Source organism: Callionymus lyra, chromosome 5 (genome assembly GCF_982586985.1).
Source record: "Callionymus lyra chromosome 5, fCalLyr1.hap1.1, whole genome shotgun sequence".
Classification (NCBI taxonomy): domain Eukaryota; kingdom Metazoa; phylum Chordata; class Actinopteri; order Syngnathiformes; family Callionymidae; genus Callionymus; species Callionymus lyra.
The window spans coordinates 13,050,431-13,102,428 of NC_141822.1; the positions used below are offsets into that span (position 1 = coordinate 13,050,431).

Here is a 51,998-nt window from a genome sequence, read left to right on the forward strand (position 1 = left end):
TTACAACCTTTAATGGAAACAGGTTTAGTGTGAGCAGTGGACAGTGGCGACTACGTAGAAAGAGAAAAGGATTCCAGGGAATAATAAATAATAACGCGACAATATATTTATTTAATTCAAATTAAAAACGAGTAAACACCCTTCTATTAAAAGATAATAACATTAATTCATGATAAACAGTGCAGTGTTGAGCTGGAGCTCGATCAATATTCCCACTGATCAACTCGCAGTTCGGATCTTTCCGCACGTCCCGTGATTGACAGGCGATGTGTTTAGGATTTACTGGCAGCGGAAAAAAAAACAATATCAATATTCAACTCCTCCGGGGAGTTTCTGGCTGAGTGGGAAACCTTGATCACGTCACCTAATCTCCCGCAGACAAACACTGAGCCGTTTGCCAGGACGTCCAGATATAGCAGCTCCGATCAATCGCCGACGGCAATACATTGATCAGGGAACGTCGTCGGCGGGTGTGTGTGTGTGTGCGGTTGTGTGAACCCCGGGTGAGCGCCAGGACGCCCCGGGGAAAAAAAACACACAAAAAAAACGTTGATAAGAAAATGTACAGACGGTTAACTCGTCATCTATTAATGAGTGTCTTCTGTGTGTGTGTGTGGGTTGGTGTGTGCGTACATGCTTTTTTGTGTGTCAACAAGTCAAAGGTCACACAAATGTTTCGCTGAAATCTTGCAAAATTTCTGTCAAACACACTTTCTTTTCATCCCAGTTCCGAACGTTAACGTTTTTTAAAACACAAACTGTAGATTAAGTATGAGAACGACAAACATTAGCATTTGATGCTAACAATACTTTAGCTTACACGTCCTTTACTTTTATTTGGTCGTAAAGAGTTACCTAAAATAATTTGTTTATCTAAATTATTCACATATCTCACTGAGAGATTAATAATAAATACGTATAGTAGTAAAATAGTGATGAAGCTTCTTGAAGCATCACTGTTATATTTAGAGTCCACTAGATGGCAGTATCTGCTGTATAATCTTTGGTTTTGAGCTACTTCTTGAATGAAAACTAACCAATAACAGAACTTTCCGAGCTGTGAAAATAAGGCTTCATGAAGCTTCATAAACCCATAGCTTATGACTTCTTATATCTATATTATATTGACACATACATCCAGATTTAGAAACGTTTTTAACAGATTTAAACTAATTAATATTTATATGTATACATGTGGTGGTGATGAACTGATGAAGCTTCATGAAGCATCGTTCTTATTTTCAGAGCCCACTAGATGGCGGTGTCTGCTGTATAATATTTGGTTTATTTTTAAATGAAACATCACATTATTTTAAGGCCAAGAGCGCCACCTCCTGGGCTCCTGAAGTAAGGCTTCACAAAGCGTCATGAACCAACATAAATGATGAGTTATCTGAATATATCTATATTATATTAATGTATATTCCATCCACATTTAGAAACATCATTCTTATTTCAGAGCCCACTAGATGGCAGTATATACTGTTGAATCTTTGCGTAATCTAACATCACGTTATTTTAACACGTCCTTAAAATAATAACGCCACCTCTTGTTTCACAAAGCTTCATAAAACTTATGATTTAGCTGAAATAATGTGTGTGTCTATATAATATTGACGTATTCATCCACATTTAGAAACTTTTAAAACAGATTTAAATTGTGAAAATGTATATTGTTTCATGGTAGTGATGGACTGATGAAGCTTCATGAAGCATCGTCCATTTTTTCAGAGCCCACTAGATGCTACTAAATTGCTGGATGATATTTGGTTTTGAGCAATTTTTCAAACTCACTTTATTATAAAGGCCAAAAGAGCGCCACCTGATGGGCTGTGAAAGTAAGGCTTCATGAAGCTTCATCAGTCCATGAATGGTGGAGACGATCAACTCCTGCGTTGAATTAGAAGAGCCAGAGTTGAAGATGCTCAGGTAGGAAATACAAACTGAACTGAATATCAGACAAAGAACTGAAGTAAAAAGTAAAAGTAAAAGAGGAGAGGAGAGTGGGATGAGATGTTGGACAAAAATAGCTAGCGCAGAAGAGGTTGATTTTGCTGGAGGAAGAGTCTGGAATTTGATTTAAAACCTGAATAAATAGGCGTCAATAATTGATCAATAAAAAAGAAAATGTTGCCATATAGTGAAAATATAGTGAGCAAAATGTGTGTCGTAAAAGATTTGTGTATCAAATATTTGCTGTTGATTCCATGAACACCGTCAGGATCGAAGAGAAACTTGTGAAACTAAGTCAAATCTAGTCCGAATTAGAGACGGTCGAACTCCTCTGAGACCATTTCCTTGTTGGATCAATGACATCACTGGGTCAGTTGTGAATGGTCAGTCCATGACTTTGTAAACACGACTGTGTGTGTGTGTGTGTGTGTGTGTCTCATGTGTACAGAAGGATTGGTCATTTTCTGTGGGTTTTTAAGTCCACACAGTTCGTGATGAATTCACTGGACAAAGTTCTCATGATGACACACAAAGATAAACACACACAATCTGACTTTCTAACTAGAACATGTCCGAAATGAGGTTGAATTACACAAACAAAAACTAGTTGGCGTTTGAGTTAATGGAGAGACTGGATGATAAAAGTACCTGAAGAAGAGAGAAACATCGAGTCAAACCTTGAGTCACAAAATGTTCATCTAAATAATTTGTGTTTCTTTTTCCCCAATTGTGTGTCCATTTGTGTGTGTGTGATATTGAGACCATTGTCCGTCTTTTCACCCGTTTCCGGTTATTAAAGCGGGAAGCGGAAATCATCTCGGTGCATTAAGCAGACGCACACGTAAACATACATTCATGCACAACACAACACACACGTACACACACGCACACGCACACACTAAGTGCTAAAATGCAATGGGTCTTTATTATCTTTGTGTATCAGACGAAGATTTTAAGTGCTGTGATGTATGCAATGCTTGAAGTGTGTGTGTGTGTGTGTGTGTGTGCACGTGTGTGTGTGCACGTGTGTGTGTTGTGTGCGTTTAACGACTCCCACCCAGACTTTATACTGTAATATAAAGTGTAGTGTTCCAGTTATGTGACTATATCATGATGGATTGAGTTTCTGGACAGACCTCGAGGTAGTGCAGTATTTTAAGAGTTGTACTAAATTATAAATATTTAACTAGTATTTTAAATCTACATTCTTTAAGGCCAAAAAGGGCAATTTGTTCATACTTTTATCTTTAAATGTTTCACTTGATATTTTTAAATTGAGATTATTATGGGTTTATAGTTTTAAATGATACAGAAAACATCTTTTTACATAGTATTTTTTGACATTTCGATTGTAGTACTGACAAATATCATCTGGTGAAATTATAGTTGGAGCATGAATTGATGAATAAACATTTATAAAAGGTAACAAGAATATAAAAGTCAAGAATATTAAGATATAAATGATGACAAAATTAAATTGAATAACAACACAACTGCTACACACTATAATAACCGTCATAATTGGAGGAAGATAAAAACCTCTTAGCAATTAGTTAGCAGTTTTTGCTCTCGTTTCTCCTGCACACGTTGTTGTGTTGTTGTTGTTGTGCGTTCGGCCATCTTTGAATCCGAAAAAAAACACACGGCGTCGTCCCGAGCGCGGCGAGACGAGGAAGCGTCTTAATTATTTGCCGAAAGCAAGAGTCCCTCGATGGCATCACGATGACATCAGACGCATTAACAATGTGCCAAAGTCACAATTGATTAAAGATTTAAACAAGGCGTTGCTCGGCCCCGTCGGCCTCGTGACGGAGTGTCCACATGTGGCGCCACACACAAGGGCGACTTTACTACTTACCCTGCACTTATATGCCCTCGGTGTAATGGATACCAAGGCTTAAGTGGTAATGGTGCAATAAAAAAAAACAGAAGATACACAGCGGAGGAGGAGAGACGCGCTGAAAGGAAAAGAAACAGGGAAGGGGAAAAGACGGAGGCGAAGGAGGGAGGAGAGACGGAGGAGCAACAATGGAGGAGGAGAGACAATGGAGGAGGAGAGATAATCGAGACAAAAGAGCCATCACGGGAGGCAAAAAAAATGAAAGAAGAGGTGATGGATGGAGGAGTGAAAAGCTGGAGACACTCGGAGAAATAGCGGAGGAAGCAAATGAAAGAGCAAATGAATGGATGAGAGGAGTGAGTGATGGAGTTCAGGGTCGTTTTGTTCAATAGAACCAGCAACTGATCATGTGACGAGGATCCTCGACCTGAGCAGGGAGAGAAGGAGGATCAGCTTCGTGTCGAGCGAAACAAAAACACAAATTAAATCTGTTGGATTTCATTGTTTGTTTCCTGCTCACATGTCAGCAGGAAACACTGGAACGGTTGAGGGATGAATAATATCGTCGTTTATATTAGTGACATCAGAATATTTTAAGGGTTTAATGAAACGTTAAAATGTTAAATTTTCTTTTGGATATTTTTAGATTTTTTTTTTTAATAATTGAATTCAATTATTCTCATATTTAAAAAAATTATTTTATTTTTAATTAATAATTGAATTAAATAACGTGTATATTGATGGGTAATGTTTATTTTAATGAAATAACTGAATTCAATTCCATTTAAATATATATATATTAAATACAATAATTATTACATTGAAAGGAATTAAAAAAGAAATAGTTTTTGAAATAATTGAATTACAATTACAAATCTTTTCATTCATTGTTTTATTAATATAGTATGTATTCAATATTGTATTCAAAAATATATTCTCTAAATTCAATATTTTTTTAATTCAGTATAAAAATGTCATAGTGCCAACTTTAAATGATTAAAAAGGAAACACAAATAATAAATTCAGAAAGTAATATTCGAATTATTGGAATTTAAAAACTGTTTCATTTCATTTTATTTTTTTAAATATTGGATTTATTTAAATTCAATTATTTAAGGGGGAAAAAAATCCGACTTTCAATAGCAACATTATTTAATGCACATATTTAATAACCTTTCAATAATAACCTTTGAACCTTTCAATATAGAAACAATGAAGTTCAATCATTTAGAAAAAAAACTTTATTTAATGCTGACATTTGTTTTTTTAATTAAACAATTCAAAGTTTAAAAGTTTGAATTGTTTAATTCAACCATTCAATATTATAATTGCACTGATTTACCTTCATAGTCTGAGACTCTCAGTGACACACAAGCTATAGTGTATGTAAAACCGTGTATCTTTACAAACAAGTCGACGTGTTTTCTTCGGCTCATTGAGCGACGATCGCTCCGTCTGGTACCAGAACCAACGGAGGAAAAACACCTTCTCTTTGATTCATAGATGAAGTGAAGTCATTGGACGTGACCAGTGGAATGTTTTCTCAAAATCAAAGTAGAAGAATGTTCACATGGCGACTTACAAATGTGTAAGAAAAGATAAAGAAACAGATGATACCGAGTCTTCTAATGACAGTAAAAGTGAGGATGAAGGAACCAAACCTCCTCGTCCGGGTCTCTCGTCTCACATGCACGACTCTCTCCACTTCAAGCGTCGGGTAAAACATCCCCTCATTGTGTCCATTGACGAGCTTCATTGACGTGTTTGCTGTGTGTTCGCGGCCCTTGAAGCCGAGCACTCGACTTGACCCTCCATACGAGTGCATAGATAGCAGCCTCTAAGTCGCCGTAATGGCTCTCGCTGCAGCGCCAGACTTGACCTTTAGAGTCGCTCTTTGTGCCGGAACACATTTGAATGACTCCCGCCGCGCTTTTACATCCATTCCAGGTATGGATATTAACTCAAGTGTGTTTGGAAAAGCTGGATAATATCCATGAGAATACTGTTTGAGGACGTTTACGCTGGACTATAAGATGGAAACTGTTGGTGTTTGTTGAGAAAAGCACCAAAAAGAAGGTTATGCATCTAGTCTTTTGGTGTTTTCGTGAAGAAATATTTTAAAGATTCTGAAGCTATAATCATTGCCTATTGTTCCGTAATGCTGCTGCCCCCTGCTGTCCATTGGTATAAGTAGAATTTCAAATGCCAAAAAAGGGCATCAAACTGTATCAATAACATAAAGGAAACACAATAATATTATGTTATGATATGATATGATGATTAGATAGGTGTATAAGTGAGTGACTTGGTGAAAGCACAGTTTTTCTGGTTATCTTTGAGATTGCGTTAGAAAATATACTTTAATAGAAAAGTTCACATCAAGAAGAATCCAAGGTTTTAACGATCTTTATTATTTTGCTCCGAAATCATCCCGAGTATGAAACATTTATGGATTTTGCTAAAATAAATGTCAATTTATTTTAGCAAAATGGCGTCTTTTAGCAACAAGACTAGGTAGTAGATTTTTTTAACACATATAGTTTAATATTCCCTTTCACATATTTCAAAAATATATTGTCTTAAGACAATATATTTTAATTCAGAGCAAATTAAATTCAACGTAAAAATTTTGATAAATTAGTGTCAACGATTTTTATATTGAATTTAAAAGGCAACACATTAAAACAATAACAAAATTCAGTAAAAAATATTGGAATTATTAGAATTAAAATAAAAGTGTGTTTATAAAAATGCATCCATTTAACAATAATATTATAACAATAACTGGAAGGGTAAAAGGATATAAGTAGGAGTGAAACAAATACTTTTTTTCAATAATAAAAAAAAAAAAATTGATTTATTTCCTGCCTCTAATAAAAATTTAAGAATGAATGTCAAACCAAATATTCACAAGAATACACCACAGCATTTTTTTTATAAGATAAAGCTGTGTTTGAATCAAAAGTGTGTCTTAAATGCTCTTTTTTTTCGATGTGTTTGCTCCAAAAAACAGCATCTGTGACGATCTGATTTCCCGCTGATCCTGTTTGTAGCTGTAGACACATTTAGCAACACTGTGATTCACCACAGAGAGCTGATGTAAGACAGAGGAACCCTGCTGTATCGATCCCATTGATCCACTGCTTACCTCTAAAGAATACACCCCCATCTCTGCCTCTCTCCCTCCCCCACTCACAAAGCTCTTCTGAATAATATAATTGCGAGCCTGATCCTCACTGTAACCTGGACCGACCTGATGGAAGCGCTGGAGCGTCCCTCGCTCATGCTGCTGTGAGTGGGAGGTTTTCATTGCACCTTTTTTTTGTGTTGTTGTTGTTGTGCTTCAAGATGTGTTGGCACTTTTCTTTTTTTTTTAAACGCTCGTCTGAAAGAAAAAAAGTGCTGCCGAGATCCTTTTCATGGGCCGACAGCAGAGCAGACGAAAATAGTCCAGGAAAAAAACCTTCAAAAGAAGATTTGATTTTCTGTTTTATTTTTTTTAAAGGTAACACTCAGGAGAAATGTGTTGTGAGTGAAGGACTTGAAGGTTGTTTTGAGGTCAGCGTTGATGTGTGGATACACTCTGAGACCACTAAGAACATTATGACCATCCACCAGAGGGGTCAACTGGCCAGTTTGGACTTTTGTCGTGAAATTTTATTTGGGTTTTCTCTTAGTAATGATCCAGTTTCATGTCTGCGTTATATTCATGGACCGGGCTTTAAAAAAAAAAGGAAAAATAAATGATATACAGTTTGTGTTTCACTCGTTTTCACCAGTTTACAGGTTTATTTTTTGAGTAAACCTGAGTAAATGTTACTTTATAGGAAATACTGTATGTTTTTTCAAAATAAAACACCTTTCAGAAAGTAATAATTCAAGGAACAGAATTCTACACATATATATAAATGCCTCACATGACCACTGATAATAACTGTCAAAGCTACAATTATTCAACGTATTAACCAGCTGACGTTGTATAAGATGGAGTCCCTTGCTTGGCCCTGCACCTATAAACAAACTCCAAATGGGCCACAAAAGTTTAAGGCCCCTGATCTTCAACACATTCCCTAGTGCTGGACCTTTTCTATTTTTAATAGAGTCAAAGACAAGAAAAAAATATTGAAATGTTCAAAAGACTATAAAGATTCAGCCAATCATACATACACGGTAGAACAGTCTGCAGTCTTGACTCCACCACAGCTCCTCTCATCCAAGTCAAGACAAAGAGGACAAAGGAAAAGATATGTTGACTGATACTAAAACAAAATGTGTAACATATTGATACCTCAGGAGGAACACGTTATAAATGGAAGCCTCACTACATCAGATAAAAAGGATTCTTGTTTTTTTGAAGTGACCGAATGACTCTTGAATAAAGGAAAAAAGGAATAAAGGAAAATAAAACTTTATTGATACAGGTTTGGTTAAAAAATATTGGTTTGTTGTGGACTTAAATGAAGAAGTGGATTGCATTCCATCAACGATTTGTGTCGATTTCTTAACATATTTGTATCGTTGTGTTCACAAAAAGGAACTGTGGACTCACTTGGACAGATCAATAGTGCCACCACTCTGTGACAAACCGTTACTACTGTCTGTCAAAATAAGTCTTTATTTTTTGAGATTTGAGATTTATTATTCATATTATTATTTTTATTTATATACTTAAATTCATATTTTTAATACCAGTCACAATACATCATAAATGTGCCTAGCGTGTGTATGTGTGTGTGTGTGTGTGTGTGTGTGTTACGTAATAGTTTTGCTACAGAATCGAGTCTTTAACGTGATTCTCATTGATCGTGCAGGCGGAGACTCGTGCATAGTTGATTCAGGAGGTAATGAAATCAAACACACCCTCACCTCACCCGCCCCTGACAACACACGACACATCATCTCAGACACACAACATCTCAAGCGTCTCATTTGACTCACACACTGTAGACTTGAACACATCCTTCTGTGACACAAACATTTATATTTTGTTAATGTAACGAAGGCATTAACGATGGTTTTAGAAACCAGTGGATTCTATTTTAAAAATATAAAATTACAATTGTTTTTTTGATGCATGTTTTAAAATGACTCACATTTTGATATTTGTGGTAAGAGATGACGGAAAAGTTGACCTTGTTAATGTATTCTGTATAATAAAAATGATTATTTCACGAATAAAATGCATCACAACCTTTATAACAAATAAATATATAGATATTTTAATTAATCTATAATTTACTTTTAATTAATATATTCATAAGTACATTTAAAGGCAGCCTACAACAACCCATTTTATTTGTTCATAAATATAATTTCTTTAAACTATAATAATGAAAAAAAATTAATTGAGGACTACGCAGAGAAACATTATTTTCTTTAATGCACCTTTTATTTCAGTTTAATAGAGTCATACGTCTGGAAGGATTACAAATAAATGGTTTGAAATAGTGTTAATAATACAATACATTTATAATAAGTTAAGAACACTACATTGGAAAAATGTACAAACATATGTATAAAGCAAAATATTAAGGTGATACATTTCAGTTTTCAAAACCCCCACTTTTCTATTTTTGGAATATTTCTGTGGCTATTATTATAGCAACATTTCTTTTGTTCAAAAATACATCTAGTAAAGTACTCAGAGAGTGCAGACCTCAAGCCCCTTTTTACAGTTTGTTCCCTCGGAAATCCCATTTATTGATATTAAAATTCTAATAAGCTAACAGGTCAGCAGGTGATGACCATTAACTCACCATGAAGTATAGCTTTATCAGAGTGATGACCCGTCCAGAAGATTCCTGGAACCAACATTTTAGAATGTATTATTGTATACATTTTTCAGTTATAAACACAAATGTTGTTGTGTTGTGTTACATCATTGATCCTAATTGTGCGTTTTTTTTTGTGTCTCCACGTCTTCCCAGCGTGCAAGAGGAAGGAGCAGGACACAGGCAAAGATCGCAACAACACACCAAAGAAGTCGCGGCTGGTCTTCACCGACCTGCAGCGGCGCACCCTCCTGGCCATTTTCAAAGAGAACAAGCGGCCGTCCAAGGAGATGCAGCTCACCATCTCGCAGCAGCTGGGCCTGGAGCTCACCACGGTCAGCAACTTCTTCATGAACGCGCGCCGTCGAAGCCTGGACAAATGGACAGACGAGGGAGGGAGCCCGGGCGGCCATTCGTCGGCGTCCAGCACTTGTACCAAAGCGTGATTTTAGATGGAGGGACGCGAGCGGGTGGGGGGGGCGGGGATTACGGGGAAGGGTGGTCCGAAGCTAGGAGGAAACTTTTTACTATTTTCTTTGTCCGTTTTAGCTTTGTCGAGCGAGGGGCTGCTCACTGTGACGATTGCATTCGTAGTCCGACCATCACACACTCATCTCCGACACTAACCTCAACCCCGAAACCTCACGTCTCATCACGAGCCCAGATACCAAAGACTAAAGAGGACAATATATGTTTTCTAAATATGCAACATAAGCTAGAAAACAGCCAATGAAAAAGCTTTATGACAGCGGAATGTGCTCCGATTGAACTTATTTTACTAGCTGCGATCGAGAATGTTGACCTAAATCCACGTCGATCGGGACGTCACACTTTTTTTTTTCTTTTGACTCCAAATAATCATGCCGACGTTTCCAATGGGAATTTTAAAAAAAAAAGAAAAAAGAAAGGAATGAATCGGAATAGTCGTCGTGCAATATTTTCCCTCGACCTTTTATCTCCTGCCAATGATCCACCATGTGGACCGACCCCTCGTCTTCTCATGAGTTGAACCAACGATTTACCAAAGAAAAACCAGACGCTCGTAAAAAAAACAAAAAAACAGGACGTTCAAGCACAACACACACAAAAACAGGAGCCGACAAGGCCGCGACAAGTTCCCTTTTTTTTGACAGCTTTACACAAAAAAAAACGTACGTGAGCACAATCTTGAAGCACATTTTCTTTTGCAATAGAACCGGGGGTCTCCGCCAAGCCGAGTGGTCTTCACATTTTAGAAAACTCAGGATGCCATTTTTTCTAAACAGAGGCTGAATTCCGCTCGGCTCCACACACACACTTCACACACACAACTTTCCCCGCGCTCCGAAAAAAAACCGGTCATCGCCCACTCGTCATCGCTAACTCTCCTAGCATCTTAGCATTAGCACAATCTTTGTTTATATCCAAAAAAATAACAACGGAAGGTCTTCGGAATCGGAGCCTTCCCTTAAAAAAACGGAGACTTTTGAGTGACTTTCGAGTGACATTTTAGTGACGATACTTTGACGTTCCGCCATCACCACCACCGACCCATCTGTACCGAGCGACGGGCTGTCCAGGCGAATCAGGGCCTTTGTAATAGTTAAAGAGGACAATCTAAAGACGATGCCTGGCAGTTCCATCCCGAGCGTCAGTGGGGGCGTGTCTTATCCATACATCCACGGTTAGCGATCGGAGAATCCCGTTAGCGTCACCTTAGCGCCTCACACTTGTACAGCTGATGTAAATACCCGCGTCATCATCCTCCATCCGTCACGAGCTATCAAACCAAAAAAAAAAGGAGCAAAACCAAAGGAAAAGCGTCAAGTCAGCAGCCCCTCCTCCCTCAGGCTGAGTCCCAGCCTGCTTAGGCGCGAGCCGAAGGCTTTAAGAACAATTTAAAAAATTTAAAAAAATGGACACTTGAGACTTTTTCTATTTATTGACAAATCGAAACCAAAGAAAACCTTTTTCTGCACCTAACTGTTCCACCAAATGGATAAAAACGGATGATGGAAGAGAATTATTACCAAAAAGAAAACATAGATTTAAAGAAAAAAAAAAAAAAAAAAAGAGCGGTGGCGACGATGTCAAGGGTGAAAGGTCGTTGTGGGGGGAGGATAAGATGGAGGGCTGACATCTTGAAGGGGAGAAAGTAGCTTCGCCTGATGTGGAGTCAGGCCGTTCTTTAAAGGGAAGCGAGTTGAAAAAAAAAAAGAGGGAGGGGTTTCAAAACCACACGGGGAAGGAGGGAAGGCGAGAACGGAGGTCATCAATTTTTCTTCCCTCCGTCCCTTTAGAGAAAAAAAAAAAGCCGAACATTAATGTGTCTCTCACGGTTGAAGAGTGTCTTTAACGTGTGCCTATGCAGTTTTTCAAAGTTAAAAAAAATGGTTAAAAGAACAACAGAAACCTCATCAGCTAACAAACCAAAGATTCACTGTTAACCACAGCAGCAGTCCTCCTCTCCTCCGGCACCTCTCCCTTTCCTGGGCAACGGCTTTCCATCGTGGATGGAAGGTCTTTCCCACGGGAGGCCGATGGTCAAACAAAGGATCCTTCCTTTTTTTTTCCAGGTTTAAACCTGCTCGGTGTCGCCTCCGTGCCGTCGGGAAAGTGCAGATCATACCAAAGATTTCCTGCTGCACTGACGGCGGCACGAGGCCACGGAGCACCTTTGACCCTGGGGTTCGAGTATTTGATGCGCCGAGAGTGTTTCAACACAATCACAAAATACAACAAAAAGTAGTTTTCCCGTCGTGAACGGGCGTCTCGTGACGTCGATGCTAAGTCTGTAGCACGGATGTCGAGGCGAGGAGGAACTTTTGCTGCTACGACATGTACACCAAAAAAAAGAAACACCCACCGAGAGAAAAATGCTTAAAAAAAAAAGAAGAAGTATCGGTCAAATAGCTTTATCCTTAGTTTTCTCTCTCTTTCTGTACGTGAAGCTTTAAGTCCAAAGAAGACCCCCTGTTGTTTATGGTGGGGGGGCGTGGCAGCCATCAGCCACGCCCCCTACTGTCAGGATGTATAACTACAACCAACCAAAAAAAAGCGTCCCAAAGATGTTTCAACAGCTTTTTTTTGTGTGTGTGTGTTGCTCTTCTGAACACCTCCGGTGTGTGTCGTGGAGCGCCAACATTCCGAACTGTTTTGCAATATGTGATTTATTTTTTTTGAATTAATTTAATGTAATTTATGTTTCTTGATAATTGTGGGTTCATTTAAGCGAACAAAATTGTGTTGCCAAATCTCTCTTCTGATGCTAATTAGCTTTGCCAAAGTTTACATTGAGTGTTACCTTTTCTTTTCCGACCCATGCTGTATTTATTTATGAGCTGTTTAGAACATGCTAGTTTTGTACTTAAGAATAATTTAATGATATTTAATTAGATGTAATTTCTTTCATATTTATGCATATTTAAGAATGTTAGTCGCATCGAAGATGCAGTGCTTGTGCCAGAAACCGGTTAATTTATTCTTAGTTTAGCTTTAAAAAGCGATTGTATTTTTTTTCCTGAATGTTTAGACTGACGATGTAGGAATGTTGCAGTAGATTCTCCTGAATGTCGACTAGTCAATCTAGTTTCTTTTTGTCCTGCTGATGTTTTTTTGTTTTTTATTTGATTCTCGGGAACAATCGGAATGATGAGCACTGCATCTGCTTTTTTTCTTTTAATTTATTGTTGATTCGTTTGTATCCTGCTGACTTTGAGTTGAAGACTGATGATGTTATAGTTCCACTTGATCAGGTGATGTAAAAAAAATGAGAAAAAAAAGGCCACACATGGTCATGTGACTGACCCACCAAAGATAACTGGAATCCTTGAGAGGCCAATAAACCGTGTGTTTACATCCATGCAGCTCCATTCCTGGTTAAGATCTTATTCCTTCTTGAACTCTCACCAGCACACACTCGACCGTACTCGACAAGACATCTTTACTCCTGAACAGATTTCTTGCCACAACAAATACGTTCCATCAATTAGCTTCGAAATCAAAGGTCCACATGTTTAAGATCTTATCCAGGTTCCCCGACGCCGCCGTAGCTGCACGGATCCTGATGTGCGACTGCCTGCATGCAAACACACAACCACTTGTTTTCACTCGTTTAGGAAGGAAAAAACTGAGACGTCCCTTAAAGAAAGCTGCTTCCAAAAAGACTGTGTGTAAAAAGAAAAAACCTGTGTGAGGAGTGAGAAGCAGAGCGGCTACCTCACTGACATTTGTCCTTTTAAATCGTGTTGATGAAAACCAAAGAAAACCAAAGATTCTTTTCTCTCCGGTGCGATCTGCGCTCAGCCTCCTCCTGGTGTTTCTCCTCGACGATGAAAACCCACCATCTTTGTCCCTCCTTCATCTCATCCCCCCGTCTTCTTGACACCCGCGAGTCCATTAGGTCGCATTGCTTGTTGCTCGTCCGGACAACGCGGCGACGGTGAGGCTGAGTTTGACCTTTGAAGTCGTTAACAAGGAAGAGCGGCTCTCGACCAAGATAACCAAGAGAAGCAACAATGTTTTGTACTGAACTATTTAGCTTCACCTCGTTGATACTCATCCTTATTCTAACAAGAGGTTATCTTCCTAGAACCCTAACACTCTCTATAATATCATTCACACGAGATTCCAAACCTTCTCTTTTTTCTTCGCAATATAACCTCTTATTTTCAAACCCTAGCCCTAACCCTAACCCTAATCCTAACCCTAACCCTAACCATAACCCTAACCCTAACTCTAACCCTAATTCTGACCCTAATCCTATCCCTAACCCTTACCCTTACCCTTACCCTTACCCTTACCCTTACCCTAATCCTAACCCTAACCCTTACCCTAACCCTAACCCTAACCCTAACCCTAACCCTAACCATAACCCTTACCCTAACCCTAACCCTAAATCTGACCCTAACCCTAACCCTCAACTTTCTAATGGCCCCAACTAACTAAACGTACCTCACTCAAATTATACCCTGGGCGCTAATATTAAACCTTACAATGTATTTCTTAACCTTGTTTTCCTAACTGCCTTACCCATAATCCATTGGGGTGTCTGTCAGACTAACCAGTTTATAGATTGATGGATAGATAGACTTTATTGCCTATCACGAGAAAGACAGAAATTCATCTTTTGACAGGCTCGTAAAAAAACACCAAGAAACAAACAAAGATTTAAAACAAAGATCTTTTTAGATCGTAGTGCGACATCATACATAGGACATAAATCTTGACTCAAACGCCAAAATTAAAACCTGAACCTCACTTTATTACCTTCGTAATACACAGTTAGACAGAGGTTAGCATATAGTTAGCATAGGAATTTTACAAGGGCAATATGGACAACAATAGATTTTCCATAAAATTATCCAATTTAAAAAAGTAGGTCGTTCACTGAGGTCGTTTTTTAACGTATAACTATAAATCAATATCTGATTTCCCAAAAGCTAATGCTATGACCCTTGATTGTAATGTATAGAGCGAAGTCTTTCACACACTTACAAATGACACCCCGAAAACAACCATGAATTACCAACCCAAATACAACTTAAATTGAGTCCATTTAATTCTATATATACTGCCTCGATGTAGCCCGGGATTTCTACATTCTAAATACTCTGTTTGGAAAAAAAATACTTCACTGTAATCCTAACACTAGAACCAAAAAAATGGAAAATAAACTCACAATTAAGAGTTGTAAAAGTACTGGTTGAGCTTTCTTCTTAAATCAGACGGACAGGAAGTTGCATCATAAGACACCAACGACATTTTACGATATTGATGTTAAAAACCCAAGATAGACGAGACAGAGAAAGGGTTGGAAAGGGTGAGTTCCTGGATTAACCAGGACTCTGTTTAAATGAACCATCCTAACGATATTTCAGTGCAAAACATTGACGAACGAAGAAAAACTCAAAATACTTTTTCACGTGAACATGAGGTTAAAGAGGTTCATGGAGGCGCTAGTGAGACATAAACCTGGTTTTCTGAGTTTTTAAACAGATCGACTCGACAGGAACATTTCGTTTCTCTCCTTCACTCTCAAGGGAAACGGAATGAACTCTCGGGCGTCGCTACTTAGACGGGCTTTGGTTGCAAAGTATAACCTTGGACGAGTGCCTCGCTTGAACCAAAGCAAATCTGTTTTTTTTACTTTCTGAGGTTTTTTTTTCGCTCTTCCTCTTCATCCCTTCATCCCAACTATCGACGAAAAAATGAAGATCCATCTTCTCTTAAATGGTTGCAAAGCTTTAAACGAGGAGAAAACCCGGACGGAGAGTTGAGTTCAGACCGTGCTGTTTGTACCAAACTGTTGCAGATATACCTCATAGACACTAGTGTTAGGATGATGATGATGATGTTATTATTATTATAGCGTATGTCATAAATGATTCACTTCTTCCTTCTTTTTTTCTTAAAACTGTAACTTTAAACAAATGTCGGGAAAAGCTTTATACATTACGATCATTTCTTTTTTTTTTGTGATAGTTAAAAAGGTCGTGCTGAAACCAAAAATGAGAATTGCTTGTCTTCTTCTATACTTGTTGATGTTCATCTGTTTTCACATTATTATGGTTTGAAAGTTTCCCATCATCCCACAGTGTTTCATTCTCCGTCCACTGCAGTGTAGTTTCTACGCATGAGCTTATTTGCTTTTTAGCAAAACCACGTTTTTTTTTTTTAAATCATCATCATCTTTTCATTCTATCGCTGCAACTAAAGAAAACGTTTTTACGAGACGACTCAAAGGCGGGTAGTCGACCGAATAAACCTGCTACGATAGAAACGTGTCTAAAAACACCCTGAATGTAACAATTGAATAACAAATAAATTGATCATCAAAATCATTTACAATTTTCCACTGCTTTTGGGAGTCAAAAATCATTATCATTAACCCGGTGCTGCCCCCTGTAGGTGGCAAAGGGCTTTCATGATTAACATTTTATTATTTAAGACGGTTTGGGTTAAACCTACAATGCATTATGGGAATTGTAGTATGACTTGGGAGTGCTTTTTGTCCCGGCGAGGGGATGCAATCAGAGCAAAGCTTTTTCAAACAGTTGCAATTTTATTTTTTTGAGGAATAATGTGATACAAAATCAGCTTAAGATAAAAACAAAATGACAGATTTTAAGATTTCAAGTGTTTTCTGAAGGGTTTGAAGACCGTCATGATGTATTTACTTCCCAACTTTTTTTGGATTATTTCTGTTAAATCACTGAAATGAATGGAACTGTTTTATAAGAAATGTTTAATATAGTTTTGTCGTTAGAATCTTTTAAAAGCAGAATCAATGTGACTCGTATTATTGTCTTCCATGCGTCCAAAAATTCAAATTTATTTTAAGAATAGCTACATCACGCAGCGTCATCACAAAAAAAATCACGACTCGTCATCCATCACATCCACGATCTCTCTCTTGTTTTCTTTTTTTCTCAAACACAATCCTTCTCTTTTCTTTTTTCCGGCGGTAAAAGTTGTCATCCATCCGAAGATGCTTTTGTTTTTCTCTTCTGTTCGGTGGCAACAGGAAGTGAGTGAAAACTTGCAGTGTGGAATCAAACGATGATCAAACATGAAGCAGGATTAATGTTGTTCCACCCTCTGTATAAAAGAATAAAAAAAAAGAATAAAGAAATCACAACGTTCTTATCCATCAACTTTGAGTGAGTGTTTTTATTTTCATAAAACAATATAAACATGTTGAAACCTCTCAGTGTTTGTTTATGAACATCCACATCAGTGTCACCACATTTCTTCATTGTTTTTCCTCCATCCTTCCTTCCTTCCTCCTCCTCTCCATCCATCCATCACTCCTTTTCTCTACCCTTTAATGACTCTATCAGCGCTTCTGTCTCTCCCTCTGATCCCTTCATTCCTCTCCTTTGTGTGTAATCATCTCAGCATCCATCACTTCTTATCAATCTACCTTTTGCCGCTCCTCACCTTTAAACTCCCTCCTCCGCCTCTCTCCCTTTTAATCACTCCATCCCATCGTCTCGCTCCGCGGGGTTGCCAGGGAAACAGCCGTGTTGCTGTTAATCTAGTGGCGTTGTCCTTCTGTTGCGCTGTGGGTCAGATGGCTGATAAGGAGGACGCCGCGTGGGAAACCAGTCTCTTAAAACGTAAAATTCTCCAGTGAATGTCTGGGTGATGGAGAGCTGGGAGGGGGTGTCATGGGGGGGGACAGGGCTCGCACATAAACAAGATGCCACAGCCTCTTGTTGGGCGAGTCCATGTGACAGAAGGTGACTGAGTCTTGTCCTGGAACGTCAGGGATGCTCTCGGTGCATCAGATACCGGTGAACCTGACGAGCCTCCGTCGGCCTCCTGGTCTTAAAGTGACAGGAACCGTGAGCGATACGTCTGAGGGACGTCTGGCTCCTGTAGGAACAAACAACCGCAGCCATAAAGAATGTTAGGACACTCTTTAAAGTTTTATATATTATTTACGATTAGATCGATGGATGGATAATGGATGGATAATGGATGGATCGATGGATGGGATAATAGATAGATAGAAGGAAAAATGGATAGACAATTGGATGGTGTAATAGATTGATGCATAGAAGAATGGATGGATGGATGGATGGATGGATGGATGGATGGATGGATGGATGGATGGATGGATGGATGGATGGATGGATGGATGGATGGATGGATGGATGGATGGATGGATGGATGGATGGATGAAATAGCTAATGGATGGATGGATGGATGGATGGTTTATTGGTGAATGTGGAGCATCAAAATATTCAAAACATGTGTATATTTTTGTATAATAAAGTTCCATATGAAGTAAAACTGCTCCTTAAAAAGTGTGTTTTGTGTTTAATTTAAAAATGAGTAAACAAATGTATTTAAGTGAATGTTGTCGACACATGTTGGTGCTTCTGGTCCAACACAACCTTATAGACGCGACACTCAACCTTTTTCATTTGACATTAGATTCTTTCCATCAAACACTATCATGTATTGTTTTCTTTACACCGACCATCCCCCCTTCACACAGGTGCACACGTTCATCTGTCTCTCTCTCTCTCTCCCTCTCTCCCTCTCCCTCTCTCTCTCTCTCTCCCTCTCCCTCTCTCTCTCTTACTCTCTCTCTCTCTCTTACTCTCTCTCTCCCTCTCTCTCTCCCCCACTCTCTCTCTCTCTCTCTCTCTCTCCCCACTCTCTCTCTCTTTCCCTCTCTCTCTCTCTCTTCCCCACTCTCTTTCCCTCTCTCTCTCTCTCTCTCTCTCCCCCACTCTCTCTCTCTTTCCCTCTCTCTCTCTCTTCCCCACTCTCTTTCCCTCTCTCTCTCTCTCTCTCTCTCGCCCCCTCTCTCTCTCTGCAGGAATCAATGGTCTTTCTCTCAATAGGAGGTCATAGGGTTGACGTCCCAGCTTTTCAATTACAACCAGCCTGCAGTCACAACACACACACACACACACACACACACACACACACACACACACACACACACACACACACACACACACACACACACACACACACACTCACGCAGCATTTATAGCGTCAGAATCATGTTCACCGTCAGACTGAAACTGTTTTCTACACCAAATATTCTGCCCCCCCCCCCCGACTCACCCTCTAACTCACCCTCTAACTCACCCTCTAACTCACCCTCCTTCCAATGTAGTCAAGTCCAAAAGATAAAAGTACTCAGGGAGTGTAACAGAAACGTCTAGGATGTCGTTTTAACTTTAGTTCTCCATGTTTGTTATCATCTTCTGCAGCAACATTCTATCAAAGGTAAAAAAAATACTGTTAAAGTAAAAATACATTAGTCACGTCTGTTACTGAACCACGGTTCTGAAGGCTTTTCAAGGCTGCGGCCATCTTGGAACCGCACGCTTGAATATCAAAACTGAGGACAGAAGGAATTATTATTGGTTGGTTTAGTTGAGGCTTCAGTTGATCCATTAATACCTTTTATTTATTGACCAAACCAGGCTGTGAACATGTTTGAAGGAACGTAAAAGTCATGTTCATACGACACTCAAACTGTGTTTGGTTTATTTAACATCGGTCGATTTGTTGTGTGAGACGTTTTTACCACGTTTGTGTTTTCTTCTCCGTCAAGCGTTATTGAGTTGAAGGAAAAACTCAATGATCGTAAATGTCTGTTTTGGCGGCTACTCGAGGCATTAGCCATGAAAATGGTGCTGGTTTAGTTGAAGCTACGGTTGCTAATGCGCGCGCACATGTCAGTCAAGTTATCAACGCCCCTTTTTATGCAAATTGTTTTTTTGTTTTTTTTAGCCGAGCTGTTAATACGTTTTTCAACGGTCGTAAATGTCTGTTTTGGGGGATATTTGAGGCATTAGCCATGAAAATGGCGCCGATTTAGATTCAAACTACTGACTTCTCAGTCAAGTCAACCACGCCCCTTTTTATGCAAATTAGTTGTTGTTGTTTTTGCTTTACTTTCTAACACCGAACTTCGCCCCTTGTTTCGAGTAATGCTGACGTCAAAGCTCCGCCCCCATCGACGTACTATTGCAACGTTACGCGTCCGTTACTAAACCAAGGTTTGAAAGCGGTTTGCGGTGTCGGCCATCTTGGAAATACCGTCTTCCAGTTTAAACAAATCACCTGTCATGAGAAGGAGTTTGAAGCTGAAGTATGATTGGCTGATAAAACCACGCCCATTTAGTCGAGTCAACCACGCCCCTTTTAGGCAAATTATCGGGTTTTGAACCCTTTATTGTTTTACTCAGGAGACGTGGGGAACTTTATGCATCTTTTTGTTGCCTTTCAGATTTGGGTATGGCTGGCGCTTAAGCCCCGCCTCCTCGCTATGTCCGTGCACCTGTAACACACCTGTAACTTTACGACTTTTTTTTATCATCAGTTGATTTTTTTCAGAGATGTTCACCTGCTTTAGGTAGTTTATGTTTATGTTGGTGTTGTTCATTTTGGGCAAGATTGAATGCAAATCATCTGTGGTCAGAGCGCTACAGCGCCACACGCAGGGCTGGCATGGGAACTACATGATTTTTGCCATTTTTTTAAAAATAAATCAAAGACAGTAGAAGAAAAGTCAGGCCTGATGCAGAGAATTTTGAGTTGACAGAGCGACAGAACGCGGTCCAGACCGACACATTCCTGAATCTGAATTTCGCTGCTGATCATTTTTGATTCTCTTGGAAAGAATGAAGGATCTCACGAGTGCATCGCTCCAGAGGAGGTGAGAGGACGAGAGAGAGAAGCCGTCGAGGAGCTTAAATGAAATGAAAGCTGAGACTGTAGCCGAGATGTTGGGAGGCTGGACAACAAGAGGGGTGGTGTGAGGGTGGAGGGGGGGGGGGTCTCACCCTCAGGGGTTATTGGGTCGTGGACAGCCAATCTCTCTCAGCTTAATCAACAGCAGCAGAGGTGATTGCAGCACCGCGGGGGGACTTCTGGGAAGAAGAAAAAAGGAGGAGAGAGAGAAGGAGGGAACATTAGAGGAATGAACGGAGGGCTGGTGGGGGAGGAGGGAAGATGAGGAAAAGATTGGAAAAAGAAGGGAACACAGGGGAGATGATGGAGGAGATTGGAAAAGATAACATATGGAGGAAAGAAGGCGTGAAGCAACAATATCATTAGAATTTTTACTTTTTTTAAAAAATAAATTAACAAAGATGGTCGATGTTTTAACGACGATCAAAGGATCCGAAAATCAACCGAGAAGATTCTTAAGGAACAAATGATCAGGTCTTTGTTTAAGTGAGATTTTTTAAGGTCCTGAACAAAGGGAGGCTGACTCTGGACCAGGGGTGTGGTTTTTTATCTTCCCACGGGGCCACATTAGATCCTGGAACTGCTGCGAGGGGCCGGCCTTGTTTTTAAAATAAAAAAAACAAACCTTTCTCCTCTTTTTGTCATTTTAACACCAACAGTAGAGAAAAAATATCATCTTGTCACGGACGATAATATTCACAATAAATACTTTCATAACCAAAAATATATTTTTAAAATGTATCCGTTTGTTAAAGTATCATAACGTGAATCATAAAGCAGGAAAATCAGGGGGAAAATAAAGAAAACAAGAGAGTTTTAGTTGATTATTCCAGACTTTTATTCAACAGGAAGACTTTTCTTAGCACTAACATCTTTCCACACGACTATAGTTTCAATAGTTATAAAAATAAAACAGAAATAAACTACAATAAATTAATGCCATAATGCGTTAAAGAAGGTGAACCGGGGGAGTCGTCCAGCCGTGACCTGAAGTGACCTCTGATTCCGAGAGCGGAAGAATGGAGTCGATAGATTGGAAAAGACGGTCGTGGGGGGGTGGGGGGGGGGGTCGGGGGTCGTCTTAATACTGCTGTGGTCGGAATCGTGGTGGAATCTTGAGCTTCAGGTCACGGCGGGAGCGACGCGGCACATCGCGTCAAACAGGAAGTGACACGCTTTGGAAAACGTATCGTTCGTTAAGCCGGCGTGAAAAGAAAGGCACATCGTCATCAAGGTAGCGTTGACGCTAACGTGTAGAAGCCAGAGAGTGGCGAACCCCCCAAAGAATCCCGAAGCCTCGTAATGTTCCAGAAAACTATCCGGTGTGATGTGGCGGCGGAGGGGGGGGGCCTGAGGTGGGAGGTAAAACAGACTAGTGGTGGATCCGAGTCACACGATTCCAAGAGAAGAAGGATCAGGAAGATTTAGTTTGACTTTGAGCTGGACTTTAACTTCGCCACATGAGGTGCTGCCACTTCGCCGCAGGAATAGAGGAGGCTTCGTTTGTTTCAGGTTCAGTCCGTGAAGGTCGAACCTGCTGCTGCTCGCAGGTAGAACCATAGCTGGAAGATGCAAGAGTGTGTGTGTGTGTGTGTGTGTATGTGTGTGTGTGTGTGAGTGTGAGTTAGAGCTTCTGGTTGGCGAAGAAGGCCTTGGTCTCTCCACAGGTGGGGTTGGTACAGAGGGGGCAGCGCAGGGTGAGCTGGCGGGAACAAGGCATGTTGGACTGAAGGTGAGAATGAACCAACTGAGCCAGAGCCTGAAACGACAGACGTTCAACATGTAAAAGATACGACAGGTTCGCTTTTTTTTGTGACAAAATTACTGAATGTCCGATTCATTTGTGTGTACGTTTGTAAGAATCTCAGTCTGTGTGTGTATGTTTTTGTGTGTGTATGTGTAAAATGTGTGTGTCACGTTGCGTTTGTGCAAGTAAGACGTCAGTTTGTGTACATGCATTTGAGCACATGCGTACGTTTGTGTATGCCAGTTTGTGGGTGTCAGTTATGTTCAGTGTTGTTCTTTTTTTTGCTAGTTTTGCATCTGTTTGCGTGTGTATGACTTTGTGCGTTTGTTTATTAGTTTGTGTGTCTGTTTGCGTGTGTATGACCTTGTGTGTTTGTTAATTAGTTTGTGTGTCTGTTTGCGTGTGTATGACTTTGTGTTTGTTTATTAGTTCTGGTCCGTTTGTGTGTGTATGACTTTGTGCGTTTGTTTAATAGTTTGTGTGTCGGTTTGGGTGTGTATGACTTTGTGTGTTTGTTTATTAGTTTGTGTGTCGGTTTGCGTGTGTATGACTTTGTATTTGTTTATTAGTTCTGGTCCATTTGTGTGTGTATGACTTTGTGTGTTTGTTTATTAGTTTGTGTGTTGGTTTGCGTGTGTATGACTTTGTGCGTGTGTTTATTAGTTTGTGTGTCCGTTTGCGTGTGTATGACTTTGTGCGTTTGTGTGTCGGTTTGCGTGTGTATGACTTTGTGTGTTTGTTTATTAGTTTGTGTGTCTGTTTGCGTGTGTATGACCTTGTGTGTTTGTTAATTAGTTTGTGTGTCTGTTTGCGTGTTTGTTTATTAGTTTGTGTGTCGGTTTGCGTGTGTATGACTTTGTGTGTTTGTTTATTAGTTTGTGTGTCGGTTTGCGTGTGTATGACTTTGTGCGTTTGTTTATTAGTTTGTGTGTCGGTTTGCGTGTGTATGACTTTGTGTGTTTGTTTATTAGTTTGTGTGTCGGTTTGCGTGTGTATGACTTTGTGCGTTTGTTTATTAGTTTGTGTGTCGGTTTGCGTGTGTATGACTTTGTGTGTTTGTTTATTAGTTTGTGTGTCTGTTTGCGTGTGTATGACCTTGTGTGTTTGTTAATTAGTTTGTGTGTCTGTTTGTGTGTGTATGACTTTGCGTGTTTGTTTATTAGTTTGTGTGTTGGTTTGCGTGTGTATGACTTTGTGCGTGTGTTTATTAGTTTGTGTGTCGGTTTGCGTGTGCATGACTGTGTGTTTGTTTATTAGTTTGTGTGTCTGTTTGCGTGTGTATGACTTTGTGTGTGTGTTTATTAGTTTGTGTGTCTGTTTGCGTGTGCATGACTGTGTGCTTTTTTATTAGTTTGTGTGTCTGTTTGCGTGTGTATGACCTTGTGTGTTTGTTTATTAGTTTGTGTGTTTGTTTGCGTGTGTATGACTGTGTGTTTGTTTATTAGTTTGTGTGTCTGTTTGCGTGTGTATGACTTTGTGTTTGTTTATTAGTTTGTGTGTCTGTTTGCATGTGTATGACCTTGTGTGTTTGTCTATGTGCTTGTTTTTGTGTGCCTGTGCATGTGCATGTTTGTGAATTTGCAGGTGTGTGTGTGTGTGAATGTGCATGTGTGTGTGTGTGTGCGTCTGCCTGTGCATGGGTGTGTGTGAATGCATTTGTGTATATGTGTGCATCTCTGTTTGCATACGCGCTTGTATCTGTTACTGTATATGTGTGTATCTGTGTGTGTATGTGTGCCTGTGCATAAGGTGTGTGTCTGTGTGCGTGCATATGTGCATGTGTGCGTGCATGCGTGTGTGAGCTCAGCATGAAAAGTCAGTGTGTGGTTGTGTAGTTGCAGATGGCAGCAGAGAGATTCGGTTGAGTGAGAAACTCAAACCAGGGCAGCTCTCCTCCAGTAACTACCAACTAATCACCCTCTGGATATTGATTCTCACACAGACGCACACACACACAAACGCACACAGACACACAAACACACAGGCTTGGTAAGGGGTCTGGGACGGCGGCGGGTTTGCCCAGCCAGCCAGTCGGGCGGATCAGTTCTACTGTAGTCAGCTGGAAAGGTTCCCATTGATCTGCCCCCTCTTAATAACACACTCTCACACACACACACACTCACACATATATACACACACAGACTCACACCGAGCTGAGGGATTTGTGAAAAAGATTGGAAGAAGAAGAAGGACCTGAAGGAGGGAGACCACGAGGGAGAGGGTGAGAGAGGTGGTCAGCAGAGAGTGAGGAGTGCAGGTGAGAGAGAAACACTTTCACACACAGTTGTGTTGTTTTGTCATCACCTTCATGAACAGAGGGTTTCCATTCAGAGACTCGGCTCTTCTGATGTTCTCCACGCCACACTGAGGAGGCATGAGAACGTTAGTGCACATCATGATGTAGGTGTGACATGATAAAAGTGATGTGACAAAAGTGATTTGATAAAAGTGAGACGTATTAAGATTTATGTGATAAAAGTGAGGAGGTAAAAGTGTGACATGATAAAAGTGAGACGTATTAAGATTTATGTGATAAAATTGATGTGATAAAAGTGACGTGTTAAAAGTGACGTGATAAAAGTGAGACGTATTAAAATGAATGTGATAAAAGTGTGACATGATAAAAGTGAGACGTATTAAAAGTGTGACATGATAAAAGTGAGACGTATTAAAAGTGTGACATGATAAAAGTGAGACGTATTAAAATTGATGTGATAAAAGTGTGACATGATAAAAGTGAGACGTATTAAAAGTGTGACATGATAAAAGTGAGACGTATTAAAAGTGTGACATGATAAAAGTGAGACGTATTAAAATTGATGTGATAAAAGTGTGACATGATAAAAGTGTGACGTATTAAAATTTATGTGATAAAAGTGAGGTGTTAAAAGTGACGTGATAAAAGTGAGACGTATTAAAACTGATGTGATATAAGTGAGGTGTTAAAAGTGACGTGATAAAAGTGAGACGTATTAAAATTGATGTGATAAAAGTGTCACATGATAAAAGTGAGACGTATTAAAACTGATGTGATAAGAGGGAGGAGGTAATAGTGTGACGTGATAAAAGTGTGACATGATAAAATTGATGTGATGAAAGTGAGACATTAAAAGTGACGTGATAAAAGTGAGACGTATTAAAATTGATGTGATAAAAGTGAGACATTAAAAGTGAGACGTATTAAAACTGATGTGATAAGAGGGAGGAGGTAATAGTGTGACGTGATAAAAGTGTGACATGATAAAAGTGAGATGTATTAAAATTGATGTGATAAAAGTGTGACATGATAAAAGTGAGACGTGATAAAAGTGTGACGTGATAAAAGTGTGACATGATAAAAGTGAGACATTAAAATTGATCTGATAAAAGTGAGATGTTAAAAGTGATGTGATAAAAGTGAGACGTGATAAAAGTGTGACGTGATAAAAGTGTGACATGATAAAAGTGAGACATTAAAATTGATCTGATAAAAGTGAGATGTTAAAAGTGATGTGATAAAAGTGAGACGTGATAAAAGTGTGACGTGATAAAAGTGTGACATGATAAAAGTGAGACATTAAAATTGATCTGATAAAAGTGAGATGTTAAAAGTGAGGTGATAAAAGTGAGACGTATTAAAACTGATGTGATAAGAGGGAGGAGGTAATAGTGTGACGTGATAAAAGTGTGACATGATAAAATTGATGTGATAAAAGTGAGACATTAAAAGTGACATGATAAAATTGAGACATTAAAATTGATGTGATAAAAGTGAGATGTTAAAAGTGATGTGATAAAAGTGAGACGTGATAAAAGTGTGACGTGATAAAAGTGTGACATGATAAAAGTGAGACATTAAAATTGATCTGATAAAAGTGAGATGTTAAAAGTGACGTGATAAAAGTGAGACGTATTAAAATTGATGTGATAAAAGTGAGATGTTAAAAGTGACGTGATAAAAGTGAGACGTATTAAAATTGATGTGATAAAAGTGAGATGTTAAAAGTGACGTGATAAAAGTGAGACGTGATAAAAGTGTGACGTGATAAAAGTGTGACGTGATAAAAGTGAGACATTAAAATTGATGTGATAAAAGTGAGATGTTAAAAGTCATGTGATAAAAGAGAGACGTATTAAAACTGATGTGATAAGAGGGAGGAGGTAATAGTGTGACGTGATAAAAGTGTGACGTATTAAAATTGATGTGATAAAAGTGAGGAGGTAAAAGTGTGACGTGATAAAAGTGACTAAAAGAGTGACGTGTACCTCCTCTCCCAGCACCTGACTGTACTCGATGTCCAGCTCGTGCAGCGTCTCGATGTGGTCGGAGGTGAAGGCGATCGGCACCAGCAGGAGATTCTTCTTCCCTCGTTCACACAGACCTTTGATCACCTCGTCCGTCTGAGGGCCGAGCCACGCCATGGGCCCCACCTGAGGGGTCGACAGTATGATCACTCTGACGTCATCAACGTCTTCAACGCAAACACACCAGATACAAGACAGGACAGCTCCCTCTAGTGGAGAGACAGGTTTAAGGGAATTTACTCGAACGTTTTTTTTTTTTGCCCGTTTCAGTTTGTATGTGTGTTTGTATCCGTTTGTGTACATGTCACTGTGTGCATCAGTTTGTATGTAATTAAGTAAGTCATTTTTATTTGTATAGCGCTTTTCCAGACCAGGGTCACAAAGCATGTGTGTTTGTATCCGTTTGTGTGTATCAGTTTGTATGTGTGCTTGTATACGTTTGTATACGTGTTTCAGTGTGTCAAGATTTCTGCATGTGTAGCCGTTTCTGTGCATGCGTTTGTCAGTTTGTATGCATGAGTGCGTTTGTCAGTTTGTGCGCATGAGTGTGTTTGTCAAACTGTAAATCCCCTTTACCACAAAAAACACATGCACACAAACTGAAAGAGTATCTTTGCATCAACAATTTTTATGTTTGTATTAATTAAGTTAAACGTGGTTTAATTTGACAAATATTGCCAGATATCAGAGACAAAGACTTTAAAAATGGCCGATAAAGTGTCTTCCTAACAACCCCTTGATGCTAGAAGAACTAAAGTGTATGTTAGCTCAAATTAAGACAACATAACACAGAGAAACACTCGTCCAGCGGACAAACTCACCCTGGACTGCCACACCAGTCTGTAGGGGTTACAGTGACCCAGTCGCTCCATCACTCTCTGGACCGTTGCCCCGACTTCCTGAGGATATGGGTCACCTCTATTCACGACCTGTCAGTCACACAAACCAATCAGATGTTTACTGAGCAGCAGCATAAAAAAAACAACATCATTATTTTCTCACATTTACTTTAATAATTGGTTTAATTCTGACCACAACTCGCATAACTATTATATCTATTAATTTATCAAGGTTCTTCGCTATATAAGTTTGTCTGGACGACCCACCCATTCAGTCTTTGAGTGACAGCAGTCGGTCAAAGACAGTGTTTCAAAGCACTGAGAGACTCTTCCAAGTTACCAGGAAGGCAACGGCATTGCAGTTACACTTGTCTAACACCCGGGGGCGCCAAAAACTACAACTTCTTCAACTACTAGTAAGTAAGTAAGTAAGTCATTTTTATTTATATAGCGCTTTTCAGGACCAGGATCACAAAGCACTTAAACAATCAAAACAATATTCAATAAAGTATATTCTTTAGAGGTCAAGATAAAACTGATAACATAACAGGAGTTCCAGAAAATCAAGGAAAAGCCTGAACAAATACAAACGTCTTAAGATTGCTTCAACATTATTCATTGATGGATTTTCCCAGATATTCTTCCCACATTGGAAAATTGTAGTCGTTTCAGCAGTAAATAAACATTTGGTCTTTCTGTTAATGTAGAAATAATTAATAACTAATCAGGATGAAGATAAAGACAATAAAATAATAGTTGCAATAATTAATCAAACAAAATAATAAAATATATCACGCAGGTGTGTCTCGGGTGTGTTTAGAGCCGCTCCTTTAGACTCACTATCTCCCGCTCGCACACTTTCATCTTGAGCGTCCTCTGATAACAGTAATAACAAACAAAACACAGTGAACATTGTTTGACTTAAAAGAAGAGTTTGTAACAATGTTTGTTTTATTCAACACGATCCAAGGTAAGAACTCAACCTTTGCTGCACAACTTGTGTGTTTAGTCATAAAAACATTTGGAAAAAGAACATCTATTTAAGCACAAATTATCAACAAATAAACTTGAAGTCTGATACTATACATTTTTGTCTCGCTTCAAATAGATTTGCTGCCAGGTTACAATACTTTTATTACAGTTAGTTCCTTAAAAACTGTTGTAAATTACTTTTGAAACAGTTAATCCTACTCTTATATTTCTCCAAGAGTTGTGTTAGTTTTGACAAAATCCAAGATGGCAGCATTAATATTATTATTTCTACTTACTTTTTCTCGCAGTATAAACAGGAAGTGAACTCAACTGACTAAAAAGCGCTAGATAAATATGATGTTAACTATATTATTATAATTATTATTATTATTATTAATAACATACATTTCTTTAAACATAACATGTCCTTGTATCGTTCAAAACTTTTTTTTTTACTTAAAATTTCCACTGAGCGGAACCCTTGATACATTGTAGTAGTTCAAGGCGCCGCCACTAGATGGTGCCATTCAACAACGTATCCCATCCCTTCCAGCGTCAACTCAGCATACGTACCGCCATCGGTAGCGAGTGTGCGGAGAAGAGAATCACCACGTCGTCCCTCTTCTCTTCCGGAAACTTCAGCAGCTCGTTGCGGATGTGTTCAGCGAAACACTAGGAAAAAGCGACAAAAACCATCACAGCTTTGAACCAGCAACCCCTCGACCCCTTCTCTCCCGTCTCACCTCCACCAATAAAGGGTGTGTCGGCCATCGATCGATGACGCTCCAGCGCATCTTGCTCCGGTCGCCTCCGTCGCTGTAGTAGCGGTAGATGGCGTTGAGGCTGCTGCCTGGAACGAGACGGTTCGAGATGATAACGCGCTCTGACGCAGGAACATAGACGCCGATCTACCTGTGGTGGAGCAGCTGTACTGAGGGTACTGCGTGAACGCCACCGCTCGCTCCACGCCGTCCTTCTCCATCTCCCCGATGGCCTCCTCCGTCAGCGGCTGCACGTAGCGGAAGCCGATGTAGAATTTGTGAGGAGCTGAACGACAACCATTATGAATTAGTGACTTTTTCTTTTTAAATAAACAACTGTGAGAGATGATTGACAGAAGCGTCGCCTTTTTTTAAATTTACAATTAATATGAAAGTATTCACAGCGTTTGTTTATTTTCGTGTTGCAATTTCACTTCCTAAAACTAGGTGGCAGCAGTCTTACGTCTTCCAATGAACAATGAAAGTTCCGCGAGATCCTGCCGACGACTGAGGATGAGAGGATACAGTCGACCAACAGCTTTCCAAGCCGATATTTTGAAAATATAAATATTTCTTTTTCAAAAGAGAGTTTAACAATCACTGAAATTCAGTGTCCTGTAAAAATCTTTCCTAAAACTACACAAGTATTTTGAAATACAGTATATCGTAATAAATCTTATGGTGAGTTAGTATATCGCCCTGGTGAGTATTTTCTGAATTTTTTTTTAAAAAAAGGTTGTCGCGTTTTCAAGGGTCATGTGTTTTTTAAATGTTTCTAACTCAGTTAAACGTATATTGTGTAGTACCGCCTCTTGGAGAACAAAGTTGTGTTTATAAACGGAACAGAATCATCGGAAAAAAAAATGGCCTCCACAAAATGATGGCCTGTAATAGTTTTGTAAAATTTACAAAAACTATGTTAAAACTTTCTTTTATTCTTACAAATCTCTGGAAAAAACAGTAATAGTAAATTATTTAGAATAAACTTGTGTCAATTATATAAGAATATAAATAATATATTAACAAAGAACTGTTTAATAATGATGATACATGTTCCGGGGTTGACGTTAAACACAATATTCTGGGACGTTTGGTTTCCCTTTAGAGACGACGATGAAGCGAACACAGAGAAAGACTTTGTCAACAGCTTCAACTGTCTCAGATCAGGAGTGAAGATTTCACGCAGGTGTGTCTCGGGTGTGAGTCGAGCCGCTCCTTCAGACTCACTATCTCACGCTCACACATGTCACTCATGTCACCCGTCACTCACCCGTCTCCGGGCTCATCTCGTCCAGCAGCTTGACCATGCCTTCCCCCTGCATGGACGTCCAGTGTTTGATGGGAGACCCTCCCCCGATCCTGCTGTACTGCTCCTGGATCTTAGGCGTGCGACGCTTGGCGATGAACGGACCCAGTTTACTGAGGAGACAACAGTGAGCATCAGAACATCTGCTGCAGAAACACTCGTGTGTGGAGACAGTGAAGGATTGTTGTTACATCAGTGTGTGGTTACACAATATGAAGATGTGAACATGTCAGTTTTTGTTTAGCTTGTGTTTGTTTGTTTGTGTGTGCGTTTAAGTTTGCGTGCGCATTCAAGTTTGTGTGTGCGCATTTAATTTTGTGTGCACGCATTTAATTTTGTGTATGCGTGTTTAAGTTTGTGAGAGCATGTCAGTTTGTGTGTACTTGTGTAAATGCGTTTCAGTTTTTGTGTTCATTGCTGTGTCAGTTTATGTGTATATGAGTGTGTGTCAGTTTTTGTTTGTCCGCACATGTCAGTTTGTGTTTGGGTGTACATGTGAGAGTCAGTTTTTGTTTACATAGGTGTATGTCAATTTGTGTGTACATGACTGTGTGTACATGCATGTCAGTTTATGTGTTCATGTGTGAGTCAGTTTTTGTTTACATTGGTGTAGATCAGTTTGTGTGTACATGAGTGCGTGTCATTTTTTGTTTGTGTGTACATGTGCGCGTGCATGTCAGTTGGTGTACATGTGCGAGTCAGTAGTCAGTTTTTGTTTATATTGGTGCATGTGTCCATGTGCGTGAGTGTGTTAGATTTTGTTGGTCTTTGCGTGTCAGTTTGTTTGTGTATTTTTGTCATTGTGCATTTGTGTGTGCTTGCCAGTTTGTGTCAAATGGTGAGTGTGCATGTGTCAGTGTGTATCAGTTTTTGTCTGTGTGTTGATTCTTTTTAATACACATGTGTTTGTGTGCGTCACATGGTCAACGCATGAGTGTGTGTGTCCGTCATTGTGAGTTTTTCAGTTTGTGTGCATGTTTTAATGACACAATTGAACAGAAAGTGTAAATAAGATCAAACCATGTTTGTAAAGAAGATCAAAGAAGAGTTTTAACAATAACAAGAATCTACTGGTGCTGACATTGACTGTCAATCATTCAAGTTCACATAAAACTGTCATCATCTTATGATTGACAGTAGCAGACAAATGTTTTTATTTTACCGTTTCAGACATTTGCAATAAAACAATAGTTGAAGGTGATTCACGTTCGTAAAACTCCAGGAATGTTAGTCACATGACGATTGAACGGTTGTTGCTTCACCTTCTTCAACAGGTTTGTACAACAAACACACAAGGAAGTAGAATGATGCCCGGGAACCAGGAAGTGATAATTGTGTAGTCAAATCTCTGCTCTGTGTGTGTGCGCGTGCGTGTGTGTGTGTCGTTGAAGTCGTACTTTTGCACAGGCAGCTTCATCAGGTCTGTGTCCATGAAGAGCCGAAGCAGGAAGTCGTGGACGTCCTCGAGCTTCTCTGGTCCTCCCATGTTCAGCATCAGGATTCCCGTCTTGGGCTTTCTGAGCACAGAAGAAACACAACACCTTAAGAATAATTGTTTGTCCTTATTTTGACTTTATCTAATACAACTTTCTTTTCCTCATCTGTCAAAATAACATGTTAACACGTAGCTTTAAGTGTTAATATCGTAGAAAAACCTTTTTTTAACGGAGAAGCTGTTGAAGAGACTTGCTTGTTTGTTAATTTATGTGTTAAATGTTAAAGATAAACAAAAAAAAAATAACAGACTTTACTTCATTTCTGCGTCCTCTTCTCACTGGGGAAATATTCTAGAGTTGTATAACATCATTATTAATGCAAAAGTTGATCCTATTGTTATAATTATTTTCTTTAAAAGGTGTTGAAAGTTGTCCTGGTTACACATATTTAAACACATACAACACAAGGTTGAATGTGTATCAAGGCAAACTTGTCTAATTCTAAACTGGCTTCTTCAGCAGATGATCCAAAATGACACGGATTAAGTAAATCAATTTCATCACTTGTTCATCCTTCAGCATCCGTTCAGAAATATTAGCGAGAATTCTGATCGCTCTAGTAGAAGAACTCACATTTCTCCTGATCCTTAAAACTCTTCACTGGCTGCCAGTTTCTTTTTAGGATCAATTTTAAAATTCTGGTTCTTACTTTCAGATCTATTCATGGTCAGACCTTCCATCAGTGATCTGATCCAGACTTACACCCCAGCTCGGGCTCTGAGGTCTGTGGATCAGAATCTACTGATGGTTCCTGAACACGGTTCAGGACCAGAGGAGAGAAATCTTTTCAGGCTGTTGCTCCTAAGCTTTGGAACGATCTTCCTCTCCCTCTGTGTTTGATGATCTACTGACTCCTTCAAGAAACATCTTAAGACTTTTTTATTTGTGCTTTTCTCTGATTTTCTGGAATTCCTGTGTTGTTCTCGGTGTTGTCTTGATCTTTTAAAGAATATATTTTAACTGATTGTTAAAGCGCTTTGTGACCCTGGTCTAGAAAGGAGCTTTACAAATAACTATTACTTACAAATCCATGTTTATCTTCACATTAAAAACATAGTCAAACAAGTCCACCTGTTGTCCTGCATTTCCGGAGCCACATTCTCAGCGACCGCTGCTGCAGCTGTGGATCTTCTCCGGACACTCCAACTGATGCTGCTTCTGGCGACTGGAGATGATGGTGAAACAATAAATCAGCATTTGAATAAAATAAAAATCATTGTATGATGTTAAACATCCCATTGATTGAAGAATGAAACGCTTAAATCCAACATTTATCTCTTAAGGTCACTAAACTTTAATTTGAAAACAGAGTCAGTCTGCAGTACCTCAACCGGTCACTTGGAGGCGCCTATAAATTACGCAAGTTGACAGCACTGGAATTGTGTAACTCGGTCAAACGAGGTCTTTGTCGCCGCTTGTGAAGAATAACTCGTCACGAGAATTGTTCGGAGTCAAGCGCAGAACCTGAACGCAGCGCTAGTGGAACGTAAGTCCATTATATAACGTTATTTCTAAGTACGACCCAAAGTAAACGTGGAGGCGCGACAAAACAACGGGGGTCACCAGCGGATGCTCGCGACCCTCCAACAAAACAAAAGCACGGTCGTGAAATAAATGGAACGTTTTATATCGTTTGAACGCGAACATGACGCGGAAACGTGTACTCGATTACTCAGATGTATTCGAATCGACATATGTACATGAGTTGATGGAGATTTGTTAAAGAAAATGGAAATTGGAATTATATTGTGAAAATCTTGCGGGCGGAAGTTGTATTAAAACGTCGTTACCAAACAGACTGATGCCAATGTCACCGGCGTGCTACAGAGTTACCCGCTAACTTGAGCTCAGTCGTGTACGAGCTAAAGTACTACTACATAAAACTAGTACACGTGCAAGTAAAACAACCATTACTGTGAATAAAAGAGAGATTAACGTGTTTCTCACTCACACTGAACCAGGCGTCCGGCGCTTCCCAGCACAGCCATCGCGTGCAACCTTTTTAATGTTCCCCGAGCTCACACAAAACACTTCTGTCCAGAGATCCACGAACCCGGTTCCGTCCAGCCCTGACCCCGAGTCTGTATCCTCCGCGTGCGCGTCCAGAAACACGCTCGGATTCCTTCAGCAGACACTGTCAGCTGGAGCTGACTCCAGCCAAGTTACGCGTGACCGTTTCCCTCTTCCGGTGTCAGCCTTTCAGAGTAAAACACTACGATGATGAGATCACGCGATAATCCATCATATCGTCCTAAAATATGTCATGTCGCGACACTTAATCGTATTATATTGGGAAACCTCTGCTTCTCTTTGACGATGTTTTTGAAAATACACACTTTCGTTAATATAAATCGACTTTTATTGTGATACGCGTTGCGGGTGGACTCGTCGCTCCTTAAGGTGACTTGACTCAAGATGCTCATCTTTGCGTGACGTCGCGTTACGTTCCCTCCCCGCCCACAGATACAATTGTACGTGTTGTATAAATTAAACAGATCACATCAATAATTGAAAAGTGTTGCCTCGGATGATGGAGAAGGCTGTTGTTTCACGTCTTCATAATTTGACCTCAAATCTTTTGACAAAAGCCGACATCAATCTTCCTCGTCATCCAACTGAACGACACGCCTAAGAAAGTCACGGTGTTGTTGTCTTGACCTTTTAAGTGTATATTTTATTGAGTATTGTTTTGATTCTTTAAGTGCTTTGTGACCCTGGTCTGGAAAAGAGCTCTACAAATATAAATTACTTACTTACGTACAACTTGTCAATTTTTACATTGTCTTAATACGACTAAATTCGACAAGAAATTAAAACAAACAAACGTCATGAGAAAAGTATTGACTTAAAAGCTGTGTTTACATATCCAGGTTTATTTAAGTGCAGACAGAAGGAACATGATAACTAGTAGAGATGTTCTGATCACATGACGTCATGATTAAATCGACAGTGACTCGTGTCAACATGGCCGGTGAATGTGGGTTTTTTATGATACCAGGACTTGGGCGAGCGGCAGATTTATTTAAGGTCGGCAACGTTGGATGAATCGCGGGTACAGGCAGACGTCTCTGATGTGATGTCTGTTCAGCAGCCAGGTGAGGAAACGCTCCAGTCCCAGACCGTAACCGCCGTGAGGACATGATCCATACTTCCTCTGAAGCAAACAACGTCAACCAGTCAGTGAACATGCAGAACTGCCATGAATAATAATCAGAGACGTGTCAATGTCAACAATATGAGTGAGTGGAGGATGGAACCTTATTTTAGAACCTTTTATTAATAGGACAAGTTCAAGTTCAGTGGGTTAATATTTGCCCTTGAAAAACACACTCTCCGTGCTCTCCGGTGATTTAGCTCCCTCTGCTGTAACTATTATAGTAGCCTGTTCATACATATGATGCAAGAGTCATAACATACTTTGAAAGTTAGCTTTGCCTTTAGCAGCATAGCTTTATTATCTAGAGCTGTGTCTCAAATCGCATTCTTGCGTACTCAAAGTTAGTATTTTTAGTACGCAAGTGCGTCTCAATTCTTAGTATGCGAAATTTAGTGCGCCATGCACACTAAACTGGCATACTTAAACGCCCACAAAACTGAGTATGGTTCGATGAACACCATCTACACTAAACAGCTGCATCTTAGTGACGTTGTAAACAGAAGTCACGTCTTATATATATATATGCATGCATGTGTGTATATATATATATATATATATATATATATATATATATATATATATTCTCATATACTTACAGGTGCATTTTCAGCAGCAGTAGGAGGATGAAACGTCTTCGGTGCTGATACCAGCTTAAATATCTCGCGAATATTTCTATTCTCATTTTTTTTCTTTATTTCTTTTTCCAAAGTTGCAAAACGTGCTGCCAGCAGGTGTCGGCGATAGATAACAGTTGGTTGAAACCATCGTTAAATAGTAAAGAAGAAGAAGAAGCCGTCGTGTCATTTCCGGTGATTAGTGATTAGCGGCAGTGTTTGATTTGAGACACACTATCTGTTGAGAATTTGCGTACTAGTTACGTACACTATCCTAATGAATACTAACTTCTAGTATACTAAGAGAAGTATGCGATTTGAGACACAGCATAGCTATCTAGCTTATCTAGTTTATAAGAAGGGGTTTCAATTTTTTTTTTTTTTAGACACTAACAATGTTGTGGTTTTCTTAGGCACATTGTGACTATAGACACTGGTCAACTATGATCACAGAAGTGTTTTTTATGTTAGCATTTGTGTTGTGCAAGTAAAGATGACAATAATTAGATCATAATTACTTAACATTTCTCCATATGTAATGTGGTTCAATGCTCTTAGAATAAGTTAAACAATTCTAACTACTCTAAATAATAAGAGAGATAAAATGAGCTGCGACTACGTAGGAGCTTCTTTACCTGGTCGGTATACCAGTAGTAGGGGGTGGGATCGATGCCCTCTCTCTTGTAGCCCTCCAGCAGCTCCTCGGCATCCCAGATACGCATCGATGCTCCGACTATTTCTCCGACATTTGGCATCAGAACATCGACCTGAGAAAAGACAAAACGTTGTGGAGTCTGACGCCTACATTCAATTCATCATTTACAAAATCCTTCAAGTAACTAAACACACGGATATCTCTGTAGCTTCCGCAGACATACCGACTCAGTGAGGCGTCGATCTTCAGGGCAGCGCTGCATGTAGAAGGATTTGATCTCAGCTGGGAAGCGACAGAGCAGGATGGTCTCGTTGATGCTGTCGGTCATCAGACGCTCTGGAGCCTCTGGGATGTCCTGAACACAGACGGAAACATTTTTACATCCGCCTCAGAAAGTTAATCTCAAATCAACCATCTATACGTCTCCACATGGTCTCTACGATTTTGTTTGTCAGCGGTTCAGCCCAGTCACTGTACAGCTTCGACCTACAGTGACCCCTTGTGGTTTCAAATCAATTGTAAAAAAACAAGTTGTGACAGCACAACTAGGCGTGTGCATCTCTCCAATAGAAGATGATTAGATACGTATCTACATATATGTGGCACGACACGATTCATTCATTCATTTGAAAAACAAACGATTCGATTCCGTACGATTCAGTGCAATATGATCCGATGAGTCTTTGCAAACAAACATTTGTCAAGGTCAAAGGCATCTCTAGGGAATTGAATCTGGTCAACTGGACTTGGTTTTTGTCTGTGAAGACGTTTCGCTCCTTATCCAAGTGGCTTCATCTGTTGGAGAGACTAGCAAGTCTGACTCGCCCGCAGACAAAAACCAAGTCCAGTTGACCTGATTCAATTGCCTAGAGAGTAATCCATATAGTTCCTTACTTAAAGTAGACATTTTGCATTATGAATGATCCTAAATCAGTCCTAAAAAATTGATAATGTTAACATTCATAGTGATAAGTTTAATAAAAGACTAGCGTAAAGTATTTTTGACATGTGAATGCAGAACCACGTCACTGTGTTTGTTACTCTAACACATCACACTTTAAGAAAACCTCAATGAAAACAAACGTAATATTCAATTTTCACTACTGACACAAATTAGAGAAAAATATACATTTCTGTTTCATCACCTCAGTCGTGAGCGTCTGTCGCTGCGAGTCTAACTACCGCCTCTGCCCTGCTGCTCTAACACCTATTGACCAATCAGGTGCGATGTGAAGAGAAAGAAGTGACGGAGAGAGAGAAAGTGGGTGAGAGAAAGAAACAGTCTCCGCCGTTAACTTCAAAGAGCCGTTTCATTCGAGACCGAAGCGGGGCTTCCAGCTGCATCGCTGCTATAATAAACAGAGTCATAACTTTGTAATCAGGTCATCGACCGGTTCGTGGTGCATTCAGATGGGTCTAGGGGCTTTTCTATCGATGCACTCGCATCTTTTAAATCATTTGTTACATCTCTAACCACAACCCATCTTTTTATAACCAACAGGAAGCGCTGGATGAGCGACTTTGCGAGTTGAGCTTGTGAAACTAGTAGTTCAGCTCCAACAAACGACATTCCTGCTCATTGGACAAATGTTGTTTGTAAAAGAGTCAAATAAATGGAGTTTAGTCAACATTTTGTTTTTGAGAAAAAAATATAATTGCCAACATAGAATTCACAGGCAAGAATAAATGTATTTCAAGTTAAGTATTTTACTTTCAAATCTCTTAAACCACTAGTCCCAGATAGAAGGTAATGCATTTTTTTGTCCGTGTTACTTTGAATTTGGCATTTTATTCCATCAATACAAGTACATTTCCAACTTTATTGACACTACACAGCCCCAGGAAACAACGATTAAAGACTTCCAGCTGATCGGACAAGAACTAGTTGATGAACTAATGAGTCGGTTTCTTTGTCATATGATCCGCCCACTGAGTCTGAGCACTAAAAGATTTCATTGGAATCGCCAGCAGTCAATTTAAAGGCTGATTTGTAATTACTTGATTAAACTAACTTAAAGTCAGGTCATGACAAAAATGTACATGGTTAATATTATTGTGCAATATTGGCTCCTGTGGTTATGAAGGTACTTCAACATAAATTGTACAAACAAACAATTTTCTATATTTATAAATAAATAAAAGTCTTTCATTTTCATAGAAGCTTCATTCTTTTGACTTGATCATTTTATAAGTAGGTGACATGATGAGTCGGCACCTCTGCTTTAAAAGAACTGCAACATGTTTGGTGGACTTCAGAGGAATTATTCTAAAGATTTAATAGTTTAAATGAAAAAAAAAAACAATTAAAACATAAATATAGTTTTACTAAATGTAATTTAAACTGTAAAAAGTTAATCAGCATTAGTCAGTACATGTGCATGATGATGGGTGTCATGAAGTGTTACACAAAACAGTATCATCAGTCCGCCTGTAAAATCGCTCCTTTACCTCTCCAAACTCATAGAAGGTGCCGTCGTCCTTCTTGATGTCATGTTCTTTGAGCCAATCGATGGCTTCAGTGTAGTTCATCCTCTTGAACGGTCTCTTTGGGGGTTTAAAGTTCTGTGTTCAAAGACAAAGATAGGTAAGACATGGAATTAAGTTTGTCTATAGAAGTTCAATATCAAAACCCTTTCCATACATATATTGCATCTCCTACAGTTTCGTATGAATCTTAAATGGCCTGTAAGGAATATTGCTAATATTTGCTGAATGTGCCAAAATCCTCAAATCAATGTTTTTTATGATTTTAACTTAATGACTTTTGCGAGCAGGAGAAGTAAAAGAGACGTACAGGGTTGATGTCGTAGAGCAGAGGAGCAGCAGGAGACTTCAGGACTCTGTCCACCACGTCACAAACCAGGTCCTCCAGCCGGGTGAGCAGATCCTCGAAGGTGATGAAGGGACACTCGGCCTCGATGTGAGTGTACCTGCACGGAGGGTCGAGATGAATACGAAGGTCCCGCTCAACTCACAAGGGTTTTCATTTATGTAATGTGTCTGTTTTAAACAGGGGCGTCAAACTAGATTACACACAGGCCCAACATTTCAGGTCACGTGCCAAACCAAATGTTTATCAAAAAGAGTTCCGAGTGTGATTGCAATACTTTCTTGTGAAATTCCTTTAACATCCATTTGTCTTTCATTGGAAGTCTGTGTATAAAGATTCCTGTATAAACTCAGTTCCGTATCACTGGCAACTTTATGTCACCGTATCAGAGACAACCTCTGGCGGTCCCTTGGCCTTGGGTTTGACATTTGTGACTTACAAATCTGAAGATTTTCATATTTTTCTCAAGCATTTCTAATACATTACTTGGATGATAATTGTTTCCTTTAATAAAAAACTAAAAAGACCAATGAGAACCTCTCATTTAATAATGTCTTAATGTTACTTGATTGTGTGTCAATAGTCATGCATTATAAACACACTTTTGCAAATATGACTGAAAATGTACCTAAAATAAAAAGAGCAAACAGTAATGAAAATAAATTATAAATTAACTAAAGCAAAATCTATGTTATAGTCCTTCAAGTCATGTCAGTTCTTCCTAAAATGAGTCTGTCAAACAGGTTACAAATGATAATTTGGTCAACATAAATGCAGAAAGATGCCAATTGTAAGATTTTAAAAAGTGAAATATGGGTGGATCAGTGGGTTAAGTTGATGATCACGGTCATGCTCACTCTGCCAGGTGCCTGCGGGTGCGCGACTGCTCAGCCCGGTAAGACTGGGCGATGCAGAAGGTGTCTCCCAGTGCAGGAATGCACGTCTCCAGGTAGAGTTGAGACGACTGCGTCAGGTAGGCCTCTTCCCCAAAATAGTTGAAGTTGAAAAGCGTGGAGCCGCCCTCCACCTGAGTCTGCACCATGGTGGGAGGACTGATCTGCACGATGAACAAGACGGCGTTCAGACGGGTAAATAAAAGAGAAACCTCTCGGTTCAGGTGTGAGAACGTGTAAGAATAAGTCCGGAACGTGTCTGAACCTCGTAGTAGGCGCGGCTGAAGAAGTGGTCCCTGAAGCACTGGGTGACGGTGGATCGGACTCGCAGGATCTTCGAGACGTTCTCTCCTCTGATCATCATGTGTCGGTTGTTCAGCTGGACGTCCACGTCGGACTCCTCGTTCAGGAGGTTGTCGGCGCCACCAGCAGGCGCCAGACCGATCAGTTCCCAAAAGTCACAATGGAGCTCATGACCACCAGGTGCCTTGAGAAGAAGAAACATACATTTTTATGTGACCCCTGACAACAATAATGTTACTAAAAAATATAATAACTTTACTGTATATTAACTCTTGTTTTGTCTCTGGGTCAAAGTGAACGACCTCCCTGGCTTCCATAAATACATGTGCAGCGGTGGAGGTCGTTCACTTTGACCCAGAGACAACACAAGGGATACCACAAACACATTTGTTTTGGGGCCTTTGGGTCACCCTGAGATAACACAAGGGTTAAGAAAAAATGATACCAGACGCAGAAAAAAACCCTTTTTCTTCCTTGCGGCTGCTTGATGGTGTAAAAAATAATTTTGGTTTCTTCGAATATCAGGTTGGAACAAATTTAACAAGACATTTTCACAAGTGTATTTACCGATTTTCCCTCAGGAACTGGAGTCAAGGTACCATACAGGGCAACTGTACTCTCAGTGGACAGCAGCACTCCATTGTAGCACTGGCACTGCAGAAAAAGTGCGTCAATAGTTGATGAATAAGATGAGTAATAATTGTGGAAATTAATAATCATCTTTTTAAAGCCTACCAGCTTATCGGACAAGACACACTGGAGGAAACCAGTCCCGTCTCGCAGCACGAGGAACATCAGGTTTTTCCCTGCATGGTTCAAATCAAGTTGAAGAAAAAGAATAAAGGAAACAAATTGTCGCCGTCGATTCATTGCTCACCCTGTCGCCTCAGTCGGTGGACCCATCCAAACACCTTCACTCTCTGACCTCTCTTTGCCTCCAGAAGATGGATTTTCACCTACAGACACAATCATCTTGATCAAAGCAGTTCTGAGTGCTCACCAGGCAGACAATTCTTATATTCCTTAAGAAAAATCAAGCTATGACAAGCCTCCCAGAAAAAAAAAAGACAATATCACTTTCATACTTCCTGTTGGTAAATATACATTTTTGTTCAGCCTGGAATAGAGTCTTCTTAAATATTACAGCATCTTTTTTAATGGAGTTTCACACTCCTGCATTAAACATTCAATTAAACCGCTGACCCAAAAAAAGATTTCAAGTACTCACAGATTCAGGGTCAGGTAGGCTGGCATCCTTCTCGATGACAATTTTCTTGGCATCCTCCAAGTTCTTTTCCCTCCTGTCATTGTCCTCAGCCTGGGAAGAGAAGTTTATAAAAAAGATTTAAATGATATATTTATGGAATTTACTTAAGACACACATGTATAATAGGGCTCATATTTAGAGGCACTAAAACAGTCATGGAAGACTGAACCACAAACAACTGTAAAGACCTGAAGCTATTGCATTAAAATATGAGATGTGAGAAGAACAACACAAACCACAAATGCATGTTCCCTTTAAAGACTTCCTTGATTCAAACATTGTTAACGTTTCTGAAAGAACTGACAGGAAACTTTCACAACTTTCCAAATTATTTGCTAAATAAGAAAATGTGAAACGCAGACCACATGATGTTATTTGTGTTTGTATAGATAATCTGAACAAACAAGCCACAAAGGAAATAATGTTGTAAAATAATCTCCTCACTCAAAACAAAACCATTAAAAAAAACACATATATTGACCTCTTTCTTGTCCTTAGCCTCGTTCTTCATCTGCTCTCGGGTGAAAACCTTCTTCACGTTCTTCATCTGAGTCTTGGAGATCACAGCCCAGCGCTGGAGGAACACAGACAGACAAAATGACTAAATCATTGAAGCCACATGGTTTAGGGTCATGATCGGAGGTACTCTATGAATCACATTTGTAACAACAGCACGTTTTAATTGTAGCAAACTTTCAGACTGCTGTTATATTGCAGATATTAATAATAATAAACATGAAGTAATAACAGCTTTATATCAGTGATAACCACCGATCGGACCAGTGAGACAACCTTTTATTACAGATATAAAAGCATTATAAAGAATAATTAAATATTAAATATTAAAGTCAAGCCACTCCTAGTAGGTATCATTAGAAGGAGTTAATAACTTGTTTTTCACTCACCTGACCCTCTTCCTGGGAGTCTACGTAGAGAGTTGGGAATGGCTCCTTTCCAACAGATAAAAGGGCCTGTTGGTGTTCAATCAAAATCAAAAGTTAGAAGACAAAACCATTTAATGTAACCAAATGTAGCTGAAATTAAATGACAGCGAAATGGTTTTAGAGCTACAGAAAACCGGAAAAATAACCTTAAGAGGAGTTTTGAAGGGCTTTTGTTCAGATCCATCTCCATCCGCATCATTGCCACATTTGTCCGAGACATAGAGCTCACCTAAGAGACGGGAAAAGTGCACTTGAGAGTGAGTTCTAATGAGAATTGAACTTAAATTTTAGGTGAAAGTTTTAACCAGAAAAAGGGAATATACTTCTATACAAGTGCTGTAGATTATATGCAATAACAATTTAGAAAATGAAAAATGATAGATCTAATGATAACTATAAAAGTGCTCGTGTCTACGTTGGGTGTGAAGTAACCACCATATGGAAAGTGAAAGTAAACCCAGATTAAACTATGTTTACAAGTTGGTTTCGGATTTAAAAATAGTGTGATCAGAACAATAGTGAAGAATGGACATGCAATGAATGCAGATTTATGTTATAATAAAATATTTTGTTTTAGGTATTTTAAGCCTTGGAGAAGATGCGAGTTGTTCATCAAGAAAGTTAACCATTTAAACAGTATATTATCTCAGGATATTTAAGAGAACGAATGTCAAACCAGTCTATTGTCACAACACCAAAGACATGATCAGATCGTAGTACATGTGGTTGTACTTTCCAATATTACCACACAACGTTTGTATGACTCACGTGTTACCCGAGTAACATGACATGCCCTTTTCCTGCCCAAAGTCATGTTTATCCGATGGAAGCTTTTATATTTAACCTTTTTTTTGTCAATTCAATGAACAGATGTTTTCTTTAACAGAGATACAGCAGTGATCACTCAATGACAGCTGTCATAACATACAACGAGCTTCGATTGACAGAGATTTTAACAAAACAATTGGCAAAAAATCGGATTAACCCTCAATATTAAGGATATTAATTCTGAGAATACGTGTTTTTTTTGTTTAAATCCCCGCAGCCGGCATGAGCTAGCACGCTACTACGAGCGCGTCACAATGAGTAGCGCTATTAGCATGCGGGCTAACGCAAGAGCAGAGCAACTTAGCTTACCAACTGAGACTTGTTTCACACCTTTCGATATCTCTTCCGCCATTTCGATACCGGACGAGCCACGGAGACTGCAGGACGATGCGAGAGCGAGGCGACGAACTAACGTGTCAGACAGACACCGTTGGCCAACTTTGCATCAGCCGTGCCGCAGCTCGCTGTGTGGTAGAGGCGAAGGACCCGCCCTTGATGACGCGTTACGAACCGAGGATCCGATTGGGTGAAATGAACGTCCGTCAAGTTGAGGAAGTAAAACGTAAAAGTCACGTGGGAAACACGATCTGATGCAACTATTAAGAAATATCCGAAAACAATTTAGTTAAAAAATAAATTAATGATTTGCTGAGAAAAAAGTATTTTTGTAATAAATCATTATAAAGGATAACTATAAAATAGAGTTATTTCCCCAAAATAATTCGGAGAAAATTTTGACCAAATTAAAACCTATACCATATTCAAATGATCACTTATATATATTGATATAACTATTTATAAGACTAGAATATTTATTTATTTATGTATAAAACCTTAGTGTACAAGAGTTTTTCAACATGCGCATGCGCAGATATAACGTTTCCCCTTGCTGTCATGGCAACCGAAACATTGGCTCGACATGGTAAGAAAAGTTTTCATCTTTTGGATCAACACTAACTAAATATGCATGGTACACGCTTTAATAGCAGCGTATTTTTAATATTTTTATAGTCTTCAAAAGTTCAGGGAACTTGTCTAATTGTGTTGCTATGTTTATCACTGTCTTGGCATTTAAACGTTTTTTTATTTGTATGTATTTTTAACTGTGTATTGTTTTACTTACTTACTTGTGATGTTTGCAGGCGACAGTTAAAGATGCATTGGTCAAATGGGTGAGTTAAGACTGCGTTTTCAAAGCATACGCTCATAACAATGAATTATTAATTGAGTTTAAGTTAACATAGAATAGAAAAAAAATAAAATTGAACAGAATCTGTTCTGGATGAAAGAAAATTATTAATGCTTCAATGTTGTCAATGTTTTATTTTGCTAAAATGTGTTGGGTTTTTTGGTGCCTGTGCAGGAGGAGAAGTCAGGGGAGAAGGCAAGCGACCAAACACACATCAAACTTTACGGTCAAATTCCTTCCATAGAGAGAATGGACGCCTCACTCTCTACTCTCATCAACTGCGAGTGAGATTTATTTTTCTGTACTCTTGACATCAAATCGAGTCGCAATGACCTACTTACATATTTTATTTTGTATTTTTCCAGAAGATTATCCTTGTCCACCAATAATATCAAGAAGATCAGTAATCTCCACGGCCTCAGTAAGTAGGCGTCAATCTACGAGGAATACATTTAATCCTTAACTATTTATCTTTGCTTCGTCAGAGAACCTGAAGATTTTATCTTTGGGAAGGAATTTCATCACAGAGCTCAGTGGTTTGGTAAGTTTAAACAAAGTTAACTGTTATTATATTCAACTAAATGCTATTAAAAGCTGAACAACTGTTTAAAAATAAAAGAAGATATTTGAATAAATTACATTTAGCTTTGACTATAAAAGTGCTTGTGTCTATGTTTGAACTTGAGTAACTGTCAAAGTGAAACCTAGATTTAACTGTCATTACAGGTTAGTTTCAGATTTACAACCTTATCAAACCAAAACTAAAACGTGGACAAAGAAGAAAGCAGACTGACGTTTTTTTTTTCATAATTTATATCATGTAATATGATCCCCAGAGTAGAGTAGTGTAACGGGAACCATTTACAAAAAAAACAATCACAACGTGACTAGTTTATGACAGGATATATAACACAACGGATGCCTAACCTTAACCATAAAACCAAACAAAGAGATTAGATATAAATTTGAGATGGTAATAAATCAACTAATTAAATAAGATAAGCTGCTGATGTGATGCAGTTAAATACAAAATAATCAATTGATACTCTTGAAACAAATCAACAAAAGTAATATATATATATATAAATGTTATATTTAACTGGTATTTTATCAAGTCAACGAACCAATGCTTTCTTTAAGAGAGGATGAAGTTGTGATACAATAATGTTCAACGAAAATGTGTGTTACACAGGAGGCAGTGAAGGACACACTGGAAGAGTTATGGATCTCCTACAACTCTATAGAGAAGATGGATGGAATACAGAATATGAAGACTCTCAAGGTTCTGTTCATGTCCAACAACCTGGTCAAAGACTGGGGTGAGATTGAGCTTTTATGTTTTTAATAGTTGAGTTTTTAAAGTATAATATGGTAAAGACAATAATATAAAAGTTGTAGATTTGAAGTCACTTCAGTAGACCACAATAAAACTGCAGAACAAGTAAATGTCCTTAATAATTATTGATATTAAAGACAAAGGATGACACAAATCACACAAACTGTTTGATTGGCAGGTGAGTTTTCCAAGCTGGCGGACCTGCCGTGCCTCTCCGACCTGGTGTTCGTCGGGAATCCTCTGGAAGAGAAGCATTCTGCTGAAGGCACGTGGAGGGAGGAGGTCAACAAGAGGCTCCCCACTTTAAGCAAGTTAGATGGTAAGAGTTCATTTGAAAGAAAAGTTGTATTCTTGAACAGTCTCTCCAGTTTTATCCTTAACATGAAATAATTAACTATGATTTGTGGCATCTAAGTACTGTTTATTCGGGTCACAAGTACAATTTCCATGTTTTATAAAATATAATATATTTGTTGTACTTTAGAGAAATATTATTTTTAAATCGTTGTAAAGTTGACTATTAACGTAATGTGTTTTTATCGAACTTTTTTCCATTTTTTTTCCTTTTTCCATTTTGTACATTTTATCAATTCAAAGCCGAATAAATAAATAAAACGACGAGATCTCTAGACAAAGAGCTCACTATCGCCCCGTGTGGTATAAAGTGGTAAAAACAACAACAAGAGCTTGTTCACCTCCATTCATTATTCTTTTAAAAGTGAAATATGGTTTGAGAAAATAATCAATGCATCGTTTTCTGCTTCCAGGAATGTACTACTGCCTCCAGAAATCCCCAACTTAGAATAGAGAAAAGAAAAGTGTTGCCAATAAAGATACTTCATTTGTTTCATCTTTTTTTTATGACCTAAAATATTTCTTAATAAACAAATACATAAAATCCACACACGTTTTCTTTATTATTTTTAATGTGAATACGTCCTTCCTTTTTATAGAACCATGTTTCACTCAATACATAATAATATAATATATAATAATAATAATAATAATGATTGTTATAATTGTTATTATTATTAACAACTGCACATTTAATGTTATAAATGAATGAACTGTGTTTGTTTTGTAATGTGTTTTAAGTGAATTCAGGTTATTCAGCAAGTTATTTCCAAAGTTACATTGAAAATATTACTGATATTTAAGAACTTAGCAGGTGCACAAACGGAAATACATCTTGTTTATAACTACGCTGGTTTTATACCCTGTTTTAAGGTTACATATGAAAGATAATTATGTTAAATCTATGAGCTGCACCTGTTGTTCTCAGTTTAAATCAGTTAAAATAATCAACGGATCTACTTTTGTTGGCCCTAAAGTAAAAAAAATGTTTAAAACAATGAAATGGTTTTAAAGGAAACGATCGATTAGTCAAACTTGTGTTTCCTGCGCAGCTCGTGTTCACACCTGACACTGCTTGTGGAAGAAATGATCTCACAACGTCCAGCAGGTCGACTCGTGCTGCTGGTGTTTAATGTCAACAAGCAAAACACACGAGCCATCAAAGGTGACGCTGTAGTGATCACTTCCACGTCACTTCATCGCCTGAATCAACGTGTTTTTCTCTCGCCTCATTAGACGATTGTGTTTCTACTCTGGCCTACTTTTTGCAACCTGAGCTGCCAGAGTTCTGGTTCTGATTTGAGTGAAATATTTACTCACCTTGTGTCGTGTGACAGTCACTCAATCTGTCCAGATATTGTGACTTTGTGCTCGAGAACGTTCCAGTGTCATGAAGACAGAATTTACTGGTGAAGTCTGATGAAGCTTCATGAAGCATTGTCCTTAAGGACAATTGTCCCGAGGACAGAAGGTGGCGCTCTTGCCTCAAAGAGATTTTAAACAATTAGTTGCTTAAAACCATAGCTGAGCAAAGAGGGGCCACAGGCTGCATTCGTGTGGCCCCTATGAGGTCAAAGACTATGTATAAACTCACAGTTTTATTTTATATTTATTTCTATTTCTCATTACTTGTCACTTTTGTCAGTTGTGTAAGTATTTATTGTGTATAATGTATAAGAATTAAGTGAATATAAAATGAATATTTGTAAAAAAAAAAGTGCTTTTGTATTATATTTGGATAAAAAAAATGTTATTTAAAGTATATTTAGCTTGATTTTATTACTTGATTTTTATACTTTTCGCTCCTTAGTTTTTGCTTGATGGCCCCTCACAACAGCCACTGTATGAAATTTGGCCCCTGAGGAAAATTAACACCACAGCTGTAAACCAAAGATTATTATTTTATAAAGCGCGTCATCTAGTGGGCTTTGAAAGGGACCCTTTATCAAATAAAGAAAATAATTTCTGTGCATTTGAGTAGACGTGGAAAGAAAATATAGAAAAGATTTTCGTTCTTTTTGAGTACGGAAAGTTAAATTTTGACACAGATTTGAACACACTTTGAAGAAACAAGTTTAGTTCAATGTGACCTGAAGGCCTGAAAACAAATGTGCTTGTGGTATCCCTTGTGCAGCCTCTGGCTTCAATAAATACTGTACATATGCAGTGGTGGAGGTCGTTTACCTTGAACAAAATGAAACACAGGGGATACCACAAACACATTTGTTTTAGGGCCTTTGGGTCACCTTGACCCTGAGAGAACACTAGGGTTAATCTTTTTTAAACTAGTTCATGCTTCTGTCTAAGATTTATTATTTTGATTATTATTATTGTTTGCTCCAATTTCGATTCAAAATGTGAGTTTACTGTCCTATTAATTCCATTTGTTTAACTCTAAATATCTATAATTGACAATAATGTGAGGATGAAACATTTTATACTCCACTGTCCATGGCATCCCTTGATTCCCAGGACAGTTCTGAGTCTCTCCTGGATGACTGAGCTGCTATCCTATATGTATCATCGTCACTACCTGAAGTCATCATAGATGTGAAGGTTGATTTATAGGTCACTTTTCAGTTCAGCTCTTTCTTTACAGCAAAAGATTCAAGATGCTGCACTGATCCATCTACTCATGTCCATCCATAAAGATGATCCATAAACATTAAGATTAAAACCTGTTGAAGAATCGAAAATTGTTTTTTTCCAACTAGCCACAGCAAATACAGCAATTTTTCATAAAATATAACTCAAAATAAAACAAGAACAAAGAGAAAGAACAAGATGATACAATCTAAGTCTAAAGATAAAGATAAAGAACATAGATCAAAGAAAAATAACAAAGACAAAGGATACAAAGACGATGACAGTGTTCAGAGGATGACTGTCATCATCATGATGGACAGTAGTTTGTTCAATGATCTCCTCTCAGCAACTGTCACCAGTGAGTCCAGCTTCATTCCAACCACAGAGCCAGACCTCCTGATCAACCTGTCCAACCTGTTGACACTCCTCTTGGACACATTTCCACCCCAACACACCACAGCATAGAACAGGACACTGGCCACCACAGACTGGTAGAACATGCAGAGGAGCTTCTTGCAGATGTTAAATGATCGAAGCCTCCTCAGAAAGTACAGTCTACTCTGAACCTTCTTATATACATGGTCTGTGTTGCAGGACCAGTCCAGTTTACTGTCCATCCACACACCGAGGTACTTATAGTTGTCAACTATCTCCACCTCGTCGCCTCTGATGGACACTGGACGTGGCTTTGTCCTGGACCTCCCGAAGTCCAAGACCAGCTCCTTGGTCTTTGAGGTGTTCAGCTGCAAGTGGTTCCTCTCACGCCAGTCCACAAAGTCACGTATCAGACTCCTATACTCGTCTTCGCTGTTTATTTTTTAGGATCAATTTATCTTACTTTACTTTATCTTTACTTACTTCAAAGTCTTTGTATAATTGATGACATTAACAATTGAAAACTGACAGTAAAAAACTAAATAAGGTAAAGTAAGGTAAGGTAAGGTAAAACTTTATTGATCCCTCAGGAGGTCTCCTTCGGGAAATAGTTTTTTTCCAATAGCCAATACATACAGCAATTTTTTATAAAAAAAAAAAGACAAAGGATACAAAGACTAACATAGAACAGAACATCATGATACTTTCACTCCACTCCTGCCCCCGAACTCAGAATTGTACAATTTAATAGCCCGAGGAATGAATGAGTCCCTGAGTCTATTTGTTTTGCACCTGGGTAGGAGCATTCGTGCTTCATCTGCTTCTCTGCTCACTGATGACAGTGTTCAGAGGATGACTGTCATCATCCATGATGGACAGTAGTTTGTTCAATGATCTCCTCTCAGCAACTGTCACCAGTGAGTCCAGCTTCATTCCAACCACAGAGCCAGTCCTCCTGATCAACCTGTCCAACCTGTTGACACTCCTCTTGGACACATTTCCACCCCAACACACCACAGCATAGAACATGACACTGGCCACCACAGACTGGTAGAACATGCAGAGGAGCTTCTTGCAGATGTTAAATGATCGAAACCTCCTCAGAAAGTACAGTCTACTCTGAACTTTCTTATATACATGGTCTGTGTTGCAGGACCAGTTTACTGTCCAGCCACACACCGAGGTACTTATACATATAAATTATATATTATAAAACATCAATTTACAGAGAAAAACGATCCAGTGCAGACATGAGTGTGGTGAAGTGGTGAAGGTTGAGTGTACAAGCGTGGATCTCGTCCGTGCACTGATAGCTGCACCTTGAATAGTGTCATTGAACAACAATCAGAATTTGAAACTTCTCTGATTGTGTGTCTCTAAGACTCTCAGTCCCGCCGCCAGCATACGGAGGCTAGTGTTACAGATCGAGTGACAGCTCCAGCCGAGCGTGCGAGTGGAGGAGGCGGCGTCTTGCTGGACTGGAAGAGGACCTCGATCCAGCACAGATCCATTTGCCCTCTCGGTAGGTGACCGGACCAGCCATGAGAGGACCTCACGGGAAGAAGAGCAGCGTGGGACCGAAGAGACACTTCAATCTTCAGGTCGGTTGTAGAAAGACTTCCAGAAGACCAGCAGCTCAGCCTGACGTCAACCCGTCTCCCATTCAAGGGGAAGTTCCATGTTCTGTGGATCAGACGCCCTGCAGGGAGGAAAACGGAGGATTGAAGAAAAGTTCTCCTTCTTCTCAACCGCTGAAACAGAACTCAGAGTTCCCCTCTTTGACGTCAGAAGCTTCTCATGAAATCAGTGTCGAAGGAAACAACGGAGAGACGAGGAACGCTTCGCTGACTCCCGACAGTCTGGACCAACAAAGAAGCTTTCCTGGCACCGGACAAGACTCCTGCTCGGGTGACTCGCCCGCTGGATCTAGGAGGTCTGACGAGTGTCAGGAGAGTGTGGGGAAGATCTGTGGTGATGATGAAGATGATGATGGAGATGAGGATGAAGAGTACTACACAGACCAGCGCATCACAGCATGGATCCTCCATGTCAACTCGACCTTCTTCTCACCACAGAAGGATGACAGCAGAATAACAGACGAGCAAGATGTTGCCACCATTAAAATCATTTATATGGGAGAATGAACTTGAGTTGAACAATTTATAATGTTTATTTGACCAGCCTGTTGAACACTGATGTCGACAGCTTCATCTGACTTTATCTTTTGAGTTTGATTTTATACATATATATATATATATATATATACACATATATATATTTAGAATATTTAGCAGTTAAATTAACTGTACCATGTTTAGATTATTTTTTAAAAGAAATGAAGGAATGGAACTATGACTAATTAAACCATGTTTATTTATGTATTCATTCTTTGTCTACTAATATGTAAGGTATCCAAAATCTAGATCTCATCATTGAAACATTACAAATTTGATTAAAAATAATGTCTGTAACATCAAAGTTTATATTTTTTAA

General features: G+C 39.1%; 4 protein-coding genes across 5 annotated transcripts in view; 2 read left to right on the forward strand and 2 right to left on the reverse strand.

Annotated features, from left to right (window-relative positions):
- onecut2 (one cut homeobox 2) overlaps positions 1-13,405 on the forward strand; it is a 23,051-nt gene extending 9,646 nt beyond the window's left edge. The window contains exon 2 of the mRNA XM_087790982.1: positions 9,721-13,405. Within this exon, the coding sequence (XP_087647108.1) occupies positions 9,721-10,010 (290 nt within the window). The 3' untranslated portion in view covers positions 10,011-13,405. The remainder of the gene's footprint in view (positions 1-9,720) is intronic.
- Positions 13,406-21,589: 8,184 nt separating this feature from the next.
- fech (ferrochelatase) lies at positions 21,590-34,308 on the reverse strand. The gene is made up of 11 exons (XM_087790983.1): positions 34,126-34,308; positions 33,246-33,339; positions 32,076-32,195; positions 30,643-30,791; positions 29,524-29,658; positions 29,355-29,461; positions 29,185-29,283; positions 27,622-27,729; positions 26,762-26,926; positions 24,821-24,880; positions 21,590-22,528 (listed from the first exon to the last, which is right to left on the reverse strand). Exons 1-11 carry the CDS (start codon positions 34,160-34,162, stop codon positions 22,394-22,396), a joined length of 1,209 nt encoding a protein of 402 aa, XP_087647109.1. The 5' UTR covers positions 34,163-34,308; the 3' UTR covers positions 21,590-22,393.
- A 719-nt stretch (positions 34,309-35,027) lies between these two features.
- On the reverse strand, positions 35,028-44,133 carry nars1 (asparaginyl-tRNA synthetase 1). Of its 2 annotated transcripts, none has more exons than XM_087791002.1 (15): positions 43,975-44,133; positions 42,984-43,066; positions 42,799-42,864; positions 42,375-42,467; positions 41,855-41,944; positions 41,504-41,582; positions 41,362-41,432; positions 41,194-41,280; positions 40,589-40,810; positions 40,288-40,487; positions 39,395-39,530; positions 39,049-39,162; positions 36,824-36,955; positions 36,581-36,712; positions 35,028-35,328 (listed from the first exon to the last, which is right to left on the reverse strand). In XM_087791002.1, the coding sequence occupies exons 1-15, from the start codon at positions 44,015-44,017 to the stop codon at positions 35,197-35,199; spliced, it is 1,680 nt and encodes a 559-aa protein (XP_087647128.1). In that variant the 5' UTR covers positions 44,018-44,133; the 3' UTR covers positions 35,028-35,196. The 2 variants fall into 2 exon arrangements, with proteins under 2 accessions (XP_087647128.1, XP_087647129.1); XM_087791003.1 differs by having other exon boundaries at positions 43,996-44,128.
- LOC148079442 (dynein axonemal light chain 1-like) lies at positions 44,053-47,070 on the forward strand. The gene is made up of 8 exons (XM_087792285.1): positions 44,053-44,202; positions 44,808-44,837; positions 45,029-45,138; positions 45,220-45,275; positions 45,340-45,395; positions 46,047-46,173; positions 46,369-46,509; positions 46,958-47,070. Exons 1-8 carry the CDS (start codon positions 44,053-44,055, stop codon positions 46,990-46,992), a joined length of 705 nt encoding a protein of 234 aa, XP_087648411.1. The 3' UTR covers positions 46,993-47,070.
- The last annotated feature ends 4,928 nt before the right edge of the window (positions 47,071-51,998 follow it).

What these genes read in the sequence shown, in the direction of transcription:
- nars1 (XM_087791002.1), bottom strand. Translation starts at nt 44,017, where the DNA reads ATGGCGGAAGAGATATCGAAAGGTGTGAAACAAGTCTCAGTTG. An exon ending in GCCTACCTGACCCTGAATCT is followed by an intron (nt 41,583 to 41,854) that starts GTGAGTACTTGA and finishes TTGTGTCTGTAG; the next exon opens with GTGAAAATCCATCTTCTGGA. An exon ending in CAGTTCCTGAGGGAAAATCG is followed by an intron (nt 40,811 to 41,193) that starts GTAAATACACTT and finishes CTTCTTCTCAAG; the next exon opens with GCACCTGGTGGTCATGAGCT.
- LOC148079442 (XM_087792285.1), top strand. Translation starts at nt 44,053, where the DNA reads ATGCGAGAGCGAGGCGACGAACTAACGTGTCAGACAGACACCGTTGGC. An exon ending in AAGATGCATTGGTCAAATGG is followed by an intron (nt 44,838 to 45,028) that starts GTGAGTTAAGAC and finishes GTGCCTGTGCAG; the next exon opens with GAGGAGAAGTCAGGGGAGAA. An exon ending in CAGTAATCTCCACGGCCTCA is followed by an intron (nt 45,276 to 45,339) that starts GTAAGTAGGCGT and finishes TTGCTTCGTCAG; the next exon opens with AGAACCTGAAGATTTTATCT.
- fech (XM_087790983.1), bottom strand. Translation starts at nt 34,162, where the DNA reads ATGGCTGTGCTGGGAAGCGCCGGACGCCTGGTTCAGT. An exon ending in CCGGAAATGCAGGACAACAG is followed by an intron (nt 32,196 to 33,245) that starts GTGGACTTGTTT and finishes TTCTGTGCTCAG; the next exon opens with AAAGCCCAAGACGGGAATCC. An exon ending in GTACAGCTGCTCCACCACAG is followed by an intron (nt 29,462 to 29,523) that starts GTAGATCGGCGT and finishes GTCTCGTTCCAG; the next exon opens with GCAGCAGCCTCAACGCCATC.